Source organism: Gastrolobium bilobum, unplaced genomic scaffold (assembly GCF_033153095.1).
Source record: "Gastrolobium bilobum isolate Gb01-03AN ecotype WA unplaced genomic scaffold, APGP_CSIRO_Gbil_v1 utg113230, whole genome shotgun sequence".
NCBI lineage: Eukaryota > Viridiplantae > Streptophyta > Magnoliopsida > Fabales > Fabaceae > Gastrolobium > Gastrolobium bilobum.
The window spans coordinates 19-72,107 of record NW_026899317.1 but is presented as its reverse complement, the minus strand read 5'-3'; the positions used below and the strand labels follow the sequence as shown (position 1 = coordinate 72,107).

The window sequence follows — 72,089 nt, the reverse complement described above, 5'->3', positions numbered from 1 at the left end:
CTTAGGAAGCGTTTGGTATGCGGTATTTTTCAGGATTTTCGGGAAACTGAATTTCTCTAAATTTTTAATTTTCAGATATTATCGTAATCTGAATGTAAAAATCATATTTCTGAAAAATCGAGATTCTCGGATAAAAAAAATTTCTCTACCAAACGCCCCCTTACACTCTCTTATTTTATAAATATATAATTTTAAATATTTGATAATATTATTAGATATTCAAGTATAATAAAATTTAATATTGATCGATAATAGATAAAGTGGAGTTTACATAAGTAAAATGACTCATGTATTCAATATTTTAAAGTTTTAAATTAAGATATGGAGTTAGATACAATTTAACGTGAATGATCTACTTTAATTCCTTGGTGATCGTCTCCTAGTAGGAACATTGGCCAAAGTGTCATTGTTGGAAGAAAAAAAAACCCCGAAATATCACGTCAATAGTAAATTTTGTTGGAAGAAAAAAAAACCCCGAAATATCACGTCAATAGTAAATTTTGTCAAAATGTCACGTGGCATATTTCGCTACATTGTGTAGCGAAATACTGGTGCAAATAATTCGCTACACAGTGTAGCGAAATTCTCCCTGTTTGACACGTAGTATTTTTTATTCTGACGTGGCATATTTCGTTACACCGTGTAGCGAATTATTTGCACACGTGCTTCGCTACACAGTGTAACGAAATATGTCACGTGACATTTTGACAAAATTTACTATTAACATGATATTTTAATTTTTTTTTTCTAAGAGTGACACTTTAACCACTGTTCCATGAGTTCTCCCCAAAGCCATGTCGAACTCAAACTGGATGGGAATTTGACTAGAAGGGAGTTAAATATTCGAGACACGAGTATTAAAAAATATATATTAATACAGGGTTACAAACTTAAAGGAGAAATCATGGGTTCTTCTTGCCCACCTGACAATTATTATATTTAAATTCACTTATAAAATCATTCGATTTGACCAATGGTTAAAATAATTAAAACTAAACTGAAAGTGTTATCTATTGATTCTATTCATTGCATTTTGAAATTTTAATAACATCGATTGCTGTTAGATTTTATTTATTCATTTTATTTGTTATTAGCTTGTTTGAAATTGTTAAGCGGGTTATTAATAAAGGTGAGAATGGGCAACAGCTGCGAAGCAAAGTTATATATATTACCAAATAAAGTTAAATATATCTATCTATCTGACCGTGGAGTTCAAATTTCGAAAATCTCTTTGTATGAGTGGGTTGGGTAGCAAAACAACAAAAATAGATAATAATTTGATAAATAAATAATGACAGTGAAAGAAACGAAAAATTGGAAGAAATGGTTGTCTTGTCTTATCATCAGTCATAACTCATAACTATGACTATAATGTGGATATGAGCAGAGCAAATATTTTCATCGTGAAAGTGATGGCTCAGACAGCACTACGAACTCTCTCTTCTTTTTAGGCGCCACTCTCAAATCATATTTAGCGCCAATTCTCTTCACCTTTTTTTCTTTTTTAATCTTTTTCAAAGAATATGGATGGCTTTGTTAATTGCTAATTTGCTGTTGCCTAATATATTGGAAAAAATACTTTTATACTAATTTTAGATAAAATTATCTACGACTATCCCTTTTTAATTAAATATGATTGAGCATACAGTAAAATTACATTTTCACTCTCCGCCACATCAGCCGACAGTGTCTGAGGAAAGACAAAAAAAGAAGAACTTTATTGTTATAATTAAATATGACCGGTCATACTTAGTTAAAAAAGATAGCTATAAATAATATTATCTAAAGTGGTAGAAATATTTTTCTATATATATATATATATATATATATATATATATATATATATATATATATGGGTTAGGTGGGTTAAGATCATTACACTAATGTAAGTTACACTCTCAATCTTAACCATTGATCTCACTTATATCTAAGGGCTCTAATTTTTTAGTAATGCAAGCCATTGGATACAAGTGTATCAATGCTCAAGATTGAGTGTAATACTTCTAACTCTTCCACTGGTGTAAGAATATCCTGCCTATATATATATATATATATATATAGTTTGGTGTTTGTTATTTTAAATGACACAAGTTATGTCATTTTAAGAGAGAGATAGACACAGAATGAAATCATGAGAGAGAAAGTGGGTAGTTTTTTTTAATTTAAATTTTAAATAAAAAATATTTTTTTTGTCTATCTCTCTCTTAAAATGACATAACTTTATGTCATTTAAAATGACAAATATTTTTCTTCTTTTATATATATATATATATATATATTATATATATATATATATATATTATATAATATGATTATTTTTAACTAATGTATTTTTATTTCTAAAACGTACGTTCGACTAAAAGTGATTTTTTTTTATATTAAGCTTTATTGTAAGTTAATTGCGGAAATAAAAATTTTTAAAGATGAATTATCTAATTTTAAATATATCTTAACCAAATAATTATCTGAAATTAAGTTTGTTCATTTTAACTTACACACACTTTATATTGTGAACCCAACCAAAGTTAAGAAAACAAATTACAAAAAATGATTACAAGAGAGATGGAAACAGCCTGACCCGTAAAATTAACAGATAATTTAAATTCATATACACATTAAGGATGTACTTAAAAAAATAACTTTCATGGTGTAGCTTTTTGTATTATTTTTTTAAATATTATTCTTTTAACCTTTATGAATTTTTATTTCAAAAAAAAAACAAATTATTGTAAAAAAAGTTTTTATATTTTTATGTAATTTTTTATTAGAAAGATACACAAATAAGTGATACAGATTTAATATAATATCACTAACTTATTAATTTCAATTCCTTTTAATAATCCTTTCCACGGTCTGGTAATTACCATTCATTTCTTTTTCTCTTTTTCTTTTCTTTCTCAAAACTTATAAAAAATAATAAAAGTATTTTACAAATTTTATGATTAACAGCTGTAAGTACTAAATTATAAAATATCAACCACTAACAAACACCTTATACTTCTATATAAAGACAAAAAGAGTTAGAGAAGGTTGCGCGTTCTAAAATCAGTACGCGAATTAATTCCCGCCATCGCCACTTTGATTTTCCCGCCATCGCCACATGATGAATGTGATGTCTCGTTATTTTATTTTTTGCCCTTTTCTCAAACTCAAATTTGGCGGGAATGGGACTTTATGGAATCATGTTCACACTCTTGTATTGTTAATAAATCAACTTAGGATTACGAATTTACGACTATAGATATTACTAGAATTTAAAAGAAAAATATTAAAAGAATTATTTTGCGTCAAGAAATAATATTTTAAATTGGTTCCATTTGATTTAAATGATATAAACTAACATTCGTTACTCTAATCTTGGTTTTACTGAATGCAAACTTGCTTTTGAGGTGACTAAAATTTTAAACAAACAGGCACTTATTTTATTGATGAATTTGATCCTTTATAAAATTCATTTTTCCTAATACAAAGTTCGTTTTTCCCAAGTGTATTGAAATTGAAAAACTAGTTTCATTAAAGAAGCCAAGACATTCAAAAGTCATCGATAATGAGTTCAAGTTTGTTGCCATATTTGGTCAGATCCTTGTATGATTCCAGAGCTCAGTTTGGGATCCATTGGTTATGACTGTCACCTTGTTTCTCACCACGATGAACCGATATATCAAAAAATCTAATTTGTTATATCTGATATTTTTTGATATTTTCTCACTCTCCGACACTCCTACATATATAGAAAGACTCAAAAAAGGATTCGAAAGTTACGTTGCGTCACAATTTTAGTTTCAACTATTAGATTCGTTGGATTATGATTACTATTTTATTGAGTTTAATATAAATATTTAGGATATTTTATATTTCTTTACAAAATTGATGGGTATTATACTATTATAAGATTAACTTTATTTTTTTGTTATATTATTGAAGGGGAAGGATATACTTACCATAAAAAAAATTTACAACCTTTACAACTAACTTAATCACCATTGATTTCCGTCAATCTAACGGTTATAATTTATTGGAAATTATTGGATCGTATTTAATAATTAATTATTAATTTCCAATAAATTATAACAATTAGATTGACGGAAATCAACAATGATTAGTTTGGTTGTAAATGTGGTAAACTGTTTTGGTGGTAAGTATATCCTGACCCATTATTGAATACTAAAGATAATATAAATTATATAAATTAAAAATATTATTTAATATCAAAACATATCCTAACGTGTCAAAATCTAATCTTTTAAAAATTAATATATAAAAATATCGTGTTGTATCGTATCCTGTGTTGACGCTAGTCTATCGTAGATCTCTAATATGCCATTAGAGTTGACTCTTTCACATTTTATTATTTTTTCCATTATCTAGTATAATTTTATACTAATATCATTAAATAATCTGAATCTACACTTTGTTAATAATTCTGTTATAAAATCCACTCAATAATTAAAAAATAAATAAATATATATAAGAAATGGTTAAAGAAGTCCTCCACTTTCTCCTCCTTTTTCAATTTTTTGATTTTATTCTATATCTTATTTTTCTTTACCATGCCTGAAACAAAGCCTGAACGAACATTTAATAAGTCATATTCCCGTGCAATCAATGTAATGTACATGTTCCTGGATTATAGCTGGTGCTTCTTTACTCACTCACGGGATTTTTGGGGATACTTGGACAGATAGAATTTGCTGCAATAAATGCAACATCGCTTTCTTTGCTTTTTTTTTTTTATACCAAATAATTTTTGCACCCGTCACTAAAAACAATTTACCTATATAAAAATTGAAATTTACACATTCCTAATGTACGCTGGGACTTGTAACGTGTCAAAACGAAAATAAAAAATAAATCCTTTCATGCGTTATTTGATATTATGTGAGAGAATCATAATTATTTATAATAAATAAACAATAATAATTGTATCATTTTTTTACCCCAATATTTTTTTATCTATTATTATCATTGACTTATTCATAAATAATTATGATGCTCTCATATGATATGGTAATATTAAATAATAAATGAGAAAATCAATTTTGTCAAAAATATTTTGATAATTAATTGATTTCCTCATAATTTCATAAAATTAAAAAAATTATTTTTGTTTATTGAATAAGTTAAATTCAAATCATTTACATATTTAAATCAAAAGTGTATAAAATAGCTCAGTACACACATAATTATTTTTTATAAATAATAATAATGTTTTAATATATATATTATCAAATCATAAATTTTAATATAAGTCGAGCTTACATTAATAAAATAATTATAATTTCTTCATTAACCATTTGACTCATTCTCAGCTTCCCTGGACTTATCGCAAAAAGCTATTGTCTTGTAAATTTTTTTTACCAAATATTTATAGAAATATAATTTCTTATGTTATAAAATTATGTTATCCACACATAAAAAAAGAGAATAAAATCCACTTATTTTTTTCTTATTCTTTTTAATGAATCTGCCTACTTTTTTATGCTGTGTATATACATAAAATAATTTTATCTCACGTAAAATGAGAAATTATATTTTCACTTTTAACTTTTTTTTGTTAAACAAGTTCAATCTTCTGGGGTTGTACAAGAAATATCACTTTGGCGGCGCTGTTTGTGTTTGATTCGGCTGGCAGCTAGTTTTTTTCTTTGAAAATTAATTACTGTAAATGTTTTTTTTCTTTAAAGAATTAGCTTTAGCAACAAATTTAGACGTGATAGGTTCGCTAGGCCTCATTCTCCTTCATCAATTATAATTTCGAAATTTGTGCATGTACAAAAAAAATAGAGTCAACATTGAACAACTTGTGATAAGGAGTATAGTAGTGATCGATAACCCCTTTGGACTTATATTTAATTATATATCATTTCTGCGATCATGTGTAGTTTCAAACCAGATTTTACCAGGGAACCAAGCATGCCTTAGCCCTTAAAATATAGAAGTGGGTGGTGCAACCGATTTTTCCACCTCCTTATCTTTGCGGCGTGTCCTGTTGATTGGCATGCGCTCTAAAAAAGTAGTAAATTTAGTATATATGGGTAGGGAACCTTTGTGTTATCACTTATCAGCAGGCAAACGAAGATCAACTTATGAAGCTTTAAATGTCAGTAAAGGAACATACAACATTAGCATATTTTAAGTTCTTTTGACTATTTCATTATGCCTTGCCTGAGACTGGACATGACAAAAAGCAAGAAACCAATCTAATAAGGAGCAATAATACAAAGTTTTGGGTCAAATGTTGTGATGATTATGTCCTTTGCTTTTATTAGTGACGCGGAGGTTGCTGATTAAAGCAACAATTAAGGATCCCAATGCATGAAAGCCTCAACAACAGATTTACATGTGGGTTCCATCTATGATTTATGTTCCCATGAGAAAATAGTAAGAATACCATAGCCGGACAAGGACGGTCAATCGGTCATGACTGATTTGGAGTAACCCAAATGTTATTAAGTATAGTTATACAAAAATTAAAATTATTTTATGTTATTAATTTTTAAAATTCAGTTTGAATGAATAATGACTTTGTCTATTCAAACATATTTAATTCGTTGATTTGCTTTTATAGGGAAAATTTTGTAGTTGTACGCTCACATGGACACAACAAAGCATATAATAATCTATGATGAGAAATTGGAATATAAAGGGAAATAATTATACTGATATAATTTTCGATTGTAATACTAAAAGTTAGATTATTCTCTCTACAAAAAAAAAAATAAAGAGTATGAAGACAAAACACCTAAATATTATAGTTGCTGCAGGAGGGTTATAATAGTTGTTTGCTACACTTTTTTATGTTGCACATGATATATTAATATGTATGATAGCACAATCAGAATATATATATATATATATATATATGGGTTTTATAAGAGTTATGTTGTAGGAAAAGTGATTGTGTAATGTTATAGAGATTCGTTTTGCGTGCCTTAATTTTTTATTTATTTTTTTGTTTTAAAAAGTGTGGACCCCATAAAATGTTGTGAGAGTAGGAAAGTTTGTTGTGTTATGTTAAAGGATAAAACGAAAACCCTATATATATATAGGGTAAAGTGTGTGTCATTTTAAAGGATGTAAAGTTGTGTCATTTTAAGAGAGAGAAAGAGATAGATAAAAAAGGAGAGAGAATTGACAAAAAAAATTAAAGGTATGGGTCCCACCTCTTTGTGAGAGTGAAAGGATATAAGTTGTGTCATTTAAAAGGATAAACAATTTTTCCATATATATATATATATATATATATATATATATATATTGGATAAGTTATTTTTATACATTATTGATCGATTTACTTTGTATCTAACGATTCATATATTTAATAAATCAAAAATATTAGATATAAATAAAATCAACGATTTAAATTGAGAATGTAACTTACATTAGTATAAGAATATGATATATATATATATATATATATATATATATATATATATATATATATATATATATGACCAAAGCTAAATGAAAATTGTTTAATACACCTTTTCATAGTGTTCACATGTATCATATTTACGTAACTTACATAATCTAAACAAAGTGAAGTTATTTATATATAAAGATACGAATTATATAAATATGAAATCACTTGTATATATATTTCAAGCTTTGTCACATAATGTTGATATTCACATGTCAAATTTCTTAGCTCATTATTAGACCTGCGTTGTCTAATATTGTATAGTTAATTCAATTTAGGGTTGTGACCAGAGATGGATCAACCTTGCTACCTATAAAGATATTAAAATGAGTTGCAGCATGCTCGCTGACCCGCGAAATCTTACATTTGCTTTTAATTCACTAAGCTCACTTTGTGGTAGAGCTTTTTCAATCCGAATTCACTAAGTCATATAATTTAGTAAGGTTGGTACTTAACAGTGGGCTAAATTTTTTTTACCAAAATTTATATTATTCAAAATAATAAAAACTATTTAAACTTAAATATCTATAAAAATAATATAATAATAAAAATATACTTTACATATATATAATTAGGGGAGTGTTATATTTACTAATTTTTTATTTACAAACTACACTAAGTATGGCCAGTCATACTTCAATGAAGAGTGTATGACCGGTTATACTTAGTGTAATTTGTAAAAAAGTTTGTAAATGGATCATTCATCGTCTAATTATATAAATGTATATTTTTAAAATCAATAAAAAATTATTTATTTTAGTTTATTGTTTTGAATTATTTTAAGTGATTGATATATTTTCCTCTATGTATAATTATGCTTTATCCATTTTTATGTGATATTTGCAATAAAATTAACTATCAAGTTAAAAAGTATATAAATACAATATTTAAAATGCACCATAAAAATATAGATTTACGTTGCTTGAATTATCAAATTTTGAATCAAATTGTATTCAGTGATAAAGAAATATTATTTGCCTGGTAATTAATAATTAATATTGCGTGCAAGGATATATCCTATGAAAATGGATTCTCACATACGATACGACGAGTGTAAATGAGTTAGATAGCATATTGATGTCCTACGATCTGGCCTGAGCTAGTATATTTAATAAAATATAAAAGATTTGAACCTTAAAAAATTTGTGTCTTTTTACAAATGTTACCCTACAAATCGGTGATTTATATCGTATTATTTATTTTAATTAAAATAATATGTGATTATTTATATAACTCTAATTAATAAAAAAATATTATGCATATATTATTATTATTTTATAATTGTTGGACAAGTGGCTTCATTACTTAAAAGGAGAGGTGAATTGAGTTTTGTAAAATCTTTTCGCAAGTGTCTCCTTCGATATTTCGAAGAGTATTTCTTCAACTAAATGATTTAACAAGAAAGATCTAAGTGTGTAATCAATAAAATAAGCGAGCCAATAAATATGAACAATCTAAAATGCAATTTCAAGACTAAAGTAAAGAGTTTAAGGTTAGAGAAATTACAAACTAGATGTATCCTGATTCGGTCATCACCACCGTGACCTACGTCCAGACTGAAGTCGCTCGATCAATATTTTCACTAGCTATCAAGCTTGAGGGTGCTTGACAAACCACTACAGTCTTTTAAGACTTCGGGCTCTTGGCGTGTTACAATTTTTTTTCACTTCAAATTTTATTTGGAATTTAGTGACCTCTCAAGTATAATGGGTTCACTCCCCTAGCTATTCAAAAAATCAAATGGAGGTATTTAACAATGGCTAATTACTCTAAGAGTACAAATTATACAAGTTGAAGAATTATGAGTGTAAACATTTTCACAAGAATAAAGCTCAAAAAGTGTTTTATGAACAAGATGAATTAGAATAAGCAAATAATATGATTTAAATCAAGAATAATGATAAAGAAGTATACTCTAATCAATGGAACAATGATTCTTATTTATAGAGACCTCTCACATGAGTATTATCAGTCATTTTCGCAAAAATTGCCGTTATTTTCGTCCTCTGGTGCATGAGGGAATCGATTCCCAACCTGTTGGAAAGGTTGGAAATTCATCCGTAAGCAATTTTTTTATTTTAAATCCCTTTCAAACATGTTCAACTACTTGATAAAATCTTGAAAACATATTTTCATAAACGTGAGATGCTAGAAATCTTTTTTTGTTATCAAATGATTATTTAATGCAAGTACTTTAACAGACATATTTTGAGCTTATTCATGCTAGAAGTCAATTACCCTCACAATTAATTCTAAATCCTAAAGCATATTACTTGAGGATTCTTGGACATAGATTATTCTTTTGAAGCTTGAGTCTTGATGGACTTTATGAATGTTAGTTGTTCTTTCTTTTTGATTGTTGCAACTTGAAACCTTCTTTTCATGCTTTATTTGTTATCATCAAAATTCTTGGAATCTTTATATTTTGCATTGGTTCCACAAAAATTATTGAAGACTTATTAAGCTTAAACGGACTAATAGGTCTAGGTCAGGTTTTTTAATTTTTAAATATAGGTTATCTCAAACTTATAATGTAGCCTATATTAGGCTAATATGGTAGACTAGGCTCAAAATGTTTTGCATAGGTCTCACCTATTTAGACAAAAACCTAGCCCGACCAAGATCATTTACACTCTTACATATATCTAGTTTTAAAATGATAATGTCATGTGATGAATTTTAATCATTCAATGACATATTAATGGTGACAAGTTCATTGATAAAGTTTATAAAATGAAAAAGAATAAATATTTAAACTAGTTGTTGACCATTGATCATTAATTGCTGATTGCTAATTTATCATTGAATGATTGAGATTCATATGACTTATTCATGTTAAAATAATGCATGAGATAATTTGTTATAATATTCTTTTAATATACTTATCTTTTGCTTTTAAACAAAATAAAAATTAATATAGTTAGATTTTATATAGTTTCATATAATTTACATTTTTTGAATGGAGTTTAATACTTATATTTTTATTTTTATTTTGGATAACATGCTTATATTTTTTTAAATAATTTTACTAAGTCTTCAATTTGATGTTTATCAATTGTAAAAGGTTAATTGACCCTTTTGTCCTTGTTTTTATTTTGTTTATCACTTAGCCCATATTCCTAAACTATATACCAATATATCTCTATTTGGTCACGTTGACCGCGAGTTACTTTAGTAACACAGGTAAGTGAGTATATGTGGGTTCATCAATCGATCCAAATCGATTCAAATCGCGGTGACCAAATCCAAAAACCAATAATCGAATAAACCGAAAACCGAAAAATCAAAAACCGAAAAAAAACCACAAATTTTAATTGGATTTGATTGATTTTCGGATTGGTTGATGAAAACCGATCCCATATATTAATTTCCCTCTACCTACTTGGGTTTTTTCCCAATCATAGCCCAAAAATTTCTAAACTCAAGACTCGTTAACCCATCAACTAAATCCAAGAAAAAACCTAGTCACATCTCATCAACAAAATCTCATCTATGTAGAGTTTTATATCTCATTGTCCAAAAAAAAACGATATTATCGTTTATTAATGCTTTTGTATTTAAGAAAAATTAAAATTACAAAGTCAATATATATAAAATATGTTATTTGCACAATAATCATGAAGCAAATTTTAGAATTTTCAAAAATCCGATCCATTCCAAACCGAAAAAATTTGGATTGTATCGGATTGGATTTGAAAAAAATCCAAAACGAATGGATGATTACATGATCAAACCGAAGGGATTGCATCGGGTGATTTTGCTTCCAAAACCGATCTAATCCAGATCGCGAACACCCCTAAGTGAGTAGCTGAAATTTGAATCCACAAATGTTTTTTATTTAATGTCTTATACATGTATAAATAGATTCGGGATGAGTGTTGCGAGTCCAAAATAATTGAGAACAATCTCCATCTAAGCTATTTTTATCCTAAAATGGTACAAATTTTGAAAGGCCATAGTTTTTGCCTCGGTTCTCCAAATTATTTTTTTTTATATTTTTTTGGGTGAAATTTTTGAAATATATGTGATGACAAATTTCGGGGATGATTTTTTCCCCCAAAAGAATGCTTCCTTCTTGAGTTTTGTGAATAACAAAGTAAATGGACATAAATTTTTAAAAATAATGTCACATGACCATAAATATGTACATAAAACTTAGTTTAGTATATTTAATTTAGGGTATAAAGAGCTTGGATGGAGATTGTTCTCAATTCTTTCGAACCCTCAAATCTATATATGAAATCCAAATATGTGTATGCATAACATAAAAATAAGCATGGATTGAAAAAAAAAATGAACCCAATTTAACAAGTCATATTGAAAATAAACCAAAAATAATGTTTTGAAAGTTTGAATTGAATGTGGACTGACCTTTGGGGGGTGTTTGTTACTCAGATTATATTGAAATTCCTTAGAAAGCTTCATATGGAAAATTAAAATGTTATGTTTGGTTGCAACAAATGCAAATCTTTCCCTGGTAAAAAACTTGCCTGATTTTTGTTGCTATGTGTAAATTGTTGTACGGTTATGTTGTTAGAAAACCCAAAGTTTAGGTGGGATAATTTTTTGCATGGAAAAGTAAAAAGCAGCTAAAATAATATTGACCAAATTAACCCTACCTTTTGTGTACTAATTTTGAATAAAAAAGTAAAAGTGGGGTTATGTTTGTAAAATAACCCACATTCCTACTACTATTTCACATTCAACCAAACATCAATTCATTAAACTTAATCAAATATTCTTGGGATAAATTTTGGTCAACCAAACACATTTTTGTAACTTATCCGGAATAAAATATTTCCAATCACATTCCGATAAAATTATTTTCTCAGTAATTTTTTTTTTCCTCCTGTACCAAACGCCTCCTTGTTGTAAAGGACCCACAAATACCTATCTCAAGTACATTTACACAATTATAAGACATTAGAACTTTGTTTGAATAAAAAATATTAGTGGATCCAAATTTCAGCTATACACTTGCCTTTACTAAAGTAAGTCATTTACTCAAGTAGGTGGTCCGGTTACTTGAATAACTCTCTGCTAACGTATCAAATAAGGATAACTTGATATATAGTTTTGATAAAAAGGTTAAAAATAGTATATAATTTAAAAGGGGGCAAAGTGGTAATTTTATTTAAATATAGAGGCACAATGGTCAATCACCCGTTATAAAACTAATTAAATTTTAAAAGGGTTCATTTTTTCTGCAGTTACTGGAGATAAGTTATTTGCAGTAAGTCCAATACGACGTCGTTTTGGGTGAAAATCATGGTATTTTTATAATTTTAATTTATTACAGGATTATTATAGTCTTTATAATTATAATTTTTTAATGTTTCAATCCCAAAACAATGTCGTTTTGAGAATAAACGTAGATAACTTATCTGCACTAACTGCAGAAATATTTTTCTGGTTTTAAAAATGGGAAATGTTTTTCTCATTTTATATGAGAAATTTTATCTCATGTTACACACACATCAAAATTCGAGACAACATTTATTTATTTTTTAATTTATTTTTATTGTGAGACTCACCTAATTATGTCTCTACGCAAGACAATACTATCTCATGTAAAATGACAAAAAATTGCCCTTTAAAAATCTGAAACTCTTCGAATTATTTTTCTAGCAACATTCGATGTTGGATCTAAACTGTTGTTGACAGAGCAGAACACGACTCCAACATCAATTTTAAACTTAAATATTTAGGTAATACGAAAATAATAATAATTGTTTTTTATTTTTAGTGTTATTATTGAAATTTAAATTTAATTTGTTTATCTTAATTTGTAGGTAGCAGTAGCACACACTTTTTTTAAAAAAAATATTTAAAATAAAAATAAAGCAAAATCAATGTGGTCATATGTTGGTATGAGCTATTTGAAGAGGTCAAATTATGAAGAAAAGATAAATTGGGGAAGAGATGGGAAGTAAACCAAATGAGATTGGAAAAAGGACTATAGTTGCAGAGTTCGCAGACACGTTAACAAAAAATGATCACCATGTTCAGCAGCACCAATTGGGCAAATATCCACAACATGGGTGTGGATATGTCGGTGTCCATGTTAAAGATCTCACTAGCAACTGCAAGCTATCAGGGACCATGCTCCACATGAAAACTCATTTTTTTTATTTTTTTTGTATCCTGAAAACTCATATCTTGGCCTTTCCACGGTACAAATTGAATTGAATTTTTTTTTTGTTTTGTTTTGGAAAATACAAATTGAATTTCACAAACCACCATTTGTCATATAAGACAGCAATACATTTGTAGGAGCGGGAAAACCTCAAAAGCAACGTCATAACCAACCTGTACAAAGGAAGAATAGCTGTTATTAAAGGGATTATATCATCTTTTATATTAAAATATAATTTCACGCAATGAAAAAAAATAGACGAATTATTTTTTAGAAATTCACTAAATTAATTCCTTAATAAAGTACAAATATAATTAGTGTTTTTTTCATTCCATATATCACAATATATATAACAGTATCATGTTAAAAAATAAATAAACTGATGAGATGATGAAAATCCCAATTGTGGGGCATATTTGAATACTGTTTTAAAAAATATTTTTTTATTTTAATAAAAAATAAAAAAAACTTGTTTGATAAGGCTTATTTTGTAAAAAGTTCTGAAAGTTATAACTATTTTTCAGTTTTAAAAATAAAATTTAGAGAATATATTAAGTTATTTTTATTTTGTGTTTTGATTTTTAGCTTTTAAAAAAACAAAAAACACATTTCATTAATTATTCTATAAAACAGTTTTACGAACAAAAAAATATAGAATGCAATCAAATAGACCTGAAGTTTCATACGCTGGTCTATAAAAAAATAGGGGAATACAAAGCATTTTGTTAGAAAAACCAGCACTAAACATATTGTGAACGAGCTTTGAATTTCATTGTGCATGCACTATCAGCTAAATAAAGTAATACAGCTGGAACTAAGTTGACGCATGATCTCAATTCAGTTCGATTCTTGAGAATGAAAAGAGAATTTGAGAGAGCTACTCTTTTTAATGTGATTTTATAAGTGCTTGAACCGAATATAATCTAACGGATAAACCGGTTAAGGATATATGGACAATGATTGTCTCTTTTTATAGGAGAGAAGAAATACTTCCTACACTCACATTGAATTTTGTGTCAAATATTTTTTTATTTTTTATTTTTTAAAAAGAATGATGGCCTCACATCTTTGTTTGAGTAGGAGATAACTTATTTTTTCCTACAAAATGAAAAAAGTTTTTCTCATTAAAAAAAGAAATAAAAAAGTCTATGCATGATGCAAAAAAGATATAACGGCGGGATCCAATAATTTTGTAAAATTACACAATTAATGAAATTGCTAATTTTCTATTACCCACCTTTCCATGAAAACATAGCTCTACCACTTTCCTTCCATCCAAGAGATTCAGCCATGCTAACTTCTTTTGCCAATTAATCTTTCTGCCCCACCAAAATTGGCATAGCATATGATGTATTCCGTCGACAAATTAATCTGAAAGTCATTAACTGATAAAAGTGCACGGAGCAATCGCTGATAAAAATACCAATAAGATTTTTTTTAATAAGTTTTCGACACTTTTTATTTTATTTTATAAAAGTTTGTACTAGTCCCATTAATAAAAAAATAAACCATGTTATTTTATAGGGTTATATGAGATTTCATCTAATAAATAGTGTACATGATTTTAAAAAAGTATCGTTAAAAAAATGTGTTACTAATGTTCTTCGAAACCACAAACTATTATTAATCTTTTGATCAAGCGCCGAAGTTTGGATTCGGTTATAAAATTTTGATAATTGCCGGCCTCGAAAGGCTTGATAAGCAAACTTGTGCTTGTGGACTTCAATTTTTTTTTTTTGTTCTCCTTAAACAAAAAGTTTATGAGAAGTTTTGATGGAAATTTATGTGTGAGTTAGGAGAAATTAAGTCTCGCATCAATTGGAAAAAAATTAAGTAAGGATAATACAAGTAAAATAATCTATGAATTTAATCTTTTAAAATTTTGGATTAAGATATAGTGGTAGATTATTTTATTATGGTTTGATATCTTATTTAATCCATTGGTGAACATCTCCTATCAGTGTTTTCAACTCCTCTTATCAACCTGTAAACTTTTTAAAAATAGGTAAGGATCATATAAGTAACTGGGTTAGTAAACTAATTGTTTTAAGATTTTTGGTTGAAGTATAATATTGAGCCCATTTATGTGATTTTATTGTGATGGATTTTCACTAATCCATAATAGTTTCTATGCTTTGAACTCCCCTTAATCTAACAAAGGTTCTAGACTATACACTCTATTTGTGCTCTCAACTTAATGTTCCAATACGACGATGAATATTATGTAAACAATGAATTATCCAATCCTGAGAATCTTTCACAATCTAATTTTCTATGAAATATGTGAATATTATGTTGGCAAAATTGTACGAGTATGCAGACAGGAACGATTGCTTAGAACCTGTATGAGTGGAAACAGAGAAACATCGTTGTGGTATCACCACGAATTGAATAGCATTGGATATGATTCTTTTCAATGATGTATAATGCTCATTCTTATCCCTTGCGCTTGAAATAATAAGCAATTTGCCAGTTTCACAAGCAAATTACAAAGATAAGGTCAAGGGATATGTCACAAGCGAAAAATATAATCATTATATTTCAGATCATATAATCGTGGAGAATTACCAATTCAAATAGTTACATCACATAATACGCTGAGAAAGCCATAATTACGAATCATTGTACCAATTTAAAAAATAATAAAGGTCCAAAATGAATCATATCCATATGCGTGCGTCGTGCACATGCCGGTGTCAACGTGCATCTGCGTTAGCCTATTTTCATTTTCCCATCAAACAAAAAGTCAATCTTCGTTTAATTCGAATATTGTCCAAATCACCGTTATATAAAACGACCCCACCCATATTTTGAATTTACATAAAACTTGAAATAAAAGCAAGCACCGGCGGCAGGTCCATCACTATTCAAATTTTAACACTATGAATAGTTTAAAATAAGAGTCAGAAACCTAAAAATGTAAACCCGGATAGGGAATGAAATTTACTTTATTTTCCTAGTAAATCTTTGTCACTTTTTTAGAGCAGGTAAAATGGGTCGGCCCGCCTCGCTGTCAACCCGTATTTTGATATGAGTTTAAAATTTTAACTCATCCCATTTCGTGGTAGGTTGACAGGTCAATTCGCATAAAAAACAAAAAATAATTAAAAATTTAAAATAAATTATGTTTTAGTAATTTTATAATATTTCTTATTTTCATTTCAGAATTCTTTTAGTATTTTTTTCAATCTCAAACCTAAATGTATATTAATATTCAGTCAAATATTTTTTAGGAATTTATTTTTGCCTCAATATATAGATAACCTTTGTAGTAAATAAAATTTTTCTTCTTTATTTTTTCTAGGGAAGTACTAAGATAAAAAAGTTTCATATCACAAAAGCTTAGCAACAAATAAAATACTATTTATTAGTAAAAAAAAATTGACCCGCGGGCCAATCTGCCTCGACCCACCGTCAACTCGTTTTGACCCACAACTAAGCGGGGTAGGTTGAAGTGAGTTGATGGGTTGAAAAATATAATCCAACCCGCTCCGTTTTGGCGGGTTGACCCGTTGGATTTAACCCAAATTGTCATCTCTATATTTTTTTGTGTTGGATGAGATAAAATTATCTCGTACTCATTTCATACCCAAAAGCAATTAGAGAAAAAAAGAAGAAGATGGTTTTGAATACTAAATCCCCTCGTAATGCACAAACCAAAAAATTTGAAATTTGATTTCAAAAGACAAAAGAAGAACCAGAGGATCTAAAATTCACATCTTATAGAAAGATATATTATTATGGTATGGTCAAAATTTATTAAGTCGTGGTGGTTATTGGTTAATTAATTAAAGATTAGGGTGTGCGGTGGAGTGGACAAATGGCAAGTGGGTTGCATACAATCAGAGAGACAAATGTCTCCAACCACTGGGCCATTGTTCCAGTTGTTCTCAAATAGTACACCTCCCTCTCTTTTTTCTTTATTTCAATACAAATTATATTATAATTTTTAAATTTTAAATTTTTAAGAGAGTGCCTTTAAGGGACCCTGAAACCTTAATAAAAGCAGATTGTCTTCAACATTCTATGCTATACAACTCCCCCCACTAACTAGTACTGCTCATTTTTCTCTCTCACTATCTTTCTTTTTCTCTCTCATCCTCTCTTTGTTGGGTTACTGGGCCTTCAACCCAGCAACCTCAACCCGGTCATTTATTATTAAATCTTTCTCAACCATCACCTTCACAAATCGCAACGGTTCCTTAATCCCTTCGAAATAGAAATGGCTAAAGCCGTTTATGATGATGCAGCAGCCCTCTGGCTTCCGTCGCAGTTCTTCGCAGACAATGAGAACCGCAACAACGTCAACGAAAACAAAAACAACGTTGTCAACGCCGATTTTGATGCTGCGCTGGTCTTCCCTTCCGAGTTCCCCTACGAGTTCGAGTTGTCGTCGCCGGCGGGGTCGACGGGGACCGAGAGCAGCGACGAGGAGGAGGACTTCTTTGCAGGCTTGACTCGGAGACTGAGTCAGTCGTCGCTTCACGAAACTCGGAAGCAACTCATTACTGAACCTATCAGCGCAAGGGACAAACCTAATGAGGTAACGTTTTTTTTTTGTAAATTTCCATGAATATTCATAGCACTTTTTTCTTCTCTTTTCTTCAAACCTTAACCTTGCTTTGTGCTTTTTGACAGAGCCAGAAGAAAACTCGGGTCTTGTCCGGGTCGCCTCAGTCCACGCTGAGTGGAATCGGAAGCTGGTCGGGTCGTAGTGCTATCTCCGGCGACGGAAGCCCGAACGGGTTCTCTCGTGTTCCGTCGCCATCAACGACGCCGTTTGCTGAGAAGAACGACCCGTGGGAAATCATATACGCAGCAGCAGGGGAAGTTGCGAGGATGAAGATGAACGGTGAAGTAACAGATTTCGATTTTCAGAATAACAGAGAGTTACTGAGTCTCCCTCGTGTTAACATGTTCTCGAACCAGAGTCTCAACCAGGTAAGCTTGTAAAAATTTCAAACCTTTTTTTTTTTTTTTTTTGAAGTCTTTTTTTTTCCTTTTTCTGATTTGTTGTGTTGTGTAGCTTCAAATGAAGCAACAGTGTGGTTCGGTTTGGGGAACGCAAGCAAAAAATAACTGGCTGGTTCAGCAACAACAACAGCAACAGCTAGAGGCACGAAACAGAGAGCGTAATGTTGTGTACGAGAGTGTAAAATGTACTTGCCCTTTGTCATTGCCTCAATCTTCGTGGCCCCCTCTTCAACTCCACAACCAAAATCAACGACCGGTTCAGTTTAGCGGATCCGGGTCGCGGGTTGTTTTACCCGGTGGATCTTCTGTGAAAAGGGGATCCGGTGGAACTGGAGTTTTTTTGCCTCGTCATTATGATAACCCTTCAGATTCTCGCAAGAAAACAAGTATATCACTTGCTCCTCTCTCTCTCTCTTTCCTTTTTTCTTTAAAATCTCCGATTTTGGTTGTTGCTTGTGTCTAATGTGTAGCGTGTTCTCTTGTGGTCAGGTTGTGCACCTGTTATGCTACCACCGGCTAAGGTGATTCATGGTCTGAACTTGAACATTGATGACTTGAATGCAACTAATCAATCACGTTTCTCTAATGCTTTTGCCCCGAACTATGGTAAGGAGGGTCTTTCTAGTTAAAAAGTCTTTTAAGGGTGATTTTTTTAAGCTTGTTTGGTTGTGTGTTGATGGTTAACTTTTGCTTCTTATAGATGCATTGTTGGCTAGGAGAAATGCTATTCTCATGCTGCAGAGATTAAGGGTACGGCAAGAAGAGGTGGCCAACTATGAAACTCGCCTACCTCAGGAGTGGACGTATTGATGATGGCTCTCTTGGCTGTTGGAAACAAACGAAGGCTCAATAGTCTCTTAAGGCAATAGTTTGTGATAGTGATTTTGGTATTTTGGATTTTGACAAAGATGATATTCAAGAATGTGTTTGCGCTACTTTAGTTGCAATAAATACATCCAGCTTTTTTTAGGAAGAAAGATTGCAGCGTTTTGGATCTGGTTTTTAGTTGGAGAAATAGTAAGTTGGAGAAATAGTAAAAGAACAGTAGATTAGGGAAGGTTTTTATTTTTTATTTTTATATTATTAATTAGTTGTAGCAAGATAAGTGAGTCATTTTATGGAGATGGGAGAATGGGTAAGGTACAATGTTTTACATTGGCAAAGTTCAAGTCAAGCTAGCAAGAAAGGTGTTGGGAGATTAGTAGATTTCTACCCAATACCCATGCTTGTGTAAAATCCCTTGCTCATTGCATGATTTATAGTATGTAATAAGTTATATGTAATAAAGATAGCTCTTTTATATAATTACTTGCTTTGCCTTTACTTTTAACTCTTGTCCCATGTAGAATGGCCATTTGAAACCTCGTATATGGGTTGATTTCTTCTGGTGGCTGTGAACCAAAAATAAGTGGGTTTTTGGGCAATGATTTGTGCATCCGAATCTGGCTATGAAGCACTGGTATTCCAAAATTTTATTTTTCAATGTATCTGATATGGGTATGGGAAAACATATTGTATTGTATTGATGAATCGACGGTCATTGAGAACGCTGACAAAGAGAGGGAGAGTTTTTGAAGGATGGATACGAGAGCATTTCTGATCCAGCCCGTATATTTGAATTAATTAAAATTTTTTTTATACACATCACAGAAAATTTGTATTCACATCATATAAAATACCTCATTTTAATTGATCCGTCGCACCACACTGACTCGCCGCGAGGGTGTACCTAAATTATTTCTGTGGGATAGACGTGGATTGCTTACCCCGTTAGGTATTGAAATTGAAGCAAAACTGGTGGTGTGGATGAGTAAAGAGGGATGAGATATACATTGTGGGGATGTAATTAATTACACGTACATTTTTGGTTGGATTTTGATGGGTACCTTTGGCCCCTATATCTGAATTCTCAACCGAGTTGGTGGGGCCCTTCTTTCCTGTTGCCCCCTTCTTCCATTTGCATCTCCCGCTTTTTTTCCTTAACTAGGCAACAAAGGGAGAATTCTTTGAAAACTGTGATTTGATTTGGCATTGGAGGCATTTGCGATTTTTGACTTGTCAAACTTCTCTCGTTATATTACTATAAATTATTCTGGGTCTCTCTACGTTAGTACATTTGCTGTGTCCCCTCCCTTTAAATTGCCAATTATTTTGCACGGGTAAATACAGATGTGGGCAATTTTATGTGAGCGAATTTATTTTACCATGTCCCAGTATTTTAGAAAACTGGGTATGGATAAACGAAAAAAAAGTATAAATTCGTTACTTTGCAAACTAAAATTGAGATTATAAAGGGTGAATTTATGTTATTAGTTGTCACTCGGGTCCACGGAAAGTCAGTGACCGGAGATCACTATTAATGAGTTAAAAGTAAATCAAATATATCAAGTGGATTTGACACCACATCTTAACTCAAAACCTTAAGGTATTGAGTTCATTGGTTCAACCACTTATATACACTTCACTTACCTCATTATGAACTAACGTGAGATTCATCATACTAGAATAACCCAATAATCTTCTCCTCAAGTGTGAAATCCAAAATTGATATGTTCTTGCTCAACCGAGTATCCATGCCCAAAGTACTCAATCTGCCTCCTAGCTAACCCGAGCCCAACCCAAAATTGATACCACCATTATGTGAGTCTAGGAGGAGCCTGTGACGGAAAACCATCACCAATGGACTAAGCTAGACAAACCATATCAAGTGGATTTGACACCACATCTCAACTCAGAACCTTAAAACATTGGATACATGGGTCTCCCCCGCTTATATTCATTTAACTTAGTCCATTACCAACTAACGTGAAATTCATCAACACTTAAATATCCCAACACTACTCAGTAAAGATTATGATAAATTATATTTTTTATTTCAGTAAACATGATAAATTATAAATTAAATCAATGAAAATATGTTATTATTTATTTTATTAGAATTTTATATCAACATAATTATAAAAAACACAAGTAAATTTAATTAATACGTATAACATGCGGAGAAATTTAATTTTCACCTCTCTCTCTAATTTGGAAAATACAAAATCTAAGCAAAAAAAAAACGAGGTTGTTAGGGAGGAAAAATAAATACTAGAATCTTTTACATTTTCAAGCAAAATCAATTATCACGGAGACATGGAAGTTCCCGTGCAATTCGGAAGTCAATTTATGTGTACATAAAATTTATAATATATGATAACAATTTGATACTTAAAAACAATGAGACATAGTTGATGAGTACTAAATTTTTTAGCATTACGTAATATCCTTGATTTATGCATCGAAGTTTTATTAATTAATAAACATTGCAAATGTCTTGTATTTCTGCTATAATCCAAGAGGTAGATTGGTAGTGGACTCTACCTAAGTTGTTAACGTGTAGAAGATTAATAGGGCGAATGAGATTGTACTCGATCAGTGGATCGTGTGCATGTGAGTTGGAGGTTCATTCATTTGGTTGATGAAATTAAGCAAAGTTGCAAACAGATCATAAAAGCTCTACCTTAAGTCACGTGTGGCTATAGCAAACAACGATACGCTCAATTAATCATTTTACTTTGCTCCTTGATACAGACATGTTTCACCGTGCTCCGTTGGCTATTTTCACGTACAATCACTATTTGGAAACCTGATTTGGTTACAACTCTGGTATTTAGCTCAATTTCAAAAGAGAATTACACAAAAGCTGGCATTTCAGGATCCAAGGAAATTTGTCTGCTGTAGGCAGTTAGACTTGAGTTTATTTAATTTGTACTTCGCTTCGCTTAATTGGTTCTCTTAATTTTTGTCTTAGATGAGTAAGCTCAATGATACACTCCCTCGTGGGACTCACCTAGCTAGGGATTAAAAGATGGTTAAATTAATGTGATACAGTTAAAGAACAAAACAGAATCGGTGGGGAAAGTTAATGCCATTAATTTGTTTGTTTTGTTTGGTTATTGCATTGTTAATCAAAGCGACTAGATGGGGTGTTAGATTTTGTTCCTATGAAGCAACAGACTCCTGTCTCCGTTAAAAGTCAATAATTGCTATTTAAGACAATTTTTTGTTATGCTTGTTCTGATTGTGCTACAATTAAGCTAAACAAAAAATTATACTTTATAATCTCACATTTCATAAAACTGGTCCTGATATATCAGTTGACAACAGCAGCGACATCCAAAATCCTGAAACCTCAACCATCTCTACGTGCATGGAGGTGGACAGAGTTCACCAGGAAGATATTTCAAGAATGAAGGATGCAAGAACCTTGGAGTCTTGCGTTCAACATAGTTTTTAATGAATTTATTCTTCTGGAACTGTAGGGGAGCAGTGAAACCTCAGTTTCAAAAATCGCTTTTTCTGTTTACTAGGAAATATAAGCCTAGTATTGTAGTGATTCTAGAACCTCGGTGTAGTGGTCAAAAAGCTGCTGACATTATCCGAAAATCTGGGTTTAAGCATGCTTTTGTTCAAGAGGCAGAAGGTTACTCAGGGGGTATTTGGATCCTCTGGAATGATGAGACTGGTCTCGTTGAAATTGTTAATCACACAAAACAGTTTGTTCATTTTAAAGTTCAGAATTTTCATGTTCCTTCCTTTTCTTGCACGGCAGTTTATGCGAGTCCTAGGGAAGAAAATAGAAAGGAGCTATGGGATGATCTGCTAAACATTAGTCTCCATTGTAATGGGCCGTGGTTGGTGGCTGGGGATTTTAATGAAATAGCAAATCGGGATGAGAAGAAAGGTGGCTGTAGAGTTAACTTAAACAGATGTTCCAATTTTGCAAATGTTCTTCATAATTGCAAGCTGCTGGATCTTGGAGGATCAGGTCCTTGGTTTACATGGAAGGGTCCGAAGTTTCTTCATCTTGATCGTGTTTTTAAGAGGCTGGACCGAGCCTGTGCTAATGCAAGTTGGAAGACTACCTTTACTGATGCTGGCGTTAAGGTACTTCCACGGATTTATTCTGATCATAGTCCCATTTTGGTCTACTTGTCTAACTTGGACACAGGTTGGAAAAATCGTCCCTTTCGCTTTGAGATTGCTTGGATGAAGCATTATAACTTTACGCAGTTTCTGGCTAGGAGCTGGAATGTTGTGAAAGACACTAGAACGAATCTGCATGATCTGACTCCAAATTTAAAAAGATGGAACAAGATAGTCTTTGGCAACATTTTCAATAGGAAGACTAACCTATTGCATAGTATTGCAGAAATTCAGAATCATGTTGATTATCATACCAACTTATCTCTCCAATCTAGAGAAAAGGAGGTTAGGAAGGACCTTGATGCGGTTCTCATACAAGAAGAGATCTTATGGTTTCAAAAAGCCAGGGTGAAATGGATAAATGATGGGGATAGAAACACCAAATTCTATCACATTAAAACAGCTACTCGAAGAAGTTCGAATAGGATTCTTGAGTTAAAAAATTCTGATGGGATTTGGGTGAAGGAAGCTAGACAACTTCATCAATTGGTAACAGATTTCTATAGCAACTTGTTTAGTGAGGAAGTCCTTAATCGAGATTGGGTGAAATCAAAGACTACTTGGCCCCTTCTGCACGATGATCTGCTATCTAATCTGACTCGTAATCTTTCGGATGACGAAATTTCAAAAGCTGTTTTTAGTATCAATGGGTCAAAAGCTCCAGGGGAAGATGGTTTTCCAGCTGCCTTTTTTCATAAGAATTGGAGTCTTATTAAGACTAATGTTATTAAGGATGTTAACATGATGTTTCAGAATCCCAATCTGATTCACCTTGTGAACTCGACTCTTCTGGTCCTCATTCCAAAAGTAAAGAGACCTGAAAGTGCTAAGCAGCTCAGACCAATCTCTTTGTGCAATGTCATTTATAAAATCCTCAGTAAAATTCTGGTTAACAGAATGAAGCCCCTAATGGAAGAGATGGTGTCTCCCTTCCAAGCTAGTTTTGTTCCTAAACGACATATCCAGGACAACATCATCATCACCCAAGAGCTGATCCATTCAATGCGTAGAATGAGAGGAAGAAAATGTTTCATGGCAATTAAAATCGACTTGGAAAAGGCTTATGATATGTTAAATTGGGAGTTTGTTCGTAAAATTTTGGATGAAATTCAAATCCCACACTGGTTCACAAATATTATAATGAATTGTATCAACTCTGATAAGGTCTCAGTGCTTTGGAATGGAGCCATTGCAGGTGATTTCCTTCCTTCAAGAGGAGTTCGTCAGGGTGATCCTTTATCTCCCTACATTTTTGTTCTAGCCATGGAAAAATTGTCTCATCTCATTCAAGATGCGGTTGACAATAAGAGATGGAAGCCAATCTCCGTGGGATCAAAAGGTCCTAAGATAGCCCATCTGATGTTTGCTGATGATTTGATGTTGTTTGCAGAAGCTTCTCTAGATCAAATCAAAGTTATAGTGGATTGCTTGGAGAATTTTAGTTCAATGTCTGGCCTAAAGGTTAGTATTCCGAAATCTAGTATTTTTTTCTCGAAAAATACAGATGCTCACATTGCAGATGATATCACAAATGTGTGTGGCTTCAAGCAAACTCACAAATGTGTGTGGCTTCAACCAAAGACCATTATGCTGATGTTGTTGCAAGAATTAGGCACAAGTTATCTGGTTGGAGTAACCAGGTCTTATCTTTTGCCGGTCGAATTACACTTTCCAACTCCGTTATTTCAGCAACTCCTATATTTCAAATGCAACACAGTCTGCTTCCTGTAGCCATTTGTGATGAAATAGAGAAGTTGCAGCGTGCCTTTATTTGGGGTGATAAAAATGGTCAACGGAGATCTCATCTGGTTGCATGGGATAATATTTGCAAGCCTAAGAGCATGGGTGGCTTAGGGGTGATTAACCTTCGTGTCCAAAATATGGCTTTCTTTCACAAGCTTGCATGGACGATACTTACTTCGCCCGATTCGTTGTGGGTTCGAGTTGTAACAAGTAAATATAAGAGAGGTTTGGATCTTCGAAGGGAAGTAAATCATAAAGCATATGACTCATACTTCTGGAAAAATCTGTGTAGTGTTTGGCCATCTTTTCTTCAAGCAATGCAATGGGAGATTGGAGACGGTAATGATGCATTATTTTGGACAGACAATTGGTTGGGTTTAACTGAGTGTCTTGCCTCTCTGGCTACTCGTACTCCAACTGGTTTGGAGTTGAATCTCCCTGTTAGTGCCTTCGTGAACAGCAATTCTGGTCAATGGAACTTTCCCTATATTCGTCAATATCTCAATGATCAAGCTGTTGCAAGGATCCAAGCTGCTCTCATTCCTAGCGCATCGGATGGAAATGACCGCATTATTTGGAGAAATCAAAAGGTTGGCTGCTCTTTAGTTAAAACCGCGTATTATAACATGCTTGGTTTCCCTCTCATGCCGTTGAAAAATTCTTGGACTACCATATGGAAATGGCATGGGCCTCAACGTGTTAAATCTTGTATGTGGATCATAATGCATGGCCTCCTTCTTACTAAAGACCGCACATCTAGATGGAGTGGGGAATCTGGTCATTGTAAAATATGTCCTGGTGAGTTGGAAACAAACCTCCATGTTCTAAGAGATTGTAAGCATGCTAGAAGTGTTTGGAATTCTCTGGTTTCAGCTAATCGGCAAAGCTTATTCTACAGCTTGGATCTTAGAGATTGGGTTGAAAATAATATCTCAAAAGCTTGGAATCAAAGTAATTCAGATGATTGGCATGATGTCTTTTTTATCTCTTGTTGGTTCATTTGGGGATGGAGGAACAAAAGTGTCCATGATACTAACTTCAAGCATCCAACCCATGGAACGCACATAATTGCTATGTATATAGAGGAAGTTCGTAACTGCATGGGTAGGAAGGCTATGGCTACTACTAGCATTCATCCAACTCGTATGAGTTTATGGAAACCTCCAAGGTTAAATTGGGTGAAGATTAATATTGATGGGGCAGTTGAAAGGAATACTGAGGTGGCTGCTTGTGGTGGGATTATCAGATCTGATGATGGCTCTTGGTTGGGAGGCTTTGAGTATCATATTGGTGCTTGCACTCCTTTAATGGCGGAGCTTTGGGGAACTCTAAAAGGTCTGGAATTGGTTTGGCAACTGGGATTTAAGAAGGTGGAACTAGAAGGAGATGCTTCTGAAGTATTCTCTTTGCTTGCTGATTGCAATGCAGCTTGTCAGCCTCGTATAGTGGCTAAGATACAAGCACTCATCGGTCAGGATTGGGAGGTAACGCTTTCTCATATTCCAAGAGAAGCTAATTCCTGTGCTGATTGGTTAGCCAAGTCTGCTCTTCACAAAGATACTGGATTCTGGAGTCATAGAGTTATGCCGTTTCACCTTGCTCAGTTATTTGATCACGATCTTCAGGGAATCTCCTCTTGTAGGGATATAGACCCTGGATAGTTATTTTTTGTTTCTGGTTGTTAGTTTGTTTTTGTTTGGGGCTTCGCCCCTTAATGTTATCAAAAAAATAAAATAAAATTATACTTATACCAATGGGGGGTTGGCTCAAGTGGTAAGGTACTTGGGTTCGCTTAAGCAAGAACTCGAGTTCGAGACTTTGTGTATGCAGAAAATCCTCGCTGGGAGACTCACCTGCTAATGCTAGGTAACCTGCTCGGGTCGGACTGGTCAGGACGAAGCCCCGAAAGCCAGTGGAGCAATCCAAAAAATAATTATATTTATCGCCTATTGAGTTTGGATAGAAATCAATTATTTGTAAATGGATGATAGTTGGAACTGCGCCTAATTTCCTTTTCTTTTTTAAACCTTGCTGTAAGGATGATTGCAAATGAGTATGGAACTGTTCAATAAAGTGGGAAGTGCAGCGTAATAGTATTATGGATCGGTTACTACCCTAAAAATTATCTTAAAAAATGAGAGTTTCAAAACCTTATAATATGGGACTCGTAACAAATAGTTACTGATTAAGACATAATATCGAAGTAATAGGATCAATTTTTATAAGAAACACTGATTGCATCTTTGAGCTTGTAATAAGATCTTTAAAAAAAAATTACATAGGACTTTTTGAAAGACCCACAAGTTGGCCTTAACCCATAGAGCTTTTACTCTATGTAGACTTATATTATTGTGGACTTTTTGACTCTATTTCACTTAAATGGGCCGGTTCGACCAATATTGACAGCTATATAAGAGATAGGCAGTCAACACGTGGAGGTTCACAATGCTGTTCATGACTAGTTGCTATTACATCATGGGATATGATTTTCTTTAGTTGTCATTTTATTATTTTGGTTTCAGTTGGAAGGATAGGGCTGAGACCTGCTTATTTTGTGGCCCATATCTAGCCGTCAATTACGTTTCTTATGGGTCCATTTGCTTGGTTCATTGTATTTTTAAACCCTTTTAGCTCTCTAAATAAACGGCTACTAGGTAATCAACGACCTTTACCACAAAAAAAAAGGTTGGTTAAAAAGAGAGGACAAATCTACGTACGTAAATCTTCTTAGGTTAAAAAAATATATGATATGATTATATGGACAATAATGACCATATAAAGATGGATCAATGATAATAGAATAGAAAAGCGAGAAAATATTAAAATAGTTACTTTTTTTTTTTGGAGTTACCCAACCCTAATTATCTCTTTGAGACGAGTTGGCTCCCACCGGTATCCCCACGAGCTTCGACTCTTTGAGCCGGCTATGAGACTAATCCGGAGTGCGGGGGAACAGTGATGGCTAAAGGTTCAGCCCCTCCCCAAGAATGCATTCAGCGGGAATCGAACACATATCCAACCCCACTAACTCAGCGCCAAATTACCAACTGAGCTGCACCCATTGGGTTAGGTAGTTACTAAATCATAATCAGTAATTCATATGGTTATAATTATCTCACGTGACCGTGTCATGTTTTTTGAAACATGAAAGAATTCATTTCCAATAAATTATACTGCATATGCTTTGTGGTCAAATAATTAAAAATGGACATTGATTCTGAATATTTCTATATATTAGTAACTTATTAAGTTACGACGACGCACAATCACTCTCTTATTTTAGAATGTGAACAAACTATTTATTTTACGTTAAGATTATATATATATATGGGCTTATCATTTCTCAAGCTACCGGAGATAACTTTATCTCTGGCTACTAAATCATAACCGTACAAAGATGGATCAATAGTGATAAATGAAGAGAGAGAAAAAAGAATCATAACTATTCAAAGGTGAATCAATAAATATAAGGAAATAAATAATTAAAACGACGTAGTTTTAAGGTGGCCGGAGATAAGCTTATGATAATATATATATATATATATATATATATATATATTTATATATATATAGGTAGAATCCTTTGACACCAATGTCAAATTTCAAATTTGACACATCATCTGAGAGCCATTAGATAAAAAAAGATCAATGGTGTCACATGCTTACAAATCAGAGTCGTTGATCTTTTTTGATCTAATGACTCTCAGATGAGGTGTTAAATTTGAAATTTGACACTGGTGTCAAAGGATCCTACCTCATATAGGGTAAGGATCATTTTACACCAATCTAAGTTACACTCTCAATCTTGTCCGTTGATTCCATACACTTAAATTTTGAGATCGAAGATAGGACCACATGATTAAGAGACTTAAGGCATTTTTATTGATTGGAACCAACGCAGTTGGTTAGGAAAGCGCGGTCTTTTTTTTAAGGGTTTTATGATTGTTATGTTGTAGGAAAAGTGATTGTGTAATGTTATAGAGATTCGTTTTGCGTGCCATAATTTTTTATTTATTTTTTTGTTTTAAAAAGTGTGGGCCCCACAAAATGTTGTGAGGGTAGGAAAGTTTGTTGTGTTATGTTAAAGGATAAAACTAAAACCTTTTTTTAATAGAAGTTTTACATTTAATTTTTAATTTTTAATTGTTTTGCGTATGCGATTCAAAAACTCATGAATATATTAATGTGAATCAATTTTTTAATATAATTAATTTCTTACAATTTATTCCAAATTGATTAAATTGATGTTGAAAATGCTAACATATCAAATGTGAAATATTACGTGTGTTTGACGAACTTGAACTTGATGTGTTTTATTTAAAATATTTCAACATATTTATAAATTGTTCGGTCAGGCTAAATGGACCTATCTGACCTGTTTCTTGTCTGCTTAGTGGGCCCATTATTATTCAGCACGTAAAGCACATAATTTCTTTGCACATAATATGTCCTCTCACACTCTTCACGCACACATGACTCTTTGCACGTCATGGGTCATGTAGCCTCATACCTAGTGGCGCCCGCAGGGGTAAAAATGGTTATGGGATCACACTTAATACATTAAGAGAGAATCTCTAACCTCTTATATAAAAAGACCTTAGCTCCTTTACTCTACATCTTTTTCATTCGTTTTCCTTAGCTGTTATTTTGTTGAATTCTTGCCATAACCATAACTGAAGCCCATGCACACCATTCCCCTTAGCACCCTCAGTATACATGAGGCTAATCGGAGATAACTTAGGGCTCTGGTCTATATTATTGCCTCTCTCATATCTTTCAGATCAACATATTTCACTATCCGAAAAATAGATCCATATCTCATATTCTGATTCAGTTCATAAACAAATGAGTGTCGGATTAACTTAAGGCCATTTATTCTAAAGATAATATATTTATAGATAAATGACTGTGTGGTTAGAGGGACTAACTAATTTAACTAATATAATTTTTTATAATTAATTTTAAGAATTTGAGATTAAATCTCGTCTTCACCTTAATGCGTGAACAAAAACATTTATAGAATAAGACAGAAAAGAGAGAGAATGTTTAATGCTTGTTTTTAATACCGAATGCCCAAATATATAACATGCTAAATGCAACAAGCTCAAATTAAGAATGTTCCTTCCTTAGATTATAATCTGGTACATAATAATGGTTTGGATTTCACTAGATTAACAACGAAGACGCTTAGTTTAGGTAACTGTGTGGACGTTGAAACGTATCTATTAGCTTCATCTGTGCTTCATGTACATGTGATTACTATTATAAGGTTGCGTTTATTTCAATGCATGAACAATCTTTTTTTTTTTCCTCCCCAATCAATGGTTTGTTTACCTGAGTGATTTGTCCCAAGAAGCTTCTTTCAACGATTTGATGTCTTATCTAGCTGCTTTACCGTTCGAACCAATCACCCACGAAGGTCCACACCAAACCCACACATATACATTCTTGATTTACGACTCTTTTTGGTTAGGGCCGTCTATTATGCATGCTGAACTGACCTTATCAGTAACTGGCGTTCACTAGGTTAATAATCATTTGCGGCTAATAATCTATTAAAAATACAAAAAGTAATCACATTTCTGGCTTTTGTCAATTGTCAATTCTGATAAATCTAGTATTTTACCTTTTTTACTTTATATTTTGATTAAGGAGAATAGGATAAAACTACCTCTTAACTTTATATTATTTGTAAACATATACGAAAGATATTCTTACTATCAAAATTTTCTACTACTGATTTACTACCTATCTAATCACCATTGAATCAAAGAGAGAGAATGCTAAACTTTTTTTGAAAAAAGAGAAAATCTTGATCCAATGGTGATTACATAAGTAACGAGTTGATAGTAGAAGATTTTGGTAGTAAGAATATCCCTCCTTGTAAACATATACTTTTTAACTTTTACTTTATGTCAATCATTCTCTAAACTCTAACTATGGTTATAATAAAATCTTTTTATTAAGTTAGAGTTGATTTTTTTTTTTATATATATTGGTTTTCCATTGATTGCGTATACCGAAACAACTTTACTATAGAGTTGTCATTTCTGCCTGACGATGGCATCTTGCTTTTATTTATTTTAGAGGACTGCAGAGACATCACGAGGCCCATCTTGCAACAACCCCAAGATGCTGAACAGAAATTCCAGGAAAAATGCTAATATACAATGCAACTAGATCATCTGAGTGTGATTATATATATAATTGTTTTATTTTAAAATATTAAAAATGGAATACTATATCTAAGAATTTCTCAGAAATCCCGGGGGTTGTTCCAAGTTAGATCTCACAATGATAATAGGTCTCTGTGCAAGAAACTCACAGTTACGATCACTAATAAAGCCCAATAATGTGTGGGCCTCATTAATCAATCGGTCATGAGTTTAAGTGGCTTAGAACTTAATTAAACCGAAAATATAGATTAGCCTAGGACGATATTGGGCCTCACCCCATCAATTTTAACAGAGTGGATCCTTACTCCATCAATTTTGACATTTTTTTTTTTGGTATTATTTTTTTTTTTTTTTTGGGGAGGGTGGTTTATCGGTTATGCGTGAAATTTGAGGCCAAGAATGATAATTAAATAAGGTTTCGATAAAGTAAAGATCTAAATCCTGACCTCGCACATAAATTTTGTCTCGTTACGACTACTAATCACTGTTAAGTTTTAAATTAAATTTAAAAATAAATATATACATAGATAATCACAATAATTTCAGTGTGTATATATCATGAGTGAATTAGGTGTTGAATTTAAAGTAATATAAAATCGACCTATAAAAACGTAATTCTCGAATTAATCATAAATATACAAAAACGGTGTTAAAATTGACATCTACCGGTTGCTAAAAGATTTGAAATAAATATGGCCTATTCAAATAAAATCTCTATGGCCCCAAATCAATAGCTCTTGTCAGTAAATGCATGCTACATATACCTAACAATTAAATGCTCTAATTATAAGAAGCGAGAAATTTCTTTATCATGACTTTTATATTTGCATGGGACACATGTCACATATTTAAAAGGGAAAAGCTTAGGGGTGCTAAACGAGCCAGAGACCTTTGGCTCGGCTCGTGAAGGCCTGAGCTTACATGTCTAAAATTGATTGTTGGACCCAGACTTGGACTTGTATAAAAGCTCATTTAATAAAAAGATCTCAGGTTCCAATTCAAAAGCTCGGCCATAGAACCTCTCAGGCTTGCCTAATATATTATTTATTTTTTTATTTTTTTTATTTTTTATACTACTTGTGATAGCTCTCTCTCTTCTCAATTCATTTCATTTCATTTTATTAATTAAACAGACTTTTTAAATGATTTTGTTTTATATTATGCTATTTGGATATACATTAAATTTATGAATATTTATGGAATTACTAGTGCTGTTGATTGTATATTTTGTTTGGATTAATTTTTGTTGTATTATTGTTTTAAACAGGCTAAACAAGGCTTTTATTTTTTTGTAAATGAGCCAGGCTACAGGCTGATATTATATTCGTAACAGGTAACAAGCTAAGGCCAGTCTGACACATTTGAACACAGGCTCAGCCCGTTAAGACCAAAGCTCGGCTCGGCTCGGCTCGTTAACACCCCTAGAAAAGCTCACAAATGCCTCTGTGATTTGCTTGAGAATCACTTATGCCCCTGTGGTTTTTTCTATCACATATGCCTCTGTGATTTTTTATTTTTTACAAAAAGCACAAGGACATACGTGATAAAAAATAATCACAGGAACATAAATGATTCTAAAACAAATTACAGGGGAATTAGTGAACTTTTCCCTATTTAAAATTCATGAAAAAAAACACCTATAATTTTATTTTAGGCAACAAATTTTCGTTAGCGCATAGCCTTTTTTCTAATCCTAACAAGGAACGTTGGACCAAACCATAGCTGCACAAAAGTAAATGTAAAAAATAATAAAAAATAAAATCAAACTCCAACCATAGTCTATATTGCAATTACATACTGCATTATTTTTCAAAACAAAAATGTAATGTAATCAGAGTACATAAATGAATGTTTAACTTTGGTAGTCCCTTAATGATGAGAAAGTATTACCCTTACATGATTATTTTGAGTTTTAACCCCGAAAGTGATTTGACAATTAGAAAAAAAAAAATTGCATGAAAAACACTAAACCCTTATATTTGATTCTAATGACAAAATATAAGTAACCAAGCCTTCCAAAGAAGAGCAAGAGGAACCACCTTGCTTGAGGCAAAGCTTTGCATCTTCCTTCAATTTGAAGGCTCTATCTCTAATCTCCTTCCCTTCAACATTAACTTCCATCAATTTTCTAATGGTCCTCTCTATTTCCCTTCTCTCCATTCCGTTCTCTAATTGCAAGCCAACCCTCCAAACATGACTCACGTACCTTGCATTTACCTTTTGGTCAGTGAAACATGGCATGCATATCATAGGAACCCCTTCACAAATACTCTCCAACGTTGAATTCCAACCATTGTGAGTCCAAAATGCACCTGTAGCTGGGTGTGCTAGCACTTCTTGTTGTGGAGCCCATTTCACAATATGGCCTCTGCCTTCCATATTCTCCACGAACCCACTTGGCAAGGGTTCGAGCCACTCTGAGCCATGAACCAGTCCCGGTCGAACCACCCACAAAAATGGATGCTTGCTGTTGGCTAAACCCCAAGCTATCTCCAAGAACTGTGTCTCAGTTATTGCAGCAACACTCCCAAAACTCACATAGACAACAGAGTTGGGTGTGTGTTTGTCTAGCCATGAGATGCAACTTTGGTCTTGTGATATTAAGCTGCAGCTAGATGAAGAGGAGGTAGGAAAGTACTTGTGAAAGGGACCTATTGGGAACATTGGGATGGAACATTCTTGCCTCAGTGTTACAAGTGCAGATGATTCCAACTCTTCAAAGGAGTTCCAAATCACTCCTAATGAGCCTTTGGTCTCGTTGACAAACCTGCATATTAATTCATAGTATTTCTCTGGCTCCTCCGTGTTAATCACAGGTAAGTCTTTCACTCTGAGTGGTGGTAACTCTTCCAATGTCTCCTCCAGTTTAGAGTCTAAGTGCAACATGCAGAAATAGAGTAGATAAATTGGCAAGTGTTAGATTTTTTTTTTTTGGGGTAAATGCTAAGTGTTAAATCTTAATGCTGTCACTTTTAACTGTTGGGCTGTGGAGAGGAAGTTTATGGTGGGAAGAGGCAATCAATTACGAGTCAATTGAACAATGATATTAAGTGGGTTTAAAACTCTACAATCAAACTCAAATTCTTTCCCCCTCAAGAAAAGCTTTTTCGAGTATTCACGTGGTTGGCTTCCCACATCAAGACATACTCGAATTACCACGGATCAATCCACCATTAGCTCTAATACTAATTGTTGAGCCGTGGAGAGTGAGCTCATGGCGGAAAGAGATTGCCGACATTAAGTAGGCACTTGGAATACCATAATCAAACCAAAAACCTTAAGACATTAGGTGCATGGGTCCACTTATATGATGCTCACTTAGTCTATTCTTAATTAATGTGAGACTTTTCCCCTCAATCATTCACACTTGAATTTCCTAACATTAACGAATTCTCCAGAACCCATTTTACAAAGTTGTCGGCAAGTGTAAAAAAATAAAATGAAAAATTATGACTTGATGTAAAATGTTTAGATTGCTAAGTGTAAAAAATTGTCTATTCAATACAGCAGTCTCATAACTGATGTACATTTTATTTCCACTTAAGAGTATATTTCTTTAAGTGCGCTTGAGCATCTAACAGTGATGTAAAATTTCTTAGATACATAAATACATATATGTCCATGTCCTCTAATTTATTATATTGAAATTCTTCTGTATAAATTTTTGTTGGCTAAATTATTAATAAAAGTTCATAATTGGGTGCTGACTACCTAAATTCCTTTCAAAACTCATAAAATAAAATAAAAAAACCAACCTTGTATAGGTATATAACCTTTTTCTCTTAAAAATGGAAAGGTGGCAAAAGCAACAAAGGAAGATACTCCACCAGTTCTCAGCACATTCCTTGGAAGCTGAAAGCTGTTGGCAACACCTTGAGTGAAGTAACACATAGCATCTGAGATCAAGCAACCAATAGGTTCCTCAGATATATCAGACAACAACTTTCCCAAGCACTCCTTGAAAACCGTTACACATCTAACATTGAGTCGAATGACAAAATTTAAGAGATCCGAAGCAGAGGATTCGCTTTTCGACAAACCATCTTGAATACAACAGAAGTTGAAGTTGGGGTAGTTTGAAGGGTTAGGGGAGTTGAAACTTGTGTGGATAATGGTAATGGAAAAACCATTTGAGTGAAGGATGTGTGCAAGCTGAAGCATAGGGTTTATGTGTCCTTGAAGTGGCAAAGGGAAAAGTAACAATCTAAGGCCTTTTCTTTGCTCCATTGTTGTGCCCATTAGGTCTTTACTCCTTAGGCAGAGAAGTCTTATCTGCTTCTAATGCTTGCACAGTAACTTGGTCTTCACATGGAGGTGATTTAGTACGGGCCTGCACTTTATAGTCCTTGACCAAAAGTGGAAAAAAGAGAGGAGTGAGATGGCATTTGAATAAAAAAAAAGGGATTAAAATGTAATTTTTTTTGCCCTTTTTTAGAAAGGGTGCATCCAAAGAAGTATGGGCCGGCTCTATATTAAAAAAAATCCCTTCACAGGATAAGAATATGGTTGGCTAATTTTTTTTTTACATATTACAAATTAAATAATAGAGTAAATATCATTTTTGGTCCCTAATAAAAAATACGATCCCCACTTTAGTTCCTTACAAAAATAAATTAGTCAGTTAGTCCCTAACAAATTCAAAGTGGACCCATTTAGTATAAATCGTGGTCCCTCACAAATTCAAAAAAGACCCATATTAGTCCCTCAAAAGGACTAAATGGGTCCACTTTGAATTTGTTAGGGACTGACTGACTAATTTATTTTTGTAAGGGACTAAAATGGGGACCGTGTTTTTTGTTAGGAACCAAAAATGGTGTTTACTCTAAATAATAAAATACCAAAAAAATAGTTTTTTTTAATCTATTTATTAATGTATAGCAACTAGTCGCGCTCAAAAGAGATGTGTTACGTATTGGCGCGCAACTCACACACCGATAACACTTGGCACAAAATTTTTAACAGTTTTACCGTAAAATTTCGAAGGACTATAACTTTTGACTCGAGTGGCCTTATTAGGTGATTTTTTTTTAATTCCATGTAATTTTTTAAAATCTATACAATGACACCTCATTAAAGGGGATTTGGTCAAAATATTTTTTTAAAAAAAGCTTTGTTGTGTTCCGTTTGACATGTTTTATCTCACATGACTCGAGTGTCAGAACGGGATGTTTGCTAGGAATGTTTTTAACCATGACAGTGGTTTTCTCTCCATTAATGCACACAAGCAACATAAGTACAAAAGCGTTTCTTCTTACGAAAAGCCCTAAAGTACCGATTTTGTTGCTGAAAAAATCATTGGTTCGAAGGCTAACCGTGGAAAAACCAGGCTAAGAAATCGATGGCATGTGTTGCGCAACTCATTTTGTTGGTTTGGAAAGAACTCAGGGGTTTCTTGGTTAAAACACTTATGTATTGTTGCAAATTCAAACTGTATTTGTGATAGATAAAATATGTCAAACGGGATACAAGGAAGCATTCATGACCAAATCTCCTTAAAAAAATTTTATTGCGTAGATTATGAAAAGTTACATAGAATAAAAAAAACACACACACACACACACACACACACACACCTGATTTTGACACTAAAGTCAAAAGTTATGGCCTTCCAAAGTTTTACGGTAAAATTGTTAAATATTTTATGCCATGTGTCATCACCATATAAGTCACGTCCAAATTTCGACGCTACCAAGTGTAACACCCCGTATATATCCGGGAATGTTATCATAATATCGTATTAAGCTGCGCTTAATTAAAAATGCAGAATTACTTTTTCTTTTCAATTATGATGCCATTAACATTACCAGCTTGCTTAATAATCAATTAATAAAATATCGCCTGTATGTAAATGCAATAAAACAGCTAACTGAAATACCTCATAACATAGATAATATAATCGTGGCTCTAGTCACGGAACTACAACAATGTAGACCGGACCATCTAACAGTTTATACAACTCCAAACTACAAGTACTAACATATAGTGTCATGGACAATCCCCATGCTCACTCAAATAAGGCAACATGCCCAACATCAGTCTCAACAACAACATATCATAAATAGCGGAAAACATAAACAGCATCCAAATCCAGTCATGCTAACATAAAGCAGTAAAACATAATCAGCTAAGCTCTGGTCTCCTGCCGCCTGAGGCATCAGTACCCATACTACCTGATCCTGAAATAAGCATTCCCCAAACGTGGGGTAAGATCTCTAATCTAGAAATCTCAGTAAGTCAGTGAGTCCTCAAGGATCTTCCACCCCAAGCTCACTTACATGTGCAATATAAGTTCAAAGCAGTTTATCATTTATCATTTCAAAAACAATGCAATGCAGCAGATAATCATGTCATGTGTGTCAATACTAATCTACTGGCCAGAGACAGTGCAGGTATACGTCTATCACCTACACACCGTGCAAGTACCACTTGCATTCACCCCGGTACACCGTCTTGTATGGCGCTACATACTCAGGCTTCCCGTCAAGATGAAACAACACATGCATATTAAAAGCCATTACATGTAAAGTTCAATCAACATATCAAATATCCAAAAGCATGTAAACAACATGCATAAACCATATCCCCATGGGACATGGTGGAACCACAACATGGCTAAACCGAGGACACGAAAGCTGACCTTGCAAGCTAACTCCAAAAGCCAAGAGTCCACAATTCAAAGTCCAAACACAACAGATTCACAATCTGTTATGGACCAACAATACATCAACAACATGCACCACAAGCATACAATATTAAGACAACGCCTTTTCATTACGTTTTCAAGTCTTAAAGCTTCTAACAAAGCCACAAGCCCTTAATCCCATGATTCTGGCTTAGTCCATTAAATACCGAAGTTCAACTTCATCGATCTAGGGTCCACAACCCCCCAATAGCCTACTGTACACACAGCACAGCTACTGTTCTACGAAATCCCAGAATATCCGGATATTCCTCGGGACCATATCCGGATATGCAATATCCGGATATCTCACTGGACATATCCGGATAAGCAATATCCGGATATCCAGAATCCCATATCCGGATATCTAGTATCCAGATATCCCAAAACCCCATATCCGAATACACATATCCGGATATCCCATATCCGGATATTCCACGGGCCGATATCCGGATATTTCACGACAGAATGCAGTTTCTGCATTTTCGTGAAGATATCCTTCCAAGGTTGGGTTTTTACCGATTTTAAACACCTAAACATGCATTTCTAGGTGTGTTCAACATTACCCCACAACAAGTTATCATCTTTTGACCTTAACATGTATCAAGCTTTCATTTTTAAGTTCAAAGACTCAAGACCAAAGGTGACAAGGCTTACCAAAGCTCAAGACAGAGGTTGGAGGTGCTCTTGGAGCTCACAATCAGCTGCCAAGGTGCTGACTTCAAGGGTGTACGAAAATACCACCCAAGCAAGGATCTTTCTTCACAAATGAAGCTCCTTGAAGCCTCACAAGCCAAGCACAACACTCCTCAACAAGAATGCCACCAAACCAGAAAACACCTCAGCTCCCACAACCACCACAACTCAGAAAAGGTGCTCCTTTCACACTTACAATGACCACTCACACAAGGCTCAAGTGTTTGGAGGTGAAGAAACCAAGCAAGATTGACACTTGATCTCCAAAATGGTGAAGAAAGCTCAATGGAACAGTAGCAACTGACCAGCCACTCCAGCATTCACGTAGCAACAGAAAAACCTAGGGCTTTGTGCCCTTAACAAGGGTATTTATAGCCACTTACCCAATTAACACACAGTATTAACTTTAGTTGCTACGCTTAGCATTTTAATCCCAAACTTTGGATTATGAAACTACATAATTTTCTAAGATTTATCATATTTTTCTTATAATTTTCTGAGCACTTTTCCGGTACGCGCTTTTCCAAGCCAGTACCGGTTTCCAGCACCAGTTCTCATTATCTGGACTTGAAACTCGTTTTACAAGTCCTACATATTATTCTAGTAATTATCATGCACTTACATTAATTTTCCGGGATAATTTTTCGTCACGCATTTATACCGACTAGCAGAACCGGTATCTGCACTTTTCTTCCGAAAAGCGACTTTCAGCATTCTTAATCACTTATTATGATTATTAAGCCTCATAAATAATTATTAGAGTCAATTATGGAATCATTTCCTATTTTCTCGTAATTTATTAATTAAATACCTTAATTAACGGTGCAGGTTCTTACACCAAGCACCTTAATGCTTCTGTTTTTGGGCGTGACTGATTGCTATACATTCGTAAATAAGTTCAAAAATGTTACCTTTTATATTTTATTATTTAATTTATAATATTTAATTTTTTTTGCCCAATATGGTTTGCCACTTTATACACTTATATAAAAGCAGAATTTGACGTTTACCAAAAAAATAAATAAATAAATAAATAAAAGCAGAATTTGAGTAGATTACTTTAAAGAAATAGTAATTTTTTCAGGAAAATTATTAACTTAAATCAATTCAGTTATTTATTTAAAAATATTAAAGTGAATAAATAAAGAATAAAAATATAGAAGCTTTAATTTTTTTTTTGTAGATACATAATTAATTTAACAAATTATACATTAACATATAAATTATGCGAAAAATGAATCCACTATATAAGTTCAAAAAATTATATTTTATCATTTAATGATCTATTAATATATGTTATGGACCTGCGTAAGGCTCATATACTTGAGAGGCCCAACAGAGGATGGACTGTTGGATAACGTACAGATTGGGCCCAAGAGAAAGAGGCCCAAATGGTTCAAACCCTAAGGTAAACACTATAAATATGAGCTAAAGACCACAAATATGAACTAATCTCTCTCTATTATTATTACGCAAACACTGTGCACACACACCACCCCTTTTTCTGGCTAAAGACCTCATAATCGTGTACAGTGATTTGCTACCCCTGAAATATCTAATTCATAGGTATCTAGAGAGAGCGCAACATCCTATATTGATTCACTAGCCCTTGGCTAGACATGTCTATCATAGACAGAACATTGGCGTCGTGTGTGGGAAACGATAGCCTAGACAACCAATCTCTATGTTGGGCTAGAAAACTTTAACTTATGCACCTGGTAGCCTGAGCAACCAGTCTACCGTGCTGGGGGCAACTATTATGGACTTGCGTAAGACCCATATACTTGAGAGGCCCAACAGAGGATGAACTATTGGATAACATACAGACAGCAAATTAGGCCCAGGAGAAAGAGGCCCAAATGGTTCAAACCCTAAGGTAAATATTATAAATAAGAGCTAAAGACCACATATATAGACTAATCTCTCTATATTATTATTACGCAAATATTGTGCACACACAACACCCCCTTTTCTGGCTAAAGGTCTTATAACCGTGTACAGTAATTTGCTACTTTCGAGATACCTAATTCATAGGTATCTAGAGAGAGCACAAGATTCTATATTCATCTACTAACCCTTGCCTAGACATCTCTGTCACATAGACAGAACAATATATTATTTAACAAATTTAATAATTTACATGTTATTATATATATTTAATATGATACCACATCATTAGATAAGAATATAAAATTTTTTATACACATAAATTAAATTCATGAATGATTTCGTATATCTATGGAATATGAATATTAGTTGCTCATGATGAAGCCTTCCAACCTTTGAAGGCGCTATAATAAAAATTAATGGACAAGTCTTTTATACTAAGGAACAATTTTTCTAAAGATAAGCTTGACAAAATCACATAATTAATACAAATTAAAAAATAAATAATGTAACTAATGTAGATATTAAATTATTTTCTAAAATTATGTTATCAATTACATATGAAGAATAGGGGGTGTACAACTGTCACACGGTGCAATAAGTTATCGTCCATAATCATTTTCATTTACATCTTTAATCCTTCCCTACATGTAAATATTAATTAAGTAATGAGTATTCATCTAGTATAATAATAATTAACATAATAAATAATTACCAATCATAGTTTCTGAAATTTATGTAAGTATAAAAATATTAAATTTTTTTATACTAAATTTATTATGATTTAATAATTTATTTTTTTTTATTTTTTTGACAAAAGAATTTAAATATTATCTAAATATCATATTAAAACAAATCGAAATTATTTTTTCCATTTGAATTTTTTTTTCAAAAACCTTTTTTTTATCAAATCGTAATTGATGATAATAACTTTAATTTTTTTAAATTTAAAAGGATTCCAAAAATTATAATAAAAGATTATTTATTATGCTATTTATTCTTTAAATAAATTTAAAGTTATAGATTTAATTTCTAAAATAATAACAATTGTATTATTAATTATTTTAATTATTATATAATAATTATTTATTATGTTAATTAATATTTATGTATGTATCAAAAAAATATTTATACAAAGTGAGGAGATAAAAATATGAATGATAGTAAAATTTAAAATAAAATACTAGATTGTATGATGTGACACATTGCGATAATTGCTTATAGATCTGTCTAATACACCTAATTGCAATGTTATTAAATCGGGACCGGTCACGATAGCAGATCATTAGTTCAATTATTATTGGTTATATCGTTTAAATTAAAATTATATAAATATATATAATAAATATATAATAGAAGTAATATAACAACCAAAGTGATTTAACTTAATGGTTAACATTTCACTTCCATTCCCTTATGCATCAAGTTTGAATCTCAAAGATGTAATTGTGGTAGAATATTTTGCCACAATTTTCAAAAGTTGTTTCAACTAGAAAACTAATATCGGGTCCGCATCGATTGAACCAAGTTTATCACCGATTCGTCAATTCTTAATCTAATTGCTTACAAAATCAGCTAATTGGCTAAATCAAACCGATTAATAATCCTATTCTCGATTGGTCCAACTTTTGGTTCGAGCCGATTTTAATAAAATTGCTTAATTGTATTAGAGTTGTATACTAATTGTGCTTCACTCCTTGATCATTTGGATAATTTATTTTTAAATTTACATTAATTATGTGATTTTGAGTTGTACAAGTTAGTTTGGAACACAATACAATGAATGTTAGCTGAGAGCACTTGCGGGATAGGAATCTCAAGTTCATAAGATAAACGAAACTCTGACAAATTACAACGATTCATTTGTAAGCCCGTCATTTTTTACACATATCCGGTGCTGAACGGTGTGTTCAGAACCCACTACAACAAGAAAGAAAGAAAAAAAAAAGTGATAGGGTAAAGGTAGTCAAAATCGAGATTTTACCTAAAATCGGAAAGGGAATAAAAAATCATAAATCGTAAAATCGTAATACAAATCGTAGATTTTACCTGCACTTTAAAATTAAATTTTTATATACATATGCTTATGTATAAAAAAAATTAAGAAAAATAGACTACATGCCACCATCCTTATACATTTGCATACAATTGTCACACTCTAAGGGTCTTAACTAATAAATCATTTATGTTATTATCATCGAAGACATTCTGTTCAACGTGATTTTCAACTACATCATTCAAAATTGTCTTCATCTAAACTTTCATCATGAGATAAAGTTCCTTCATTTTCCACAATCCATTCATCTTCGGATGAAACATCAACAATGTTATAATCAACAATTTTTCTAACTTGCTTAACATCATTCAAATAGTTAAAATCGGGATTTAAATCTTAAAATCGGGACTTAAGTAAATGCCTAAATCGGGATTTTATATTAGAAACGATTTTAAGTGAAATCTAAATCGTTTTAGCAAAAATAAATCGTTAAAATCGAGATTTTAAGATTTAAATCCAGATTTTAACTACCATAAATAGGGTGGAGGACGTGTAAAGAAGTGCAGCGAGTCCTTTGCCAATATACAAAAAGGAACTTCTCATAGATTTACATCAATACTCATTTAAAATATTATCCACAAGTAACCTCTTAAATTTCCATAATGATAGTTCATGAAAAAGAAAAATATCAATGAACAAAATAGGAAAAAAAAAGTCTATATTACTCATGTTCCTGAGAAATAAGATTTCATCAGATAGGTTAGCATTAGCGCGTATTTTAATTTAAGCAAGCAAACCCACAACCCACAAATTATACAAAACTGAAGGGTTATGTAAAAATAGAAAGCATTTGACTCATCAAGAAAATAACGACAGAAGAAGAAAAAATGCCACAAAGAAAAACCATTAATTGTTGATACTCGAGCGAGGAAAAAGACTTGGCTGTCAAACTCGCAAGTCGTCAACCTTTCGTGAAAGTGAAAAGCTTTTAGTTTACATCGAAACATAAATGTTGAGATATATATAGTCCCACATTTGTTTGGTTGTATGTGCAACTACTGTGGAGTTTATAAGGTCTTGGACACTCTCACCCTTTGAGTTAGCTTTTAGGTGGTATATCTCAAGTTCTTTACATGGTATCAGAGCTTCGCCGCCTCTTTCTCTTGTGGCGTTTCTTAGCACATTCTCTTGTGAAAGCGTTTCTTAGCACAGGTAGGCTAGGCCTGTTGCAATGTCTTGGACACTCTTACCCTTTGAGCTAGTTTTTAGCGGGTGTATCCTATGGTTCATAAAACCAGATTTTAGAAAGAACAGCAATAAAAACTCTGTCCAAGTGGTCCTGGAAACTCCACGAAATTGATCGGTGAAGAGGTGGGTTGACGAACGGGAATCCCATGTCGGGGCGGCAAATAAGACCCAAAAATATAGAATTTTGAAACAGAAAGCCATTTTTTTTTCCTTTAGTTGGGAATAAGTTCCTTTTTAATTGGTAAAAAAATTCACTTGGCATTCTGAAGAAAAAATGTTCATGGAAAGTGTCATTATTTCAATAATTAAGATAAAAAAACGTGCCAAATGGTTTGTTATCATAACATATCGGTTTCAAATTTCACGTCTACTATCATATATGACTCTTGGAATCAGTGAACCGAAAGAATCTGGAGAGCACTAGTCTTATTCATCTTTATAATCATTTTTAAGTACAAGTGTTCCCAATTTGATCAGTACAACAATCATAAAAAGAAAAATAAAACTTTGATTCTTTTGTCGAAAATTTCCTGAGATAGCAAGTGAATGGAGGAGAAAGGGAGAGGGAAAAGCCAAAGATTGGTGCTGATGCCATCACCACATCAAGGCCACATAACACCCTAAGCTTGCAGACATTCTCTACTCAAAGGGTTTCTCCATCACCATCATCCACACCATCTTCAACTCTCTTGACTCTTCTTCTTATCCTCACTTCACCTTCCATCCCATCCCAGATGGTTTATCCAAAGCCGACGTCTCCACCCTCGATTCCATACACCTCATTGATCTCATCAACATAAGATGCGCACAACCTTTGAAGGAATGTTTGGCTATGTTGTTGTCTCAACAACCTATTACTTGCTTCATTGCCGATACTCCACTTTATTTCACTCGAGCTGTTTGCAATGACTTTAAGCTCCCTCGCCTTGTTCTGAGGACTGGTGGGGCATCCTCCTTTGTTGTTTTTGCTTCCTTTCCCTTCCTAAGAGAAAGAGGTTACCTCCCAATTCAAGGTGGGTTCTTCATTATTCATATAATTACACCCTTTTCATCAAATATGGTTTAGTTCCAATTACCAAAATGATATAATGTTTCTGATCAGAAAAATCCCATCTTTTCAATCATCTCTTACTGTTTTTCTGTTTTGTTTGCTTTATGTACTTATGTAAATTTTGCTTTTTTGATTTATTTTCTTCTCAAAGAGCAATTTGAAGCCACATGCATTTGAGATGAGAGATATTTTTTTCCCTGACTAGAACTAAAGATTTCATATTTACTTTTGTTGAAAAATCCAGAATCTCGATTGGAAGAACCCGTGGTGGATCTTCCACCACTCAAAGTGAAAGATCTTCCTGAGTTTCAGACGCAGGATCCTGATGCATTTTATAAACTAATATGTCGAGTTGTTGATGAATGCAAGACATCTTCAGGGGTTATTTGGAACACCTTTGAGGAGTTGGAATCATCTGCATTGTCAAAACTGCGCCAAGAATTTTCCATACCTATATACCCTGTAGGACCTTTACACAAACACATTCTTGCAGGCTCAACTGCTTCTACTAGCTTATTAACCCCAGACAAAAGCTGCATCTCTTGGTTAGACAGACAAGAACATAAAAGTGTTGTTTATGTTAGTTTTGGGAGTGTGGCTGCAATAAGTGAGGCTGAATTCTTGGAGATAGCTTGGGGTTTAGCCAACAGCAAGCAACCATTCTTGTGGGTGATTAGACCTGGGGTAATCCGTGGTTCAGAATGGCTTGAACCATTGCCAATTGGGTTCCTAGAGAATTTGGGAGGAAGAGGTTACATTGTGAAATGGGCTCCTCAAAAACAAGTGCTGAGCCATCATGCAGTGGGAGCATTTTTGACTCATAGTGGTTGGAACTCAACTTTGGAGAGCATATGTGAAGGGGTTCCAATGATTTGTATGCCATGTTTTGGAGACCAAAAGGTCAATGCCAAATATGTGAATGATGTTTGGAAAGTTGGGATGCAAATGCAATTACAACACAATAAGCTAGAGAGAGGTGAGATAGAGAAGACCATTAGGAAACTAATGGTTGGGGATGAAGGGAACGAGATTAGAAAGAATATCTTAATTATGAAGGAAAAGGCAAATGTTTGCTTGAAAGAAGGTGGCTCATCTTCTTGTTTCCTTGATTGCTTGGTTAGTGAAATATTGTCGCTGGAATCTTCTACGTCTAGACCTCATTGATTCCTCTATTAGTTCAGGACAACTAGCGCTTGTTCTTTTCTAGCTTGGATGCCTCCATGCTCTTTCTGCACATTGTAGTTTGATCTATTTTACAGTGCTAATAAACTGATGGCTAAGGATAAATTAGTCGTTACAACTGCTCCAAATTAAAGTGAAATTCCATTTCCATTAACCGTTAATGCAGAATCAAATTGCAGTTAATAATACTCTTTTGTCCCTTTTGTATTATTGGTATGATGCCATGATTTCTTAGCTTAATTGTTTATTTTCATCAGTAAAGTTTACATGTCTTCGTTTAAAGTACAATAGTCAAAGGCATGAACTATGCCCCTAATAATGTATATAATCCAAAAATTGATAGGGGAAAAGAAAAATAGTACGGTCGAGTTTAGTTTCATATTTCCATTGGTTTTGGTATTTAACTGCAGTTCAGTTAAATAGTCTTGATCATATTCAACCATACAGAAATCTTCAAAATCTACTTGATATACTAAGCAAAACTAAGATATTATTTCTATTAATTATTTAAAACGAAAGCCAACCTTGATCCAGCCTTGTTAATTTTTTTTTTTTTTTAAATAGCCTTGTCAAATTTTCGTTGATACAGTTTCCCCCTTCTTTGTTGAATGAAGTTAGGTTTGGTCATGCCTACCTTTTAGAAATTGAGTTAGAGTATGTTTGGATGGAATTTTTTTTCTTCAATTAATTTTTTTTTAGGAAAAAAGTGCTTCTCATTATAAATTAGTGTTTGGATATCTGCTTTAAAAAAAAGGAGAAATAACAAAAAGCTAAAAGATAGTTTTTTTGGAAGCTAAAAATGTTAGCTTATAAAAAAAAGTGGGAATCAAAAGTCATATATTTTTTCAAAATCTAAATAACCTTAGTTTTTGTAAAAAAAACACTTTTTTTTGGTAAATAATAATAAAAAAAACACTTTTAAAATAAACAAAATATAAAAAATCTTTTTTGAAAAAACTCATCCAAATGGGTTAGAAGAGCCTGCGGACTCAAAGACAAAGACCTTCCTAAGTTCAAAACACACAACAATGATAACTTGTATGATCTATGAGACATTGACCATACTGACACGCTTGTGACTAACACCGGTATTCCACATTCCAATTAAATTTTGACAAAATGCCACGTCACATTCTCGCTAAGCCACCCAGCGAGAATGGACTGGACACGTGGCAGCGTCTGCATAGCCAACCATTCTCGCTGAGTAGCCCAGCGAGAATGACAAGATGCTGACATGTGACAAAAATACAGTTATTCTCTCTGGGCAGCCCAACGAGATTAGCCACCTGAACAACTTTTGCAGAGAATGCATGTATTTTTGCCACTTGTCAGCATCCTGCCATTCTCGCTGGGCTGCTCAGCGAGAATGTTTGGCCATACAGACGCTGCCACGCGTCAATCCATTCTCGCTGGGTGGCGTAGCGACAATGTGACATGACATTTTGATAAAAAATTTTCCTAGCGTGACAATCCAATAAATTTTTGCCAAAAAAATGGCAAAATGGTCATTATCCTTATGATCTATACCCAACATGTTTAAAGAGATCAAAACAACCCAAACCCGTTGGCTCAGATGGAAGGTGTCTGAGTTCCCTTAACCAGTGGTCTCGAGTTCGAGCCCTGGGTATGGAAAAAATGGATTGGGTAGTGCTACCCCCGCAAGGGACCGAAAATGCACGGTTGAGATTAGTCTCACCCCCAAAGGGGGTGGGGATACCCTTGAGTACACTCAAAAAAGAAAAAAGAAAAGAAAGAGATCAAAACATCTTTATTTTTTAACACTTTCCAACACCTTGAACAAGCCACACTTCTTACTAGCCACCGGGCCTTCCCTATCCCATTCTTTGCAATAGGCCCATTTCACAAATACTTCCTTGCAGAGCCCTCCTCTTCAAGTAGCTTCCTAAAACAAGACCAAAGCGCAATTTCCTGGTTCAACACTCAAGCACCCATCTTAGGGGCTAGCCAGTAGCCAGCAACCCTTCTCGTGGGTGGTTCAACCAAGGTCAATACGTGGCTTAAACCATTGCCAAAGGGGGTTCCTTGAAAATTTGGATGATGGAAGGGGTCACATTGTGAAATGGGCTCCGCAATGTTAGAAAATGACTTTGTCTTAGATTTTGTGTAGATAACTATAGTCATTATGTTATCCGATGTGATCTTGGTAAACCTCAGACAGTTCATGATCCAAAGGCCTTGACGTACGATTCGTTTTAAATCATTATGATTAACGTTCAGGAAAATAAGATGACAATGGACAATAGAAGTAATATACCATTTTTTTTTTGTTTTTTTTTTTGGGGTACAATAATGTACCATTCTTGTATCCCAACCAAAATGGATAAGAAGATATATGGCCTAACACTATATTCTTGTTGGGTTGGGCCTACGGGTGCTAAACGAACCAGGGGCCTTTGACTCGATCGGCTCGTAAAGATCTGAGCTTATATGTTTAAAATTGATTGTTGGAATCAGACCTGTATTTGTATAAAAACTCGTTTAATAAAAAGGTCTTAGGCTCTAATTCAGAAGTTCGCCCTTAGAGTCTCTCAGGCTGGCCTAGTGTATGAATATTTATTTTATATTTTTTATACTACTTGTAATATCCCTCTCTCATCAATTTATTTCATCCTATTTTATTGGTTTAACAGACTTTTTGAATGATTTTGTTCTATATTATGATGTTTGGATATATATTAAATAGGATAGGATATTGTGGCACACAAATAATGTTACGCACAATGTTACGACCACATCTTAACCGTTGATTTCCGTCAATCAACGATTATCATTTTTCAAATCAAACTCATTAATTAATTATTAATTCGCAATAAATGATAACCGTTGATTGGCGAAAATCAACGGTTAAGATGTGGTCGTAACATTGTGCGTAACATTATTTGTGTGTAACAATATCCTATCCCATATTAAATTTATAAATGTTTATGAAATTACTAGTGTTTTTTATTGTATATTTTGTTTGGATAAATTTTTATTGTCTTATTTTTTTTAAACATGTTAACAGGCCAAACAAGACTTTTATTTTTTGTAAATAAGTCAGGCCACATGCCGATAATTATATTCAGAACAGATAACATGCTTGGTCAGATTAACATATTTAAACACACACTTAACTTTTTAAGACTAAAACTCAGCTCGGCTTGGCCCAGCCGTTAACCCCCTAGTTGGGTCGTTCCTTGCAAGTCCATTTTTATGCCGATTTAAGTTTTTTTTTTTGGTAAGCCTAAATAATCATAGTCATATCATAGGCTCAATTTCTCACATAAATCAAAACCATAATACTACCAATATATCTAGATGAATGCGTTTCATTTAAGACCCAACATATTCAGGTGGAAAACTTTTTGGGCAGATAAAATAAAGAAAATCATAGTTTTATGTTACTAGAAAAAAAGTTATCTTATCTCACTCATTATAATTATGTACTCTTTGGAATATATAGTTATAATATTAAAGTTATTTTTTTTTTCTTTCTTCAAAAGTTATCGGTTAATGTGGAGAGAGAATTTTTTTTTTTTAATATTATAATTATGTACTCTCCGAAATACATAATTATAACGGGTGACATAAATTTTTTTTTTCCAGCAATGTAAGAAAAAAGAGATCCATAAAATAAATGTAATAAAAACTTTCTGCAGGAATAGCAAATTTAACTTTATTACAGACATGAAATCTAATCTACACCCAATCGGAAAGCACTGATAGTAGAAGGCAGAAATTAGATTTATGCAGGAATTATTCACATTATCCACTGAAATGATCAAAAAAAAAAAAAAAAGTCTTCATTGAGCATCAGAAAGTTGTTCCATCCTATAATTTGTAGCGATAAAAAGTCAGAAATGAAGGAACTAAATTAGTGTTATAGCTTAACTACCAAACTTAACCATTTATCAAGGGATGGTCTATTTACAAAATATGATGGAACACAAAGATTTACAAATCTTCATCGCTCTCGCTGGTATATGAATCATCCAAGTTCAGGGCTGCTACTTTTGAAGCACTAATCCTAAAAGAAGCTGAACGAATCTTGTAAGGTAACTTGGCATTGGTTGCAACAACCCCACCACACTCAGCAGCTTCCCCTTCTTTCTCATGCTCTCTCTTCAAATCACTAGGAGGTAGGAAGCAATCAATGGACAACCCTTTAATATTAAAATCCACTTCCTCAACTTGCCAAACCTCTTCCATTTGTGTCCTCGAATGTGTCTCAGGGCCTTCACCAAACCTGAACAAGGACACCCAAGTCTTCCCAGAATGTGCTATTTGAATTCCATCTATGGTTCTGTAGTCTTGTATGAGGGACTCCATGTTGGTTTCCCAATATATGACCACACTTTCAGAGGACTTGAGTTTGAGCAAGTGAGAGTCTTCTAGCTGAACCAAAAGTCCTGTTCTCTGGCTGAAGTAGCCCCACACCGTGTGGCGAACTATCTCTACGTTGCTGTTGCTTCTTGCTTGCAGTGCTGAGGACTCGGCTTCGTGTTTCAATATGAAACAGTCTTCGTTATTCACTGTCTTCTCTCCAATGCATATAGAGCTGCTGAAGAGATTAGCCGTGGACCTTGGATCAAGCCCCTGTTCAAAAAACATTATAATTTCGACTATTGGATCACTTGTGTAATATTCATAATAAAAATGTGAATATAGTAAGGGTTTAATTTTTTTTATATTGCATTGTCTCATGCAACACACAAGAAAGAGGACGAAATCCACTAAAAAAGAAAGAGAAAAAGAAAAAAAATAAGTCTCGTCCATTTTTGTGGGTGTTACATGAGACAAATTATCTCATGCAAGATAAGAAACACATTTTCCATATAGCAATGTGTATGGGTTTTGCACTGGGTACTACAAGTATGGTAGTTTCTTAGCAATGCACTCGAAGAAAAAAGTGTCATTTTTTGGTTGAGGATGTATAATATTAGTCCTTGCTTCCTTGATACTAAAAGTTTTTTTTTTTTTTTTTTTTTTTTTTTTTTTTATGTTCCAAAAAAACAAAAACAAAAATTCTTCTATTTTCTTTCTTATGGATCAAGAGGCTCGAGGCAAAAGAATAAAACAGCTACGGAATGAATGAAAACAGGTTGTCACACACGGAGGAAAAATTAAGATATTTTTTTGACTTGTCTTAATCGCAACTACTAACTTTTGGAAAAATTCCCTATTTGACTTTCAACTTTAAAAGGAAGAAATTTCCCCGCATTCCCCTCTTAGACTGTTGACTTTTCTTATTAAAATTTAGACCTTCTGGTTCCGGAAGGGAAAAGGGGGTGCATATTTCAAAGGAAAAACAATAGGAAAGAAAATCAGTTTTTGTCGTTTGCTAATTCCTTTAGAAAATAATTATTAGAGGCACTTTGTTACGCTGGATTCTTTTCTTTGTTGTTGACATGTTTTGGTTTTGGGAGTTTGACAATATCCAACCCCGCCTTTCTTCTCATGCTATATATGGGGAGCTATACTATTTCAAGAGTTGTTAAAAAAGTGATGCATATACGATGGAAAGCAAATTAAAAAAAAAAACCCCAAAAAATAAAAAAGAATGAAGAGAAAAACAAAGTAACACTTAATAAACATGGTAGAGTTTAAAATTTAGAGGGCTCTTTTGCCCCTTTATATTGGTCAGAGGAACCCCACTTCACGCACACTTGAGCAAAGGAAGCCGAGAGAGGCAATTATGCAATTACATTGAAAATCAGTGAAAAATGTACTCAAGTAGAATGATTCATTTTTTACCCCACCTATATACAAATCATAATTAAGCATGCTCCATTGTGTCCCAAACAAACAAACAATCACTATAGCATCAATTTTATCGCAATCAGAATTAAGCATGCTCCTTTATACAAACAATTACCAACCCCTTTAAAGAAAATAATAATAATAAAAAATATATATTTTGAGGAGGAACTTTTGCTTAATTACCTGTAGAAAACGCCTAAGGGGTCTTGGTGGACCGCGAGAAGCATGAGAATGATGCCAAGGTGTTTGCCTCCATGCCACTTTACCATCACTTCCGGCACTTATCTTGTAGCCAGAAACCACAAGCTCTAAACACCATAGCTCTGGCCTTTTCTGCCACACCACGAAACCCCCCATCTCTCCCTTCATCTGCATGTTCTTCACCTTCACCATCTTCTTACTATTCACACTCCCTTCCCCTGCTGAAAACTCTGAGGTTCCCATTTTCACTTGCCCCATAGCATACATGCTGTCAACTGAATTCAAAGCATGTTCTCCTCCCACAGCAGCCACATACTGTTTCACTATATATTTCGCCATGGAAACCTCCTGCTTAAGCATATACAACACACAAAACAATTAACAAACATCACAAAAAAAACAAAAGGGTCTTTTTGTTTTTCATTGTTATGATCAACTTCTATTCCAAAAACAGTGCAAGAAAAGAAAAGAAAAGAAAAAAAGCCTTTTTTTTTTTCTTCTTTTTTACTAACAATGTGTTGGTCTTTAATGCTGCGAGTGATGGATTGGTTGTCAGAGGTGATAGGTGAAGGAATTAATGGCGCTCCCACAACACCTAACAAAAGCTGAATCTCTGTGTTTCGGCCTCCGAACATTGCTGTCATGGAAGCTGCTGCTGATGATCTCGATTCAGTGTTTGGCTTCATCCAAGACTTCATGTTATGCCAAGCTCTTATGGTTCCACTCTTGTGTGTGAAAATCTCCTCTGGAATAGGGACCTCAAGCACAGTTTCGAGCCCATCCTCACGATCAAGATTGGGACAGAGCTTCTTCATAGCAGATAGCAGAGAATTAAGAGTGTGTACTTTGATTCCGTTCCAGAGAGAGATGCTTTGGAGATAAAGGATAATGGATGTAACTAGTTTAGGATATGAGAAAGTAACGAGAGGGGCAAGGAAGGGTCGAAGTCTTGAATACAAAGATAGATAGATAGAAAGAAAGAAAGAAAAGGTTTAGTATGAATACTTGAGTATGAAACTTTTGAAAAGATTACCAACCAAACTAAGGTGTGTGGGGGGGCCCTTTGTAACGTGGTCCTCTATGTCTATGTCGTGTTTGCACGCCTCTATTATTCACACTTCACATTAACTTAACAGGGGACTTAAACGTATGGTTTCCTTCTAATTTAGATTTTTTTTATTGATGGTGACTTGTACTTATAATTTCATGTTAAGTCTTTTTTTTCCCCAATGGGAACGTGTTTAGTTAGGCTGTCGATTTTAAAGTGAAAAAGTTACTGTTTCATGTCACATTTTAGATATTCTATCACTGTCTTTGGTGTTAATCTTCATTTTCTTTGGTAGAAAACTGGAGATAAAAATAAAAGTCCTATGGTTCATATTTAGTTTGGTGCTTAAGTTAGTCTTTCACATCAATGTTTCTATTTACTTCATGTTTTGGGTCTCCAAATAGAGCGAGTCAAATCTTTTATCATTTTGTTGAGCAACGGAGATAAGATCAACAATCTGATTTCGGTAGAATAGGATGCTTATCCACTCCTCCTTGAAGCTTGATAATTTTTAGAGTAACGGGGACTTCATAAAGTTTTGAGTGTTGCTAACCTTCTTAATTACTCAATTAGATGAGCTAATTCCCTCCAACTTCTTAGTCCAAATAGTCACTGAATATTAAATTTTTGGAGAATATGAGTAGAATCAATATCATAAAAATTAGATACTATTTTCCTTTTCTAGACGTGCGCATGCCTATTGCACTTATATTTGAAAGTCTAATATGTAACAATGTGGTACCCGGTCTTTTTCATATGTATATATTGAGAATACTATATATAGGCAATATTTCCTGTAATTGTGTGAGGGAGAAAAATATACACTAACTTGGTGTGTTCCCTACATAACTAATTGAGATATTTCTCTTTTCACACACATATATATATATTTTCTAGGATTAAGAATCATCTTATGAGCATGATGAAATGACTCTTTAGTGGAGCCCCTAGATGTCCCCTTAGGAGATGTGAGGACGAAGTGGGGATAGAAAAATAAATAAATTGAGATGAAAAGTATTTTTGGGGGATCAGATATTCCTATTTTTGTTGCATGACCTTAATTACTACCTTGAGCTCAAAACAAGGGATAAAGCAAACTTTTTTTTTAATATAAATGAGTATGATAAAAATGTAACAACCTACATACGAAGTGAAAGAAAAAAAAAAGTAAATCGAATTTTAGATTACCCCACATATCAAATTTTGCTAGCTTATACAATGGCGTGTATAACTTTTACAAACATTTCCCCAAAATAATTACAAACTAGATAAGATCATATGCTTATCCATGATACACTACTATTTATTAACCAAAGAAAAATATATATACACACACACCAAGAAGATGCATGTCCCATAACCACATAAAATAGGGAAGATGCAACCGAAATTCGAATAGCAATTGAATCGAGAATGGTGGCACACGGGCACGCACGAGATATTGGTCAGGAACAAATGAATCTATCTAATCCATGTCTACAGTGGACAGGGGGCATAGCCATGTGAGCTGTGCCCTGATCCTATTTCCGATGATTGATCCACAGATTGCATAATTTGGCCCATAAGCATGGCGACACGTGTCCCCGTTGAGCTGACGAGGATGTATTAACAGACAAAATTGGTTGTTGTCGTTTCCAATCATGCCATGCATGTTCTCATCAACAAATGTCGCTACTCTTTTATCTGTTTGGGCTGCGACGACGTGAACAATCTTCCTTGCCACAACTACAAGAATTGCTTTATTTCATACATATATTTTTGGGGTGCATTATCAACTACGAGAAATTTGTTATTTAAACAAAATGGTTTCTTTAACTACATTATTTTCTTAAGGTTGTCTTGTCCCCTACGATATCTCCATAGATTACAAAGCAGGTCAACACCCACAAAGCAAATTGTATGTATCCATAAAAGAAAAAATCAAGATTTTTTCTTTTTTAAACAGAATTGTAAGTATTGATAAGAGAATGAATCAACACTTGATATTATGATGATAAAATATATGTACGTACATATTAAACTACCAAAATAAATTCTAATATGGATGTAAATAACAATTCAATTTAAAAATTTGAACGGGGATAATACAGGTTTATCTACTTGTGTTAAGAAACTCCAGTAAAAATTGAACTTTTAACCATTTAGTCGTAGAGATTCTAAAATTATCTAAAATATTAATTCAATCCAAAAATTTAAACTATTTCTCAACCAGTCGAAAAGAAGATCTTATTTGCATTGTTTTAATGTTTTTTTTTTAATATTTCCTGATAGTTGACATAATATATAACATTGATATTAATTTTTTTTATTCTAATAGCACTAATAGAAATTAGAATAAATAATAATTTACTTTGTTACCGTTATAAAGGGATTCTTTTTTCCTTTGGTTACTTTTTTTTTCTTTCCCTGCAATATCATTATAAATTAGCAAGCAAATGAAAAATATAAAAAGGATGAAATTGTATATACATTTTATTTTGCAATTATAATTGATTTCAAACATTATTAATACGGGTGCAAATGATCCGAATATTTGAAATTTAGACTTGTGAGAAAAAAAGAGACTACTCATATTTGGATTTAAAGTTGAGCTCGAATCGAACTTAGACCCGTGGACTTGGATGTCTTTCTATTTGGAATAAATCTTTGATGCTACTGTTACACCAAAGATTCAATACATTCTATCAATGAGAGTATCACATGTCAGTTACAAAAAAAAATTTATGCTAAATTTTCTCTCTCTCCTCTGACACGTAATGCTCCCATTGATGGAGTATACTGAATCTAGGTGCAACAATAGTACCAAAGATTTATTCACCTGTTAGATGACATTAACCACTTAGGAAGGAAATATCTTCCACCGATTCCACCTAGGTAGCTCTTTAGGAGCAAACTTTGGGTGCTAGGTGGCAAAGTGGGCGGCCCACCCCGGCATCAACCCGCCAAAAAATGAGTCAGCCCGTCCGACCCCGCTTTTGAAAGTGGGCTCAAAAACTCAGCCCGCCCCGCCCTGTTTGGCGGTTGGCCCACCGGCTCGAGTTTATTTTACATTGACCCGCCTCGGCCCGCCTATGCCTGCCATTAACCCGCCAAAAAATGAGCCCGCCCCGCTTTTGAGATGGGTTGAAAAACTTAGCGCGCCCCGTTTAGCGGGTTGGGCGGGTTGGCCCGCCGAGCTGAGCCCGTTTTGCCGACTCTAGGTGCTACTATCAAGCAAGCACGGATAGTCGGATACGTTACTTTTCTTAAAATGTGCGTGTCAGACACGGACATGCTCTGACACGCGTCCGACACGCGGTCAACGCTACGACACGTTTTTCCGACACGCAGTCAACTTTTTCGGACACGTTTTTTTTAGGATTTAATTTTTTTATTAACTAAATAAAAAATAATAATTTGTAAATCAAATTTTTTCTATTATGAAATTTGACATTACCAATTAACAAGGTACGAAAAAATATTTTTGTTTATATTTATGTTATGAAATTTGAATATTTGATTGATTATATGACTTATCATGGGCTGTTATATGTATTAAATATGGATTATATTATATATATTAAAAATATTATTTAATATCAAAACGTGTCTCAACGTGTCGAAAAATGACATTTTTTAGAATTAACGTGTCGGCGTGTCGTGTCCCATGTCAGTGTCGGTGCATCATAGACTACTATTGTACCATACATCACTTTTAAAAGAAGAAAATTTTTGAATTTAAAAGAAATTATGAGAAAATATTTGAATTTAAATGGTATCAAAAATTTCTAATTTAAGAAAATGTTGTACCCAACTCGGTACAGAGTAGCATTGAAGAAAATTCCACTGTTTAGTCTCTGTTCTGTTTTCATTCTTTTCGGTTTTTTTTTGGGGGGCTCAATGCCCTCCTCCACAAGTATAAAAATAAAAAAATAAGTTGAGCTCGAATTATCCAGAAATACGCAACTTGAGCTATATTTAGCTTGTTTATAATTTGATTATTTTCTTTTCATTTATTAAATATTTCATCAAAATATTTTTTAAGTCTACTAGTCTAGTATTTTGTAGACATTATTGTATTAGATTATAAATAAAAACTAGAGACTTTATAAAAATCGAAATTAGGTAAGTTATAAATAATAATAAACAAAATTACAATTTAATATAAAAAACTAGTCTAGTATTTTCTATATCCTTCCTTATCTAAAATTATAATTTAATGTGATTATATGTACATAAAACAAACATGAACTTTTTAATATCAAATCTATAAAGTTTAGTTTAACTCATTTCTACAATCAAATTAAATTAAATATTAATTTTTTTGTTTAAAAAAATTAACAAATTTGATAGGATATTTAATGTGTCAAAATCAAATAATTCCTAAATAATTCAATTCAGTTAGACTTTTACTCCTCCACTTCCACAATGTAAATTTTTTTTATTCCTTTTTCCTTTTTTTTTTTTTTTTGGGGGGGGGGGGGGGGGGGGGGGGGGGGGGTGGAGTTGAAATTTTGTAGTCATAATGAACTTTTTAATACAACTTTTACAAAAAAAATCTTAACTAAATGTATGAATTTTAGATTGAGAGACGCATAAAGTCTGTGAAAATGCTACATCTAATATAAAGGGAATTCTCAGCTTCGCTTTCTATGCTTGTTTGTTTCTCTATAAATACAATTATTACTTAATTAAAAAGGTAAAATTGCAAATGCATTCTATTTAGCAACTGTTACTGTGTTTTTTTTTTTTTAAGCATAAGGGGCTGGAAGCCCCAAGAAAAAAATTATACAGAAATATCAGAAGTAAACGAAACTAAATTACTATAATCAGCCTCAAATAGCTGCAACAGTTCTTTAGGACGGTGCATGAGTACTTGGAGACCAGAAACTCCTCCAAGTGCAGCCTTTGCAAGCCAATCTGCGCAAGCAACTGTTACTGTTCTTAAGTACTCGTATACTTAATTATATATTACACTTTAATAAATTTTATTTTAACTCTATAGTTACAATGGAATTTTTATGATTTCTTAATTTTTTTAATCTTAAAAAGAAATAAAAAATGCAAACATCAAAATCTTAGTATTATTGTTATAAAGAAGATTCACTCGTTTGTCTAATTTTACCTTTCCCAAAATATTCTTATTATTTAACTGAGTATAAATATGAACACAAATAAGGTTATAAATATCCCTTAGTATATAATTAGGGTTTGTTTTTTCTGATGTTACTTTAGATAACTTTATCTAATGTTCATCAAAACGACGTCGTTTTGGGACGGAAATCATGGTATTTTTGTAATTTTAATTTATTTCAGGGTTATAATAGTCTTTATCACTCTAATTTTTTAATTTTTCAACTCCAAAACGACGTCGTTTCGATGAACATTAGATAAAGTTATCTAAAGTAACATCGGAAACTTTTTCCCCATATAATTATAGGGAAATGCTTGTTTTATGTCATATGAGAAACATTATCTCATGTTACACATTTATTGAAATCCGAACCAACATTTCTTTTTATTTTCTTTTTTTTTAGTTGTGGGGCCCACTTAATTATGTCTCTACATAAGACAATGATATCTCATGTAACATAAGAAAGGCGTTGCCAATAATTATAATCATAAAAGTTTGAATATACAAATAAGGGTTAAACTTTTCTGTAATTGAGGCAGACAACTTTGTTTGCACTCTCACAAAAAAAGAGTGGGTCCCATAAAAAATTAGTCTATAAAAAAAACTACATTATACATTCCCGAGAATATATAGTGTGTGGCAGATAAAAATTTATATGACAAAGACAGAAATGTATTTCCCTACAAATAATACCTTGTTCATTACTCATTTTTCTTGAATAATTATTGAAAGCATTATTATCGATAATTTTCTTGAATAATTATTGAAAGCATTATTATCGATATATATATATATATATATATATATGAGGTAAGATCCTTTGACACCGGTGTCAAATTTGAAATTTGACACCTCATCTGAGAGCCGTTAGATCAAAAAAAGATCAATGGTGTCACATGCTTACAAATCAGAGTCATTGATCTTTTTTGATCTAACGACTCTCAGATGAGGTATCAAATTTCAAATTTGACACTGGTGTCAAAGTATTATGCCTCTATATATATAGGGTTCGCTTTTTCTGCGGTTACTGCAGATAAATTATCTGCAGTGAGCCCAATACGACGTTGTTTCGGGGCGAAAATTATGATTTTTTGTAATTTTAGTTTATTTCAAGGTTATTATAGTCTTTAGAATTATAATTTTTTAATTTTTCCATCCTAAAACGACGTCGTTTTGAAAGTAAATGCAGATAACTTATCTGCATTAACTGCAGAAATATTTTTCCCATATATATATATATATATATATATATATATATATATATATATATATATATATATATATATATATATATATATATATATAACATTTCACTCAAAGTAAGAATATCTTCAGATAACTTCAAAAAGAAAAGAAGATAAGCATTTCATGTTGCTAAGCAATTGATCAAACATGATTAGAAATTGATAATTGCTTAATTAAAGAGAAATTAGTTTGTATTTAATTATGTTAGAAAATTGCATAAACCATTAATGTAGCCTCGTCCATATCAAACATTATTAGAAATTGATAATTGCTTAATTAAAGAGAAATTAGTTTGTATTTAATTATGTTAGAGAATTGCATAAATCATTAATGTAGCCTCATCCATCGACTTAAGTTTTTGGATTGAATTGATTTTTTATATGATAACAGAGCTTCGGTGTCACGGGTTTAATCCTCACCGCCCCCACTTTCTCTTATGGAATTTCTTAGCATAAGTAGGTGAGATTGTGTATTATCATACTTTAAACCCAGTGAGGTCTCGTGTGAGGGAGTGTGTTAGAGAATTGCATAAACCATTAATGTAACCTTACCAATCAACTTAAACTTTTGAGTTGAATTAGTTCTTTATAGATTACATATATTTTGCGAGTATAAAGATCATACACTAAGCTCTAAACATCCTAAAAAAATTGAACATACATATAAAACCACAAACAGAAGTAAGGCGCCTCCAATCGTGTTGCGCAAGAATTGATGATATTATAATTCATGCACATCTCTTAGAATTATATTATCTCATATTTGTGTAAGGTGTAGAAGTGAAGTATATGTGTGTAAGAAACGAAATGAGATTATTTATAATCGTATAATGAAAATTGTATAATTATAAGGTGATGTGCGTGTTTAGTATTACTTAATTAAAAACCAAACCAGTCATCATGACTTTTTGGATATCAACTTTAATTCTCTCTTTGAAGAGAGTAGGCTCCTCCAGTATTTTCATAAGCTTCGATTTTTTTGAACCGGTTATGAGAATAATTTCGAGTGCAGGATTAAGATTTTATGCTTCTCGTAAATGTGATATTGGTGGGAATCAAACCGAGATCTTTTCACCGCTTATTCATCTCCCATGAACTAACTGAGCTATCACTGTTTGGTAAACCAGTCATCATGATAACACTAATAATTATAGCTAAGAAAGAATAAGTAAGATTATGAAAACATTTTTAAATTTTTTCTAATTCAATCAAAAATTGTATACTTATATTTAATGATGTAATTAGTAATATGATCGAGTTCAACAAAAGAGATTAATACAAATAAGTGATAGTATGGAAAAGTTTTACAAAAAATTTAAGAATAAAAAAAAGATACCGTTTACCAAAAAAAAATCCAATTTAGAGTCAGCTATTTATATATATAATTAATGGGAAAAGTATAATTTTTTTTACCTGCCACTGATATATTTTAACCAGGATATATATATATATATATATATATATATATATATATATATATATATATATATATATATATATATATATATATATATATATATGAGGCAGGACACTAGTGTCAAATTTAAAATTTGACACCTCATCTGAGAGTCATTAGATCAAAAAATATCAGTGACTCTGATTTGTAAGAATGTGACATACCATTGATCATTTTTGATCTAATGGCTCTCAGATGAGGTGTCAAACTTCAAATTTGACACCGATGTCAAAAGATCCTGCCTCTATATATATATTTAAAAAAATGATCCACTTGATAAAATTATATCAGTGGCAGATAAATCTTTCTCCCAAAAAAGTAGATCCGATGAATCCATAATTAATTTAAACTGTTAAAGGACATAAAAAATCATGCCTATACAAAAATTCAAGTTAATAAAATAGAGATAAACCTGAATCAAATAGGAGAATCTTGGTGACAAAGTAGAGTTCGAAGGTCAGTGCCATGTGGTTATCTTAGATGAATTTGAAGTCCACATAAGTCCCACGAGCGCCAGTTCCGCCAATTCGTGGCAGCAACTCGTTCAATTACAAAATTAAGTACCTTCTGACTAATTTAATTATGGAAAAAGTTCATAAATTCTTGTGATTTATTTTTTTTCTTTATATTTTTATATTTTCTTTATTAATTATTCCATGTGATTTTATTTCATCAAAATTTATTTTTAACACCATTAGTGATTGAATTAATTTGTCCATATTAACCCTATCTTACTTGTTAATTAATCTGATAAGTGGTGCCTTATTCGGTGACTATTAATCATAGGATTCTAATTGGTCACTTCGACCTCAATTAAACAACCTTTTGTCCTGTTTATATTTAATTTCATTTTACAGACTGTATTTCCCTTGAGCTTCTCTTAAAAATTTAGTTGGATGCAACGTTAACAATTTATCTATCTTTGTTATTTATTCATGAAATTAAAATTTAGACTTGACGTACACAGCATGACGACCGACAGACCGACTATCACATGGTATTCGTCCCGATAATGTCTTTTAAGTTTCTTTGTCTTTTCTTCCTCTTCGCCTCTTTGTTCATATTAATAAATAATGTATATTATTTAAAGGTTTATTTTTCCCATCATTTAATATTCTCCGTTTTCTGGTACAAAACTTATATGCACACCATACCAAATCAGCCTATCACGTCTGTTTGGTTGAAGATGGAATAAAGGGAGAAAAATTAAAATCGAGGAAAAAAAATTCTTTTGAAAGAAAATGAAAACAATTTTTTAAGAGATTTACATTTATCATTTAACATGACACAAGAAAATTTTCTACACACAATATTTTGTGGGGTCCACACTTTTTGAAGCAAAAAAAAAAAAAATTACGACACGCAAAACGAATCTCTATAACATTACACAATTACTTTTCCTACAACATAACTTTTATAAAACTCAGTTTTTAACGCGATAACTATAATCGCAATCACTAAAAGTTATTTTTGCCGTATACAGGTATAGCAATAGTTAAAGTTTTTTTTGTCTTTTTTCTAAAGATGTATTTGATGAGGAATCAAACACCAACCTATGTTGCCAATTGAATTATACCTATTGGATTCATTACTAAGTTTTATTTAATGTTCAACTTAAAAAAATTATAATTATAAGCACGTCTTTGGAACTTTTTTGCTGTTTATCGGTTAGATATGTATATTGTCCACTCTATAGGTATATCCAGGGTTAGGGGTGAAAGTAAACTGGACTGGACCGAACTTTGTCTCGAAAAGCCCAAGTCTATATCAAAAAATGTCAATTTGTCCTGTCCCAATAACATAGTACTAGTCTAATTATAGCCTGGTCTGACCAATTTATAAAAAAACAAATGGTCTAACCTGACTCATTAGCCTGTTAATTTTTAACTTACAAGCAGAACATGAATCAACTTCACAAAATACTCAAATTTTGTTATTAAAACAAAAATCACAATTTCAACGTTCAAACAAAACCATGAATCACAACAACAACTTATCATAATATGCATTTAAGTCACTTTTAAAAGCAAGATGCTCAAACTAAATAACATACATTTCATCAGATCCAACAAATCAATCCATACTATGTAAATTAAAATAACTACATGAATCCAACAAATGCATCATAATGCTTGTAGTAGCCAAAAATTTCTCATTATCTTCTCTCCCTTGCAAATACAATTCCAAGGTTACATAAGTTGGCAAACAATTTGTAAATGTAGAAAATAAAAAACAAGATTAAAAAAAAAACAAAAAAAAAAATTAAAAACAAAAAACCTTTTTATACCTTTTCTTTTTTCCTTAAGTCATACTTAATATGTAGCCAATCTCCACCATATATTAAAGTTTGGATTGTATCTTTAGCTAAGCTAGAACGATAGGCATCAATAACTCTTCCTCCAGCACAAAATGTTGATAATGATGATATTGTAGAGATTGGTACAGATCTTATGTCACCATATATTCTTTCCTTAAGTCATACTTAATATGTAGCCAATCTCCACCATATATTAAAGTTTGGATTGTATCTTCAGCTAACCTAGAACGATAGGCATCAATAACTCTTCCTCCAGCACAAAATGTTGATTATGATGATACTGTAGAGATTGATACAGATCTTATGTCACTCCCAAAAATAATATTGGTGGGGATCGAACATAATTCTTTCTACCACGTACTCAGCTCACATGTACCAAATGAACTATCACCATTTGGTATTACTATGAATAATATTATTTTATTTATTTAAAATAAATAATATAATATAAGCCGACTTGTATAGGCCCGACATGTAAAAAAACATAAGGCCTATTTTCTATATAGGCTTTTTTAAAAGTCCGGGTCTATTCTATTTAACTATAAGTAATAAGTCGAGTCTGACTTGATATAGACTAGGCCGTAGGCCGACTTGGTTCACTTTCACCCCTAGTCGGGGTATGATTGGGTTAAAAACAATAATAATAATAATACATTTAGACATGATATATGTAAATAAAATGGCAATTATTGGTCAATTTTCATTTTGTTTCTTTGTTTGTTCTTATGGCTCATTTTTCTTTCAAACTTCCCGATATCACTCTTTGCAAATAATAGCTCCAAGGGTAAAGGAGATAGATAAGAAACCCTTTGATATAGTTTTGCGCTTCAATTTCTCTTGGTTTGAAAGTGACTCGTAGAGGTAGAGCAGCGAAAAACATCAAAACTTATTCAATTGCATACAAAATCGAATGTTCCACATTCGAGATCCATAATGCCAATTACGAAATTAATCTTCTTATATTTTGAGTCAGCAAGCATGGCAATAGCAAATATTTAAAAGCTCGTTCGATTCAAATTGATGTTGGGTAGCAAATATTCAAATTGATGATAAACCCATTATAATAAGTCAACCCAAAATCTTACCATCAAATGGCTAAGTAACAAACACATCACAAAAAGTGAATTTAAATACATCTCAACTCAAAAGCTTAATGGGTCCTTTCAATTATATAATTCTCATTAAGTTTATTATAACCAATGTGAGACTTCATTACTCACACTTGAATTCTAACAATTAAAAAGGAAAAAAAAAATGCATATGCTTGCTTCATTTCCTTAATATATATTTAATAAAACAAGATCAGCCTTTTGCTATTTATTTTACTCGTCGCTTTCTCTTTAAATGAATTCTGTTTATATTAAAAAAATCATTAATATCTAAATCATAAAATAAATATTTCTATACCAGGAGATGAAAACTTTACATATAAATGTATTAACATCTAAATCACGAGGATAAAAATTAAGGTAAGGAAACTGTGAACACCTAATTTTGTTCTAAATAAAAATTTATTATTAAATTGTGAGCACCGTTTTCTCAACAAAAAAAAAAAAAACTCTTTTCTTTTTTATCAGATTTAAGTATCTTCAGAAATCATATTAGTTAGTTTTCTTCCCTTTTCTTTATCTTACGCCAAGTATCCCCAATTTGTGTACGACCTCATGAAACGCTCCCATCATGGTCGAAGATGTCTCATCCTCAGAGCTCTCTGCAAACTCTCTTACCCACGCACGGCACCGCCCCTGCAAACCGGCGAAGGACAGAGCATGAAAGTAGAAATCACCAGGAACCAAGACCTAGAAGCAATGCCTAAAAAGGAAATCGGAGGAGACTGGTGAAGGATCCGAGTCTGAGTATCTGCAATTCATCGAAGGACCCTAGGTTTTCTTTAATCCATTGGACTCATTGAGGAGGGGTTTCTTCTAGTTTCTCCTATAAAAGCAAACGACAAAGGATTGAGGAAGGAGGTTTTTTTTAGAAGGGAAGGGAAATTTTAGCAAGTCTGGTATTACTACTACATGTGACTTAGTGTTAGAGGGTTACCTGGGATCCAAAGGGGAAAAAAACATTCTACACAAAAACTAAGAGAGGGTTGTTTTTGAAATTTAAGGAAAAATTGCCTGAGGGCATTCTGATCGGCGCTCAAGAAGGGGAAGAAAAGTTGATCCAGAGACAGAAGGACCACAAGGCACATATTGCAAGGTTCAAAAGTTGATTCTGGTCAAAGAGGTGGTTAGCACTTCTCATTTCATAGTTGAGAAAACAGCCTGTGAGTAACACATTTTTTTCTCTCTTTCTTAATCACGTTTTTCTTTTCACAACTATTATGTCTAATGTGAGTTAACAAATAAAAATATGGTGTATGTAGTTGTTAATCCTTCTGATGATTTGAGTTAGTCTTATTAGATGTTCCCCAAGTTTATATGTGTCTGTTCTGTTCTAAGAAGTAAAAGGAAAAAGTTGGAGGCTGAATTGGCTTAGGTGTAAAAGAATTTCTGTTGGTCTTGTCTATATGTAGTTGTTCGCTCTACGTTTTCGTTTTGTCTATGTCAGGGACTTCTAAAAAAAAAATCTTTGGTCTGTTTACTGATATGCAAGAACACAACCACTTGATATTCTTAAATTCGTTAGCACTAGAATTCTTAGATTGCAGGTTTATCGATGAATGAATTAGATTTGTTTTATTTTCTTTTTTTTTTATCACTTATTTAATGTAAATAGTAACTTTAAGCTATGGGCTCAAACTACATTTTTGTTTTTTTTCTTTTGATCTAATTCAACCCATGAAACTATGTTACTGCACCTCTTTTTAACATATTTTAGCTAAACTCATCCCTTATCTAGCATATGGTGTAGTTCGTGGACATATTTTAAGCTATCATTTTAAAAAATAATAATAATAAGAAGAAGAAGAAGGAAAGATGAGCGATGTTTCTTGTGCTTTTTTTAGTCTACATTTTTATATTTTTATATTATTTATTTATTTTTTTTCTATTTTATTTTTATTTTCACTCTTTTTGATATCATTAATCCCTTTATTTTTTAGAATCATTTTGATTGTGACAATACGGTGATTTTAGACTGTCTAGCAGTAATCAATGAACAAATAAACAATTGTAATTTTTGTTTAAAATTATTGATCTTAGATTAATTTAGAAGATAAAGAATAAAGAAGATTAATTTATCATTAAATAAAATGGGAGTCAACTGAGTCGTGACGACTTGTTAACCCGACGTTTTTTGTGTTTTGGGTCACTTTGGTTGGGACAACTTGGTGATCCATGACTCATAATAAAATTATAATTCTAAAATTACGGATTAGCTGAGTTGAGACAGCTTGTTAATCCTACGTCTTGCTCGGATCATTTTGGTTGGGACAACCTGGTAATCCGGGAACGTCGAATATAATCAAATGATTTTTTTTCAAAATTAAAATGAATCAACACACAAATATTTTATTAAGAACGACGTAGCTTTGAATTCTTCACTGCACCGGAGGATACGTCGGAGAGGAACTTTTTCCGTCAAGCTAAAATAAAATTTTAATAATTTTAGTCTTTTTTTTTCTTAATTAAATAATCATATTTATTTTAAGGGATAAAGCAAATATTTTTAAAAGTTATTAATAATTCGCACAATTAATTCAAGGTAATCGTTTTTTAACGGATGTGTCAGGGGTGCAGTGGGATTAAGTTTTCACCCTTCCCTGCGCGTAATTAGACTCCCGAACCTTTGATCTAAAGTTTTAAAGACCAGTTTGCAATAAGAGGTTTTCCAATTTTTCCAAAGTAAATAAAATTGGTGGCGACTCCTTTGTTTTATTTTTTTCGGGTCGTTACAGATGGCGACTCCGCTGGGGATACTTGAGAGTCAAGCCTGTTTTAATTAATTGTGCAAATTGATTTATATATTTGCTTTGCTTCCCTTTAGTCTGTTATTTTGCTTTATTTTTATTTTATTTATTTTCTCTCTCTTTAATTTTTTTATTTTTATTTATTTATTTATTTTTTTATTTTTTTTATTTTTTTTTATTTTTATGCGAAAGATGTGATGATTGGCTTCAACTTTAGGATGGAGGACTTTTTATGTTATTATGTGCTTGCTCTCAATTGTTTTGCAGATTGGGTAGACTAGGGTTTATATGAAGGGTTGTATGCTCTTTCACACACGCCACTTATACATTTATCACACACGTACGAGTGGGGCCCTATACCCGGGTCTGGGTGCAACTTAAGATAGGAGAGAGGTTGTGTAGTGGTAGCCATTTTGGATGTACATCCTGTTTGGTTATCACGAAAATCTCGGCTAGAGTGTGACTCTTTCGGAATTATAGTCATTTTGGATGTACATCCTATTTGGCTATTCTCCTTCGAAATGGGATCTTAGCTCTAGTAGCCAAAATACATAGAGTTATAAAACTACCCCAACGAAAGTATTCACGTCATAGAATGACCTATGAATCAATATAAGACACAATGGGAGCGTATTTCCTTTTCACTTCTTACTTCCATTTTCGCATATTTGCATTATTTCAAAATCATCGTTCCATAAATTTATCTTTCAAACATTCATGCATCTTGCATAGTGGAGTATTTTAGGCATACGCATACCTTTCATTATAAAAAAGGATTTTATTTATTTTTTTTTATTTTTTATTTTTTCATCTTGCACCATTTAGCATTTTTAACATCTCATATTGTCTACCTTAACCCCTCCAGGGAATTTTGTTCGAGAAACTTTGAGTTCCAAAGTTTGATTGTGAGTATTATTGATGGATGATAGTACGGGATCACATCGCGATGAGATAGCACCACGCGTATTGAAAAAGACTTTGCAACTGAAAGCAAGGAAGCCTGACACTGAAAGTTTGAAGGTCTTGGGTCGAATATTGAAGAAGACACAATGTTTAACTCTTGTTAGAAAATATGGGGAAATTCTAGATCTACTGGAAGTTGATGTGCAAGTAGATGCGATCACTGCGGTTACTCAGTTTTACGACCCACCTCTGAGATGCTTCACCTTTCGAGATTTCCAATTAGCACCTACTTTGGAAGAATTCGAGCAGATTCTGGGTTTTTCTTTGGAAAAATATGAGAAACCATATCGCTACTTGGGGCATTATCCTTCTTTGCATACTATTGCCGATGTCCTCAAAGTTTCTGTGAAGGATTTGCAAGAGAAGAAACAAAACAGAAATGGGATCGATGGATTTTCAAGAAAGTACCTGGAGGAACACCTTCACCACTTAGCTGGAATTGAAGACTGGGAAGCTTTCATTGATGTGCTAGCTCTCACCATTTACGGCATTCTCATATTTCCAAATGCTGATGAGTTTGTGGACTTCGCAGCTATAGATGTGTTCTTTGCTCGCAAGTTTAGAGGTGAAAATCCTGTTCCGGCCATTCTTGCTGATGTCTACTATACTCTAAATTTCTGTCATGAGAAGAAAGGAAAAAGAATTTTGTGTTGTTTGCCGATGTTATTCATATGGCTCACTGCCCATGTCTTCAAAAGAGGATACGAGATCTCATACCCCATCACTGAGTTTCACAGATATCAGTTAGGAGTCAAGAGTGGTCGTGAATGGGCCCAAATTTTAGCACAGCTGGACGAAAAGAGCGTCCGATGGTATCCTCGATGGGTCGAAAGAGAAAATTTGATCTACCAATGTGGGGATTTCCCCAATGTGCCTCTCATGGGTACCAGAGGGTGTATCAATTACAACCCATCCTTGGCACGACGACAACTTGGCTATCCTATGAGAGGAGCTCCTACGGAGGAGATGATAACTCCATTCGTCCTTTATGATATGAACCCAGTACATAATGAGACCCTCAAAAGGGTTCGAGATGCTTGGAACTATGTCATTAGAATGGGGAAAGAGTTGAAGACCAAAAATTGTGGAGTCCAAAATAGTTACCGACAGTGGGTTACAAGTCGAGCACGAGAAGTGAAGCTACCTTTCCAAGCTCTGACAGTCACTACAAGTGGTGAATCATCAATGTCTGCCTCCCACGACAACGAAGAAATAAGAGAAATACAAGGAGAATTGGTGAGGGTAAGAAGAGAAGAAGAAGATTGAAGTAGAACTTAAGAAAGCTCGACAAAGATGCGAGACCCTTGAACAAGAAAATATGAAGAAGAACCTTACTCTTGAAAGAGCTGATAAAAGGGCCAAAATTGAGGAAAATTATATGCTAAAAACTAAAGGGTGCCTTCAGGCAGCAAACAAGGAATTAAGCCTCCGAAGAAACGAAAGAGATGAGGCTATTACTAAGAGCACACAACTTGAAGAGTTACTCAAAAATTCTAGTGCGGCGTATAAAGATTCAAGGAGGCAAATGGCAGAAATGGGGCGACAAATGGAGATGAGAGCTGCAAAATATGAAGACAGGCTAAAAAAGGAAAAACAGTCTACAGAGGAAGTGATCGTGATGTACCAAGATGCAATTCGGAGAGAGCGAGAAGAAGTACAAAGGCTAACTGATTACATCAGAGGGCAAGATGAAATCGTTGCTGCGTGCAGACATGAAGTAGCATTCTGGATGACTCGTTTTTCCAACTTAGCTGAAATCTCTAATGATGCAATTAAAAACATCCCGAACAAATTAGGAATGGCAGAGGCACTGGTGAACCCCCTCACTACTCCTGCAGAGATTCGCGACTTTATTGAGTATTGTAGGAATTTGATTGTGAAAATGAAACAATCGATCATCAGGCGCATGTAAAAGCAATGTATCCCTTTGAAACACTTGTACTATGTTATGGCTTTAATGAAGATATTTTGTTCGCTACCTATTTGTGATCCCGTATTGATATTTGATAGGACCTAGTACTTTCGAACGTGACGTTCCGAGAAATGGTCCTAAGAAAAACAATCAATGATACTCACGTCAAACTTACACGCATCAATGGTTCTCCGACAAACTTGCAATATTAATATTATTCTAAAAAATAAGAACATTGATAATAATACTCATTACGCCATCTTTACACAAAATAAAATAAACATTTTTCTTCCAAATTTAATTGCTCTCACTTGCAGAATATATTTTAAGACTCAAACATTGCGCGACCAAGGAGAAGTAATACCAATCAAACCCGAGTTCACAACACCAGATCTCGGACTAGAATGGAAGCAGGCGATCAAGAGGGGAGGAACATAAGCCAGGAAGTAGACGACGTAAGAGCTAGAATGAATACGATGGAAGATTTATTGCGAGCTTTAGCAGTGTCCATCAATGCGCAGCAACAGTCAACGACTCAGCCAGGCGGTACCCAAGGGATGAATGGGATGGGAGATGCAACGAACGATCTTAATGGTCAAACTCATACAATTCATATTGGTGAAGGATATCAGTCAATGGGGAATGCCGATGCTGAGGCACACATACAAGCTGGGACAAATGATTTCACCGCGGGACAGGCGACCGGAACCCAGTCTGGGAATGGTCACATCTCTGGTCAGAAGGATAAAATAAAGGATGGATGGATGGAGAAGATGGAAGAGAAGATCAAAGCTATTCAGGGCCCTAGTGCTTACGGATCTCTTGGGGTGGAGGAATTATGCTCCACGATGGACGTGATTATCCCTAAAGATTTCAAGGTCCCAGATTTTTGTAAGTATGATGGAAGTACAAACCCAATTATCCACTTGAAGACGTACTGCACGAAGATGGCAATATGGTCCAAAGATGAGGTCTTCCTCGTTAGTTTCTTCCATGAGAGTTTGGCCGGTCCAGCATTAGAGTGGTACATCCAGATGGATCATTCTAAAATTGCCTGTTGGAAAGACTTGGCAGACGCATTCATGAACCAATATCGCTTCAACTTAGATACTGCCCCAACTAGGGAACAGTTAGGGGCTTTGCAAAAGGTGAATGATGAAACCTTTAAGCAGTATGCCCAGAGATGGAGAGCTCTTGCTGCACAAGTCCAACCTCCGCTGACACTGTCTGAAATGTGCTCTTATTTTCTAGGGACTTTAGGAGCTCCATATGTTGGAACGATGGCCGGCGCTGCGTATCGTGACTTTGCTGATCTCATAGCGGCAGGGGAACGAATTGAGATATTGGCCAAGGCTGGAAAGCTGCCAATGGACTACAGGCAGAGTAGCCCTCCTAAAAAAGGGTTGCAATCCAAGAAACGAGAATCTGAAGTAAATCATGTCAAACAACAACAATTTTTTGTTCCTCAATACCCCATGCCAAACCCAGTCCACCAAATACTATCGTACCATCCTACCCCGTATCCCTCTTACCAAACCCCCACATTCTCTCAGCCGCCGCCACAAAACTTCCCAAATTTAAGCACTACGCCCACCCCACATTTTCGTGTAAATAACATACCTACCCCATCACCATATGTGCCAACTCGTCCGTCTTATGCTCCTCGTCCCCCCACACGTCCACAGTATCGTCCAAATTACACTCAACCACAGCAAAACTCCCAAAACCAAACCCCTTTTCGTCCCCAAAATCTTCCACCATTTCCAAGGCTGTCTATCTCCAATACGGATTTATTCCAACGTCTGTTTGATGCTCATTTGATCTCGGAAAACCCTGTGCGCCCAATGCAACCTCCGTTCCCAGCATGGTATAATCCAAATTCTACTTGTAGATATCATATGGGAGTGGCAGGACATTCCATTGAAGATTGTGAGGCCTTCAAAACAGCAGTAAGAAAGTTGATTGCTTGCGGAAGATTGGATATCCAAGAAGAGACTGGGCCTAATATTGTCAATAACCCCATCCCGAGTCATGAAGGAAAGAATCAGGTGAATGCTATAGAA

The 72,089-nt window shown here is 33.2% G+C and overlaps 4 protein-coding genes and 1 pseudogene across 4 annotated transcripts; 3 read left to right on the top strand and 2 right to left on the bottom strand.

Annotated features, from left to right (window-relative positions):
• Positions 1-17,599: 17,599 nt before the first annotated feature.
• LOC133289530 (uncharacterized) lies at positions 17,600-19,819 on the top strand. The gene is made up of 5 exons (XM_061487499.1): positions 17,600-18,099; positions 18,195-18,497; positions 18,583-18,916; positions 19,020-19,136; positions 19,231-19,819. The coding sequence occupies exons 1-5, from the start codon at positions 17,779-17,781 to the stop codon at positions 19,338-19,340; spliced, it is 1,185 nt and encodes a 394-aa protein (XP_061343483.1). The 5' UTR covers positions 17,600-17,778; the 3' UTR covers positions 19,341-19,819.
• Positions 19,820-33,382: 13,563 nt separating this feature from the next.
• On the bottom strand, positions 33,383-35,644 carry LOC133289532 (UDP-glycosyltransferase 76B1-like). Its single transcript, XM_061487502.1, has 2 exons — positions 35,173-35,644; positions 33,383-34,290 (listed from the first exon to the last, which is right to left on the bottom strand). The coding sequence occupies exons 1-2, from the start codon at positions 35,642-35,644 to the stop codon at positions 33,383-33,385; spliced, it is 1,380 nt and encodes a 459-aa protein (XP_061343486.1).
• Positions 35,645-44,469: 8,825 nt separating this feature from the next.
• LOC133289533 (UDP-glycosyltransferase 76B1-like) lies at positions 44,470-46,138 on the top strand (annotated as a pseudogene).
• A 3,936-nt stretch (positions 46,139-50,074) lies between these two features.
• On the bottom strand, positions 50,075-53,063 carry LOC133289529 (uncharacterized). The gene is made up of 3 exons (XM_061487498.1): positions 52,630-53,063; positions 52,100-52,465; positions 50,075-50,752 (listed from the first exon to the last, which is right to left on the bottom strand). Exons 1-3 carry the CDS (start codon positions 52,930-52,932, stop codon positions 50,111-50,113), a joined length of 1,311 nt encoding a protein of 436 aa, XP_061343482.1. The 5' UTR covers positions 52,933-53,063; the 3' UTR covers positions 50,075-50,110.
• A 15,006-nt stretch (positions 53,064-68,069) lies between these two features.
• LOC133289531 (uncharacterized) lies at positions 68,070-69,380 on the top strand. Its single transcript, XM_061487501.1, has one exon. The coding sequence runs from the start codon at positions 68,070-68,072 to the stop codon at positions 69,378-69,380; it is 1,311 nt and encodes a 436-aa protein (XP_061343485.1).
• The last annotated feature ends 2,709 nt before the right edge of the window (positions 69,381-72,089 follow it).

What these genes read in the sequence shown, in the direction of transcription:
- LOC133289530 (XM_061487499.1), top strand. Translation starts at nt 17,779, where the DNA reads ATGGCTAAAGCCGTTTATGATGATGCAGCAGCCCTCTGGCTTCCGTCG. An exon ending in CAAGGGACAAACCTAATGAG is followed by an intron (nt 18,100 to 18,194) that starts GTAACGTTTTTT and finishes GCTTTTTGACAG; the next exon opens with AGCCAGAAGAAAACTCGGGT. An exon ending in AGATTCTCGCAAGAAAACAA is followed by an intron (nt 18,917 to 19,019) that starts GTATATCACTTG and finishes TCTTGTGGTCAG; the next exon opens with GTTGTGCACCTGTTATGCTA.
- LOC133289532 (XM_061487502.1), bottom strand. Translation starts at nt 35,644, where the DNA reads ATGGAGCAAAGAAAAGGCCTTAGATTGTTACTTTTCCCTTTGCCACTT. An exon ending in AGGTTATATACCTATACAAG is followed by an intron (nt 34,291 to 35,172) that starts GTTGGTTTTTTT and finishes TGTTGCACTTAG; the next exon opens with ACTCTAAACTGGAGGAGACA.
- LOC133289529 (XM_061487498.1), bottom strand. Translation starts at nt 52,932, where the DNA reads ATGAAGAAGCTCTGTCCCAATCTTGATCGTGAGGATGGGCTCGAAACT. An exon ending in GCATTAAAGACCAACACATT is followed by an intron (nt 52,466 to 52,629) that starts GTTAGTAAAAAA and finishes ATGCTTAAGCAG; the next exon opens with GAGGTTTCCATGGCGAAATA. An exon ending in CCCTTAGGCGTTTTCTACAG is followed by an intron (nt 50,753 to 52,099) that starts GTAATTAAGCAA and finishes TTTTTTGAACAG; the next exon opens with GGGCTTGATCCAAGGTCCAC.
- LOC133289531 (XM_061487501.1), top strand. Translation starts at nt 68,070, where the DNA reads ATGGATGATAGTACGGGATCACATCGCGATGAGATAGCACCACGCGTA.